Source organism: Balaenoptera borealis (genome assembly GCF_965194805.1).
Source record: "Balaenoptera borealis genome assembly, chromosome: 10".
Classification (NCBI taxonomy): Eukaryota; Metazoa; Chordata; class Mammalia; order Artiodactyla; family Balaenopteridae; genus Balaenoptera; species Balaenoptera borealis.
Genome location: NC_138874.1, coordinates 106,279,447 through 106,351,535, shown reverse-complemented (window position 1 = coordinate 106,351,535; position 72,089 = coordinate 106,279,447). Strand labels below are relative to the sequence as shown.

General features: G+C 39.0%; 1 protein-coding gene across 5 annotated transcripts; it reads left to right on the top strand.

Annotated features, from left to right (window-relative positions):
- Nucleotides 1-29,693: 29,693 nt before the first annotated feature.
- FAM204A (family with sequence similarity 204 member A) lies at nt 29,694-61,170 on the top strand. Of its 5 annotated transcripts, none has more exons than XM_082407258.1 (8): nt 29,698-29,760; nt 35,640-35,881; nt 36,430-36,517; nt 36,649-36,679; nt 36,869-36,968; nt 46,761-46,850; nt 60,560-60,666; nt 60,969-61,170. In XM_082407258.1, the coding sequence occupies exons 2-8, from the start codon at nt 35,648-35,650 to the stop codon at nt 61,018-61,020; spliced, it is 702 nt and encodes a 233-aa protein (XP_082263384.1). In that variant the 5' UTR covers nt 29,698-29,760; nt 35,640-35,647; the 3' UTR covers nt 61,021-61,170. The 5 variants fall into 5 exon arrangements, with proteins under 5 accessions (XP_082263388.1, XP_082263384.1, XP_082263385.1 ...); XM_082407259.1 differs by having other exon boundaries at nt 29,707-29,760; nt 35,643-35,881; XM_082407261.1 differs by lacking the exon at nt 29,698-29,760 and adding an exon at nt 29,819-30,291.
- The last annotated feature ends 10,919 nt before the right edge of the window (nt 61,171-72,089 follow it).

Below are 72,089 nucleotides of genomic sequence, written 5' to 3'. Positions count from 1 at the left end.
TGCAGTGACTCAATTTCGCCACTGGGTGGGAAAAAAACGGAAGGAGCTGAAGAGTAATTGCAAAGGGATAGATGGCAAAGGAAAAGCCATTATTCAGTTATTGCTAAATTCCACCTAATCTCAACTCTCCATGTGACCTCTCTTCTACCTTTAATGCAAAGACCACACAATCAGGTAGAGTAATTTCATCACAGAGTAGTTGTTTTGTGCCTGAAACTGAGAAAGTATTTTTTTCCAGTACGGGATTTTGTGTGTGCGTGTGTGTGTTTATGTATGTGTATTCTATTTTCATTAATACTTATTTTTCACTTTTCAAGATATATTATACACATTATATGTGTGTGTGTGTGCATGTATGTGTGTATGTATGTATGTGCGTGTTCTATACCTATATATATATCCTTTTCATATTTATTACATGTATATATATGTGTGTGTGCATTTTATATATAGGTGTATATTACATTATATTGTAGACCTTCACAGGCCACTTTAAACCTTTCTGAGGTGTGGTGTTCTTGCTCCCCTTATGGTAATTTTACATATACGCTCATCATCGTCATCGTCATCGTCATTGCTCTCCTTTAACAAGCTTATCACGGTACGGGTACTGTGCTAAGTACTCGGAAGTTTTTAATGCTCACAGTAACCCCACGAAGTAGATACTATCATTACTCCCTGAGATGAGGAAACTCAGGAGTAAAGAGGTTACATTGCCCAAGTTGGAATTCGAATTTAAACTCAGTTTTGACTGATGAAGCCATTATTTTTTATTTATTTATTTTTTTAATTTTTATTTTATTTATTTATGGCTGTGTTGGGTCTTCGTTTCTGTGCGAGGGCTCTCTCCAGTTGCGGCGAGCGGGGGCCACTCTTCCTCGCGGTGCGCGGGCCTCTCACTATCGCGGCCTCTCTTGTTGCGGAGCACAGGCTCCAGACGCGCAGGCTCAGTAGTTGTGGCTCACGGGCCCAGCCGCTCCGCAGCATGTGGGATCTTCCCAGACCAGGGCTCGAACCCGTGTCCCCTGCATTGGCAGGCAGATTCTCAACCACTGCGCCACCAGGGAAGCCCGAAGCCATTATTTTTAACTAGGGTCAGTACGCTTTTTCTCTAAAGGGCCAGATATTAAATATTTTAGGCTTTGGGGGCCGGATGGTGATGTTGCAACTACTCACCTCTGCTGGGTATGAAAGCAGGTGGAGACAATATATAAATGAACAGGTATGGCTCTCTTCCAACAAAAGTTTATAGAAATAGGTGGTTGGCAGGATTGGGCCCCTGAGCCAGAGTTTACTAACCCCTGCTTGTAACCACTAGGCTCCACTGCCTTCCTGACACCAAAGATTCAGACTAAAACTGAAAACTCCTCCTCTCTCCCACTCCACAACAGTGTTCATCAAAGACACGTCACTTGACTACTCTGGGCTTCAATTGCTTAGTTTCTGGTGGAAACAGAATATCTTGGCTTACATTGCAGTTCTGAAATCTAGAATTCTGGATTTTCAAGAACTGAGCTTAGCCACAAGGAGTGAGTGCCGACACTCATAGAAAAGGAAAGAGCGTGTCGATGTTCATATGAGTGGCTGAATCTGTCTAAAGGAGACATTCAGGTGAAAGTTGTGGAAGAAACTTTTCCTTTACCTCCAAAACAGCACAGGTAATGGTGTACCATATCAGAGCCAATGGGCGGATAAGTCAGAAACTCTGATGTTTAGGGGAAAGAACATGTTCAGTGAATATTAGTATACATCAGGCACAATGCCAGGCTCTTGACAAGCCTTGTTTCATTACACTATCCCTATGTGGGTAGGTGTGACATTTTGGGAGTGGAGGAGGAGCACTGATAAAATATCAGTATTCAGAGCATGTCAGGAAAAAGGCTCTCAGGACAATACCTCATTTGGGAACCTGGCAGGTCCAGAAACGAAATATCATTCGTATGCCCACTGATGACAAACTCAACTACGAAATTAACAGGCCATATGCTCTGATGCATAGGCCAGAGTATCAGTGTATTCATTTATCCAGGAGTATTCACACTTATGGAGCACAGGGGTTGGCTCAATAAGCATTTCTGGAACACCCAACATGTACTAAAGACTTGGGAACAAAGATAGGAAAGAGTACGTGGAGTTTGCATGAAGGAACTTTCAGACTGGTCACTGTGGGTCCGTGAGGGATGTGAGGAGTGCTGGGTGGAGATGCACCAGGGACCATCTGAAAGTGGGCTGCACCCCAATGCGGACCTACCTTTTGGGGAGCACTCCTCTAGAGCCCACATATGGGATAGGAAGAAGGACACCAACCTGGCTTCCCAGGAGACAGGTCGCCCTTGCTCTGCCTCATCTCCTTCTGAGACCTTGGACACTAATACTAATGCCTCATACACACTGAGCATTTACAGTGCAGCCGGTTCTGTGTGCTAAGTGCCTTACATGCATGACTTCACAAACTGAATCTGAATTCCCTAGTGTGACAGTGTAGGTTTCCCGTGATTCAGCCCCAACAGAACGTTCTAGTTTTTTCTCCTCTACATGCACCCTAATCGGCAGCCACATTACATTACTGTCCATTAATTTTACTTCCAGCTTTAGCTGACACAATCTCTTCCCCCGGATTGCCTTCTCCAACCCACTCCATCATAATGCTGGCTCTCCTTCTAGGCCCAGCTCACATGCTGACCCTTCCTTGAAAATTTTCCTTGCCAGGGATTTCTCTTGTGAACATTAGAAAACTTCACACCTCATTCCTTAACATTTAAGTGCCTTAAAAAAATCCATCTTAATAGTCTCGGTTCTGATTACAAAAATAAATAAAACATTGATCATTGTAAATAAGTCAAACAATAATGGCAACATTTTGGCAAACATGTCACACTTCTCTCATGATCTTAAGTTCCTTAGGGACAAGGGCTATATTGCATTCATCTTTATATCCCACCAGAATCTGTCCATTTTAGTTCCAGTGTGTCTACCCCAGGCTTGGTTCATAGTGAGAACTAAGTGGGTCTTTATTTGAATGAAGGAATTATGCTTAGAACTTTTGTAGCTAAACCTAGAGCTGATTAAAATTTTATTTTTTTATTTTTCAAATTAATTTTATTGGAGTATAGTTGATTTACAGCGTTGTGCTAGTTTCAGGTGTACAGCAAAGTGAATCAGTTATACATATACATATATCCACTCTTTTTTAGATTCTTTTCCCATATATTGTAGATCATTACAGAGTAGAGTTCCATGTGCTATGCAGTAGGTTCTTATTAGTTATCTATTTTATATATAGTAGTGCGTATATGTCAATCCCAATCTCCCAATTTATCTCCCTGCCCTTTCCCCCTTGGTAACCATAAGTTTGTTTTCTACATCTGTGAATCTATTTCTGTTTTATAAATAAGTTCATTTGTACCATTTTTTTTTTTTTTTAAAGTTGAATCCTCCCCCAGAGCTGGAGAAGCCCATGTGGTTTTTTTTTTTTTTAAAGATTTATTGATTGATTGCTATGTTGGGTCTTCGTTTCTGTGCGAGGGCTTTCTCCAGTTGCGGCAAGCGGGGGCCACTCCTCATCGCGGTGCGCGGGCCTCTCACCATCGTGGCCTCTCTTGTTGCGGAGCACAGGCTCCAGATGCGCAGGCTCAGTAGCCGTGGCTCACGGGCCTAGTCGCTCCGTGGCATGTGGGATCCTCCCAGACCAGGGCTCGAACCCATGTCCCCTGCATTAGCAGGCAGACTCTCAACCACTGCGCCACCAGGGAAGCCCTGTACCATTTTTTTAAGATTCCACATATAAGTGATATCATATTTGTCATTCTCTGTCTTACTTCACTCAGTATGACAATCTCTAAGTCCATCCATGTTGCTGCAAATAGCATTATTTCATTCTTTTTTATGGCTGAGTAATATTCCACTGTATATATGTACCACATCTTTATCCATTCCTCTGTTGATGGACATTTAGGTTGCTTCCATGTCCTGGCTATTATAAATAGTGCTGCAATGAACATTGGGGTGCGTGTATCTTTTTGAATTATGGTTTTCTCTGGATATATGCCCAGGAGTGGGATTGCTGGATCATATGGTGGCTCTATTTTTAGTTTTTAAGGAACCTCCATACTGTTTAGAGCTTATTTTTTAAATTTTATGTGAGATTTTTGGTCAGTGATGCTCTTAACATGTCTTTATTCCTAGTATTATAATACTTCTCTAAAAAATTACTAATAAAATCATTTTGTTGCTATATTAAGGAAATGTCTGTGCTTTCTTGGAGTGAGGGCCAAATCCATCCCCGGTCATCTGTTATTGCTAGAAATCCTATTGCCTCTATCTTCAGACCACTTTGGAGATGAATTATTTAATTCATGCTGAGAACATTTCAGTACTTGAGGTTGTTCACCTTTCAAAGTTCCTCAGGTATCTGCAAGAAGTTGAGAGTTAAAATATTCCTGGGTTATAGGTCTGCACTTCATTGGAAATTGACTGCACCTTTTTATCATTAAATCATGAGCATCACAGATGACTTTCTCATGTCTGCTGAAGGCATGTTTCTTATTAGACTAAAGCTTTTCAGTCTGTACAATCAATGGTTCATAGCACACTAGGGAACATTTATTAATTTTCATTTTACTTGTTTTTTTGAAGGTTATGGGGGTTAAGGGTTCTGAGTTGGAGTTATTGAAATTTTAAAAGGTGTAAATAGGTAAATATTATGGTTCCTGGAAAAGTGAGACATTTTTCCCTTTAAGCAAGTGATTAATACTATTAATAAAAATGTCATCAGTCTTCCCCACCAGGGTTACGCAGTGAGAAAGATATTTTGTATGTATGTGTATGGTTTGCTTTCCATATCTAATAAGACATTTCAAGAGACTGCCTTATATAAGAAAATTACTTTTAAAAATAGATTCTTGATGCTTTGTTGATCAAATACAATAATTCTAAATGAAAAATAGTACCTTCCTATGCATTTACTAAAGATTTTTCTTCACTGCACTTGATGGCTCATAGCAGTGTTTGAGATGCAGGGAATTTTTTTTTTCTCTTATCAGATCACCTAACATGAATATCATTCTTGCTGAAGGCGGGATTTCTGAACAGTAGGCCTACTTCCCATACTTTTATGGGTAGATTGCTTACCTCCTTTAGATTTCAATTGAGTTTCATTTACAAGCTAGTTTCCTAAGTAGTTATTTCCTTATGCTACTAGTTATAGTACACGATGTTGGTTACATATGTCAAATATGTAATTTTGGCATACATCAAGGAGTACATTAACAACTTTATTGAGATATAATTCACATACCACACAATTTACCCATTTAAAGTGCACAATTCAATGGTTTTTAGTTTATTCACAGAATTGTGCACCCATCACCACAATCTAAATTTAAAACATTTTTGTCGCCCCCAAAAGAAACCCTGTGCCCATCAGCAGTCACTTAGCATCCTCTGCACGTCACCAGCCCTAGGCGACCACTTATCTGATTTGTCTCCATAGATTAAGTAGCGTTTTTTAAAAAAACAAATTCTAATTATCCAAAAAGTTTGGTGATTTTATAATATTACTAAAGCCAATACAATCAATAACAATACTCCGGTAAGGGCATTTTTCTTTATCTTCTCACCATTTTTAATCTTCAAAATGAAGCATCCGGTTTGCAATAATTTCAAATCCACTGGTAAGTTACAGTAGTATTATATTTTCCTGCACTGCCCTTCTATTTGGTTGGTACTAGAAAGTTCTATATCTATACCTAAGTCAATGCAGAAATGTTATGTTAGAAAAATGGTGAATACGTTAATGGTTAGCATGAAGCATACTCAGAGCAGAACATTTCAAGCAACTCCATTGTTCCTGCATTTCATTCTCCGGTTCCTTCTATCTTACCACATATATACACATATGTGCACATACACACACACACTCACACACACACACACACCCAGAGTAGCCATGGTCACATACTGTGGAAGATGATAGAGAGCAGACTTTATGCAGTGACAACCAGAAGTAGCAATACATGTTCAGTATTGATACATTCTTATGCACCCCATAAAAATAACATGTGTATTGTGATTGCATATACATATGGTTTATTTCTAAATCATAGTGGGAGTCATGGAACATTCTCTAGGGGTCAGAAATGCTAAAGCAGAAATGTATAAAATAGTATTCTAGGTCGACGTGTATTTCTACTGATTTTGCTCGTGGCATTATCAGGAAAGCTGGTGGTCGTTCATTTCTTCCCTCACTCATGCAACATCTATTTCTTGGCTAAAGACAATGTGAAGGGCACGGTGCGAGGCCCCAGGTAATAATGAACACCTAAAAGCCAGCTCCCTTGGGGACTGTTACCCAACCTCTGCACATAGAAGGATGGGCTGTCTTCTCAGAAGGAAAGAGCTCAACGAATCATGCATCTATTCCTTTTTCTTGAAAAACTGCAGCCTATATTTTGCAGGAAAATTCAACATAATTGGTATATACCCATCTTTTTAGGTGAATTAGGTCTTAACTGACAGCTAGCCCATTTTGTTCTAAAATTCAACAAACTCTTGGAAAATCTTATTCCATACAATCTTTTGAATATGTCATTTGCTATTTATATTTGATGGCCTTAAGCAAAAAAAGAGTTATAAGAGGTATTAATGCAAGTAGATAATAAAGCTGCATTCTATAAATCTATAGCAGCTTACAGTAATCATTAAAGCATGCAAAAGTCTTTCATCTATTCAAAAATATGCAGTGCACAGAATGTCTGCTAAGGTGCATGACAAGTCAGAGTTAAATATATATTAATAAATGAATTAGCTTCATAAATAATAGCCATAATGACATTTTAGGAGACAATAAGTCTGAGGATTGTCAGAAAACGGTTGATGTATGAGCTTCACGTCTCAGTGATTCTTCAAAATGAATAGGCTTTGAGAGATAGTTCAGACCCGCGACCAGCCTATTTCCTTGAATAATTTACTTGTTGTCAATTTGTACAGCCACATTACACATGCAAATTGTGCTGCGTGTGCAAACACCACTTGGAGAAGATAAAAACAGATTTACGAAGGCTATAGAGGAAGGATTTATTTCACTTTCTCACCCAGGTCAAGCAATACATGTATCTGACGATTGTGTGTACCCAATTTTGTTGTAATTATATCAGCAAATTATTCCTTATAATCTTATTATTTTTAGCAGTCTCCTTGTGCTTGGGATAATTAGCTTTCTTCACTCAGTGTAAAAACAATTCAACTTGCCAGCCAGGCAGGGCATAGCTCCATTATCTGTTTTGGGTTTAAATTTATTCCCTATATTCTTGGACACTTTGTGTAAATTAAAAATTTCATAGTCCCTAATACTGTACACGCTGTTCATTCAGTGATGAATTAAGGCCCCTAAACCTCTCCGTTTGCTATTAGATATCTAACCCACTTTATATGTTAATCTGTGCTAATGAATTCCACAACCCCTAGCCACAGCGAGATGACTAAAATTATTACCACTTACAGAGATATGCCTTTTTCATTTAAAGTTCAAGTCAAATTGCTCCCATAAACAGTCTGCCACACAAAGATACCTCCTATAAAGGAGAGTTACTTACCTATAAGTAGAGTTCTCTGAAGGTAGTATTATCTTGGGATGCACATTCCTAGGTCACGTGCCCTTAGGTCTCTGGCGTGGGTGGGGAGAGAATTCATAGCTGATAGGTAAGACTTTCTTTCCTTGGAGCACTTCATTAGCTCTGTGGCCTGTATTCCTAAGGGTTATTTGTGCCACACCCCTTCATGCCACCAATCTCTTCTTGGCAGAAAATGGGTCCCAAGAGCAGTAGGAGGGCAGTGTAACTCCCAAATGAGGAGTGAAGGACTGGTTACCATAAACAATTGCTGATGATCAGGAAGGACATTTTCCATTTTAAAAGAAGTTACCTATAAGGTAATATGCCTAATTACTAAAAAAAAAAAAAAAAAAAATTAGAGTTTTTGTGTGTAATATGAAATTCAAATGTATATTTGCTTTTTAGATAAACAATATTTTTTATTGTAGAAAGAATACATTGTCATTATGGAAGAACTAGAAAATATAGATTAAACAAAAAGAATAAAAATCACACATATTCTCACAAAGAGTCCCATCATCCAGTGATAGCCACTTCTAGTGTCTGATATCTCTTTTTACAAGCTAGTTTTCTACTTACATACACTTTTAAGATGGCAGCAAAATCACTAGTCTTATCATGTCCCTCTTCAACCCATTCTGACCAGATGTTCTAGGACAGAGCAGCGTCTGTCCCATTTGCCCCTAAGTCTCCAACTTAACCCATTTTAAGATATTTGCTGTCTTCCTCTAAAGTTGAGTGAGTCCCAGAGTTTCAAGGGATGAGCCCCTCACTCCTTCCATCCCTCTTTCCTCAACAGAACATTCAAGCAAGTTCTCATCCTGCTTCAGCTCTAACATACTATCAGTAATTACCACCTTCCCAAATAAACTTTCACAAACAGCACAGCAAGGCACAAGAGTGTCAGGCACGGTCTGAAGGCTGGGTCCCTGTACGAGACTTCACCGGACCTTATACACGTGGTATCCTATTTGTTTGGGTACTGCTTCATATTCATCGCTGCCTCTGCCCTTGATTCTCACAACCACCATGAAAACATGCAAAGCAGGTGCTGTTGTTCCTGTTTCACAGATGAAAACATCTAAGGTCCCGGAGTTTAAGCCGCATGTCTGGGAGAAAAGAATTAGTCCCCAGGTCTTTGTGACTTCTAGAACAAAGTGCTCTCCATTTGAATTCTTGTCCTTGATTGTCTCGTATGACTTTGGAACTCAGGGCATTCTGTGTGTTTTCAGTATTTCTCCTTAAGGACAGATCATTTCCAAAGGTAAATCTTTGGAAACCTTTTTGGTTAGAAATTCAGATCTTCACACATTATTTTATTTTGAATTTCCTTAATTATTTATTACCTTAAGAGGCTATTTACGTAAAGCAAATATTTTGCTTCAGGAGAGTTTATAATAGTCTATCTTTTGCAGTATCCTCTGCTTAAAAGTCAAAACAACTTCTTTGGAATGAGATTTTTCAGTCCACAGTTAAGAAAATACTCACAGATTAACTTAATTCAATATTACACCTGGAAGTAGTATGATTGAGACTCAGTTGAGCCCTTTCCCACTGTTTGTGCTTTTCTTTTGGCCACAGGGTCACTCACAGTGGTAAACACCCGAGTAGTTAGGATGGCATGTCACACATGACATACCCGATGGGAGGAACATCAACCTAGAGGAACAACTGAATCATTTTAAAGTTTGAAACTGTCATGTGGATGATAGATTGGGCAGCCTGCAATTAACCTGAGTTAATATTTGGCAGAGCCAGATGTACAGCTCTTAACATCTAATCTCACAGAAAGTGTTCTTTAGTTAATAAAAACCAAATGTACTTTAGTTCAGCATCTTCTCTAGAACACAGTACATTCACCTCATTGTCTCGCCTCCATTTATGAACCTCAAATGCAGGTTTGGTTCTTCGGTGACCAAGCCCAGAAAAGTATGAAGTGTGCAAGAATGAGATTCTATGCCTCAGCCATCCCCAGAAGTATCTCCTCCCTTCCTGCTTCTAGCCTGGCTGTGCCCTTCTCCCTGTGTGCCCTGTGGCCTCCTAGTCCTCCTTCCTCTTGTTAAATCCTCCTGCCCTGAAATCAGCTGGTCATTTAGTCACAATGCAGTGCAGTTGGCTACGTTTTCACTCCCAAGGATCATCTTCATTTTGGTTGGGACAAATCCTGGAGAAAAAATGTTTAGGCACCAGGTGAATGTTCCCAGTGACCATCAAATGATGTGACTTCGAACCAGGTTCTTGGGGATTAGGGATATTTTAGGTGTAGAATTGTTGAATGCCATGTGGAAGATCCGGGTTCCTTTCCTGGTCTGTGACAACTTATTCTCTCTTTTTTGGAATAGTTTACTCATATACAAAATGAGGATTAAAAAGAAATCTCTCTCGTATGATTGCTGTAATGATTTAATTAGTTAATATGTGTAAAAGCAATTGGAATTGTGCTGGCATTTAGAAAGTACTCAGTGCATTTTGTAGATATTCTTCCTCTTCCTCTTCCTCCTTCTCTTCTTCCTGGGGTAGGCAAGAAAGCGCATGGGACTGGGAATCAGGTGATCCTGGGCTCAGATCTAGATTCTACCACTTGCTAGCTATGTGACTGTGGGGACATAGCCTTTCTGAGCTGTAATTTCCTTTGCTATAAAATAAGGATAATAAAAGTACTTTATCTTGTTGTCATGAAAATTAAGTGAGATAATGCATATGCTATGCTTAGCAAGGTGTTTTGCACCTGGCAGGTGCACATTAATGAATTGTTATTTTTAATGCTAATAAAGGCAAAAGACCTACATGTATTTGAGGTCAACAGCACAGTTTTCTAAATATTAATTGCCTCTTATAGTCACTTAACTAAATATGAATGTCAGCTTGTTTTCATTGAAATAGTGGGAGTTTCCAGGTTTATGAATCATAAATACGATTTCCTTTATGTAAATATTTTTCCATGATTCAAAACAAATAAACAATAACAAAAAACCACAACAGTATTATTTGGAGAACGTTCTAATGAAGTGCTAAGGAGGTGCTAGCAAGCGGGTTGTTACTAAAAAGAAAAAATTTGTATCTGTGAAAGTATGAATGTTAATTATGTTAAGTAATTATGTTAATAAGACTTCAATGAACAAAAAAGTAGAGAAAAGAAAATATAGAAATTCTATTATTAAGCAAAACTGTGGAGAAAGTTCCTTGAGGTTTTTTTTAGTTAAAAAATTAGAAAACTTTGAAAATTATTCTTTCTCTCAATATCTTTAAAGTTCCATTACCGTTTAAAGGTAGTTTATGATTATATTAATATATGCATCAGATAATTGCCTTTATATCAGCAAAAAGGAATCCTAGGTATATACCATACTAACTGTAATCTACAATCTGGTTCTACCAGTTTCCATTAAATTCCCTGAGTTTTCACTTCTTTTTTTCCTCCATAGAATCTGTTGCCAGATTGTTTATATTTGTACCCTCATTTTCATTTTCTGTTTCAACCATAGACTTTTTCCAAAGTCTATGGTTGAAATAGAAAACACAGTCTTTTGTTTTCAGGTGCAGTCTACTTGCAAGTACTTTTCACCTACATTATTGCTATAGCTTCCTAAACAGGTTTCCCCAACTCCGGTCTACACGCCTCTATCAACCTGTTCTTTAGCCTCTCCACAATTTGATTTCCACTTTATTTTCCCATTTTTTTTTCCTGATGATGAAACAGGTTCAGGGAAGTTTAAGGAGTTGAACAGAGTCATACGTACCCTTGTGACTTCAAAGTCCAAGATCTTATCACTAAGCCATGCTACTCTTCCCTAAACATGACCTATAATGTCTCAAATTTTCCTAAAATGAATTTCCCTATCAGATACACCTATTAAGTTCTTCACATCCTCCTAATGCCAGTATATAGGCTACCTTTACCAAGAAACTGTCCTAGAATTCCAGCCTGATTCCATTGCTTCCTACTTACTGCAATCATAACACTTTGTTCTCTTCTTGAAATAGCATTTAGCATTGTCTGCTTTATGTTAGGATTATTTATATCTGTCTGTCTCCCCAACAAGATTTTGGATTCTTGGGTGGCAGAGACCATGTCTTATCTGTCTCATTTAATCATCCTTCCCTTTCATCCTAAAATAGTCAGTGTTTCCCATGGTGCCTTGTATCTAGTAGATATTAAATAAATATTGAATAAGTTGCATAAAAGCTTCATTTTAAAATGTAAGAAAGTAGGTTCCTGTGTTTCTGAAAGAAATTTAAGGGTTTTTTTTTTTTGTTCTAATAGCAAGTTTTATGAAAAATAGATGTTATGAACTAAGTGTTCTTGTATAGAATAATTTTTTTTCAACAGGACTGTATTCTGTATAGGTAAGGAAAAGTTTATGCTACATTAACTCATTATTCATCATGTAATTATTGACTGAGTGCCTAACATATAGGACAATAGAGTATGCAGATGTTGGGTGGTGCCGAATATAAAAATGATCAGTCTTGATCTTAAAAACTATAACCTAAATATGAATAAACTCAACAACAACAAACAACAATAAGATTCCATGAAAAACACAAGGATGTTTAAGAAGATACGCACCTATCTGAATTAGAAATGCTTGCATTTCCAGTCATGGCCAAGTAAGCTCCTGTCTGACCAACCTTTCTACTGACGACAACTCTAGACTCTGGAAGAAGCAAAATAACGTCTTGAAGGCACTGGAGAGTGAACAAAAGCAGTCAGATACTGGAGAGTTCAGATACTTCGAAGAAGCAGACTGCAAGGAATGACTTTATCATTGCTTTCCAGCTCTTATCCTCAGGGAAGTTCACAACTAGCATTATGTAGGAAGGCTAGAAATTGAATGGAAATACAGTCTAACTGGGGAAAGAGTTTGGGTCAATCACAACTGCTAAAAAGTGAAGAGGCATCTTGAAAAGGAGAGGTAGAGAGGGTGAGCCTAAATTCTACTTATAAACTATACCCTAATCTTTGGATGACCCTTGAACTATGCAAGTGAAGGACAGACTCCCAGCAGCACAGCTAACACTAAAATAACCGAACTTAGATTTGAACTGCCACCTATCACAGGGAGACAGAGCTTGTACCTTGGGCTTAGCCAATTAACTGCCTGCTTTAAAAAACAAACAAACAAAAAACAAACAAACAAACAAAAAAATGTTCTTTGGAGGAACATAACAGAATCTAGAGTTTCTACATGTCATTCACAATTTCCAAGATGAAATCCAAATTTTTCATTATATAAAGAAACCGGAAAATATCAAACATTTTCAAGAGAAAAGAAAGTCAATGGAGACTAACTCTGAGATGACCCCAATGTTGGAATCAAAAAATAAGAATTTTAAAAATAGTTATGCTAAGGACTGAAAGGAGAATACTATACTATAATGAATGAGAGCATAGGAAATCTCAGTAAAGAGATATAAACTATAAAAAAGAACTAAATAGAAATTATAGAACTGAAAAATAAAATACATAAAGTGAAAAATTTACTTCATGGCTTAACAGCAGCATGGATATGACAAAAAAAAGAGATTCAGAGAACTTGAAGATACATCATTATAAATCATATAATCTAAAGAACAGAAAAAAACATTTGTAATAAATGATCAGAGCCTCAGGGTCTTGTAGACCAATATCAAAATGGTAAATATTTGAGAAATGGAATGACAGAATGGAATAGAAAAAGCATTTGAAGAAATAATGGCTGAAAATTATCCACATTTGTTTAAAGACATAAATTTTCTAGTTCATAAGTTCAGTGAGCTCCAAGCAAAACATATAAAATCTAAACTGTGCATCTAGAAACATTATAGTCCAACTGCTGAAAACCAAAGGTAAAGAGACAATCTTAAAAGTATGTGAGAAAAATGGCACATTTAATACTGGAGAACAATAGTTTGATGGATTTCTAACATCTCATCAGAAACAACAGAGGCTAAAAGACAGTGAAACAACAGCTTTAAAGTAATAAAAGAAAAAACCCCACATCAACCTAGAATTCTATATCCAGCAAAGATATCCTTAAAAAAATAAAAATGAGTTTCATTTCCACCTAGAATGTGAAAGCTGGAAAGAGCATCATTCATACTCTAAAATTAAGAAAGTGCTGTATAAATGACAAAATTATAACTTTCCTCGAGCCCATCCGAACACTAAGTTTATAGGACAAACAAGTAGCTAGAAATCCAAGGAACGACAGACAGCCAAAAGGGAGAGGTGAGATGGGAGCACTTGCTTACCTGAGATAAGCACTGAAAAAAGGAACAAACAAGAGACTGAACAAATAGAAAATAACTAGAAAGATAGTAGATTTAAATCTACCCATATGAATAATTACATTAAATATAAATATTCCAGGTACAACAATTAAGAGACAGAAATTGGCAAGATAAAAATGCAGGACCCAAGAATGTATTGTCTATAAGAAACACATTTTAAATGTAAGGGCTCAATATTTTAAGAATAAAATAATGAAAAAAGATGCCATGCAAATATGAAAAAAAAATCCCAAACCTAGGTGGCTATATTCATACCAAACTAAGTAGACTTCATAGCAAAGAATATTACCAAGGATAAAGACGGCTATTATAATGACAAAGAAGTCAATTCACAAAGAGGTCATAGAAATTCAAATATACATGCACCTAAAACTAGTTTCAAATACCAGAAACAAATTGCTACAAATGAAAGGGAAATAGACATACCCACAATAAGGATTGAACAAATAGAATATCAGTAAGGAAATAGAAAACCTGAATAACACCATCCAACAATTTGATCTAATTGATGTTCACGGAACAATCCAAACAAAAGGAAAATCCACATTCTTTTCAGGTCATGATCAAAATTTAAAAATTGTATTTCTATTTAATAACAATGAACCGTTGGAAATTGAAATTAAAAACAGTACTATGTACAACATATCACAAAACCATGAAATACTTAGGCAAAATCTGTAATATGTGCATGACCTGTATTTTTAAAACCACAAAATATCCCTGAGGGAAATTAAAGAAAACCCAGATAAATCAGGAGATAAACTGTTCATTAATTAGAAGACTCGATAATGTTAAGATGTCAGTTCTCTCCAAATTGATCTAGAGATTCAATGCACATCAAAATATTGTCAGTGTTTTTTGGTAGAAATTGACAAACTAATTCTAAAATTTGTACGAAAAGCAGGGAAACTATAATAGTCAAAACAATTTTGGAGCAAAAAAGGAATGTGTCTTGGATGACTCAGACTATCTGATTTCAAAACTCACTATAAAACCACTGTAGTTAAGACAGTGTGTTATTAGAGAAAGGATATACACATAGACCAGTGGGACAGAATTGAGGGTCCACAACATAGATCTACATATATATGGTCAATCTGATTTTAAACAAAGGTGAAAAGGCAATTCAATGGATGAGGGCATTTCGATAAATTGCCAAAAAATAAACCTTGACTTATACTTTGTTCCATATACAAAATTAACTCAAAGTGGATCATAGCTCTAAAATCTAAAACTGTGAAAATGTCTAGAATAAATCAGAGGAAAACTATCTTTGAAACCTTGGGCAAGACAAAGATTTCTTAGACATAACACAAAAAGCACAAACCATAAAAGAAAATGTCAATAAATTGAACATTATTAAAACTGAAAATTTCTGTGCTTTGAAAGACACTTAAGCAAATCAAAAGACAAGTCACAGGGCTTCCCTGGTGGCACAGTGGTTGAGAATCCGCCTGCCAATGCAGGGGACACGGGTTCGAGCCCTGGTCTTGGAAGATCCCACATGCTGCGGAGCAACTAGGCCCGTGAGCCACAACTACTGAGCCTACGCGTCTGGAGCCTGTGCTCCGCAACAAGAGAGGCCGCGATAGTGAGAGGCCCGTGCATCGCGATGAAGAGTGGCCCCTGCTTGCCGCAACTAGAGAAAGCCCTTGCACAGAAACGAAGACCCAACAGAGCCAAAAAAATAAAAAATAAAAAAATAAAATAATAAAAAGACAAGTCACAGACCTCATTAGTCATTAGGGAAATTAAAATTAATACCACAATGAGATACCACTAAGCACTTATTTGAGTGGGTAAATTTCTTTTTAATGTCTTTGCCAAGAGTTTGGAGCAACTGGAACTTTTGCACATGGCTGATGGGAAAGTGGTACAGCCATTTTGGAAAACAACTGGCAGTTACTTATATAGTTAAACACAAACTTACCATACAACCCAGCAATCCTACTCCTAGGTATTGACTCAAGAGAAATGAAAACTTTATTCACACAAAAACCTACATGTGAGTGTTTTTAGCATTCTTTGTTCATAATTCATAATTGGTAAAGATAAAAAACATTTCAAATATCCTTCAACTGGTGAATGGATAAACAGTTATAGCTACATAATTAAATACTACCCAGCAATAAAAAGGAACAAACTGCTGATACATTCAACATGAATGATCCTCAAATGCGTTATGTTACGTGAAATAGGCCAGACTCAAAAGACTACACACAACTGGATTTCACTTATATGACTTCATTCTGGACAAGGCAAAACCATGAGGCCAGAAAACACCTCAGTGGTTCCCAGGAGCTGAGGGTGAGAAGTGGTTTACTTCAAAGAGGCATGAGGGAACTTGAGCTCGTGGCAAAATTCGGTGTGCTGATTGTGGTAGTGGTGACATGACTATATTCATTTGTCAAATCTCATAGAACTTACACTATACGGGGTAAATTTTATTGTACTTAAATTCTACGTCAATAAACTTGACTGAAAAAAAAGAATGAAGGTGAAATAAAGATGTTTTCAGATAAAAGAAATCTAAGAAAATCCATTGCCAGCAAAATTACTCTAACGAGACATGCTAAAGGAAGTTCTTTAGAACGCAGGTAAATGAAAGCAGATATAAACTCAGATCCACAGGATGGAATGAAGAGCATCAGAAATACTAAATATGTAAGTAGATGTAAAAAACTAATTCCACCTCTTTATTCCTTTAATATACATATATGGTTTAAAGCAAACAAATACTGGATTGTGGGATTCACAATGTATGTGGCTGTAGTGTATGTGACAATATCAAGGTTGTGTCCAGAACAGTAAATGGACCTGTATAGTTGCAAGGTTTCTACATTTTTCATGAACTGTTAAAAGACTAACTTTAAGTCGTCTGTGAAAAATTAAGGATGAACATTGTAATCCCTAGAGTGACCACTAAAATATAAGACAAAGAGGTAAAAAGAAAAAGCCAGTATATAAATTAAAATGAAATTCCAGAAAGGACCTAGGAAGTGTGCTTGGGAAGAGGGAAGACATTGCTCTAGGGATGGGCAAGGCTCAGAGCTGGGAGGGCAAGATGGCACGGTCTGTGTGACTGAGTTTCTGATTTGGTTGGCTGGACTGAGAACATAACCACAGAGTAAAATGTACTTTTCTTTCTTTTTTTTCTGAAGTGTAGTTGATTTACAATGTTGTGTTAGTTTCAGGTGTACAGCACAGTGATTCAGTTATACATTTATATATATATATATATACACACACATATATATGTATATTCTTTCTCAGATTATTTTCCCTTATAGGTTATGGCAAAATATTGAGTAAGTTCCCTGTGCTATATAGTAGGTCCTTGTTGAAAATGTGCTTTTCGTAACTGGAATTAAATAAGTAAATTTCCCCAAAGTTTATATAGAAAGCAATTCGAAAAAAATCCCAAGACAGAACCTAGCAAGGGTAAGATGGTATGAGGCAGATCATTCAGGATAGCCTCAATTTAGCAAGTACGTGGTTTCAAGTGTTTATTTCCAAATAGTTACAGGAAATTCAGAATAGTCATTTCATTAGAGACAGACAATATCCTAAATGCCAATTAGATTCCCAGGTCATAAAAGATAATTCCACATGGCAATAAAAAAATAAAAAAAAAATACTGAATAAGAAATGATTCTCCCTTACTTTGAATGGTGGAAACTTTGGAAAACACTCTGAAGGGTTCTTTTGGACACATTCAAGGTGAGATGCTAGTTCTTTAATTAGTTACTTCACTTTAAACTTCCAGCTTTCTTTTTCTTCGCCAGCACATCATCACCTTGTGCTTGGCAATCAGGATGAGCGTGGTGGGTAGCGGTGTTTTATGTGTCACACACACAAAAAAGACGATGAAGAATAAGACATCAAAGTTATTGGGCTAAAACTGGAAAAGAGGTTTCCAGATGGGGTACCTGTATCTACGAGGAAGAGATTAGCCGACGTGGAATTTCCATCCTGTGAACTGCAAGAATCAAAGGGGAGGCAGAGCACACTTTTTCTGTTCTCTGCACCAGAGGAAAATGTGTCAAGTCAGTCTCCAAGCAGACCACCAGGAGGCCACCTACATGACCACTGCTCATCTGGAACAACTTTGCTATTTTTTAGAATAAATTGAGGATGTTGTGCTGAAGGTAGAAGGGAGGTGAGAGGTGGCATACAACAGGTTGTTTGAGGGGGTTATTTGAAAGTCAGATTTGATTAAGGGAGTTCCTAGTGAAGGGTATCCTCAAAGGCTGTGTTGAATTCATAAAACTGAATGCAGAATATGAATGGGTAGAAAGCAGGGACCAATATAAGAGCAAAGGCATGAAAGCAAGAATGAAAGGGAATGAATGAATGAATGAATGAATGGAGAAAATATTAGACTTGACGATCAGATTTGTCTCTTATCCTCCATTACCACTGCTTTTATACAGATGCTAATCATTTATTCCATAATGGTCTTCTAACTAGGTGTCTTTCATGTTGGCTCAACTACTTCCAAATACATCTTTCATATTCACAAGACTATAACATTAATCTCCCTGGAGCACCTGCTTTTTCTAATTACTCCCTTGATTAGAATCCTTTCATTCCCTCCCTTGTATCAAGGTAGAAATTGTGTGTTTGGCTTAGGGAAGTCCCCCAGAGTCTGACCTAAGCTGGTTTCTTATGTCTTACCTAAAGCACAGCGTTCCTGCCATTCTGCATTTGTTGACGTGATACTCCTAAACTACTGTCCCCATTTCTCTCTTTTTTTAAAAAAAAATATGTTTTAATCTTATATTATAAATGTTTTCAACAGATAATTATTTCCTAATAAAACATAATTGCAAATAACTTGTAGTTCCACAAATCTACCACATAAAGAAACTATGCCTGTCATTACAGAGAAGGAATCCAGTCATAATGACCACCTGAATTCACAAAAGCACATAAACACAAATGTCAGGACTGGAGATGGCACTCTCTCTTCAGCAAAGCCTTGTCTTCTCCACACATGAGGTCCTCCTTCCTCATACTCACACAGCACTCCTGCTTACCTCTAATGCAGTCCTCATCACACTGGACTGAAGTTGCCCAACTGTGTGTTTTCTCATACCATGAGGGTGGCATTCAGATCTGCATTTGGCAGTAGGTTTTCAACAACTTTTTATTGAATGGATGAATAACCACTGTTGCCAGGGCCATAAAATCATTACAAAACATCAATTCCAAGCAGACAGAATTTGTCCAGCTTGGACTTCTTGACATAGATAATAGACAATTATGTGCATGTTTTTAATATTTTCTATGTTCTTAATAAAATTGATATTAATTATGATTGCCACATTATACAATGTTTTACATCAATTTCTCATATATAACAATCGTGTTATATACTGAATTTACTTATAGTACCAAGACAATCTTGGCATTTTGTAAATACTTTCTTTTTAAAAAAATTTTTTTTAATTTAATTTTATTTATTTTTTTATACAGCAGGTTCTTATTAGTCATCAATTTTATACACATCAGTGTATACATGTCAATCCCAATCGCCCAATTCATCACACCACCAGACCCAACCCCCCACGGCTTTCCCCCCTTGGTGTCCATACATTTGTTCTCTACATCTGTGTCTCAATTTCTGCCCTGCAAACCAGTTCATCTGTACCATTTTTCTAGGTTCCACATATATGCGTTAATATACGATATTTGTTTTTCTCCTTCTGACTTACTTCACTCTGTATGACAGTCTCTAGATCCATCCAAGTCTCAACAAATGACCCAATTTCGTTCCTTTTTATGGCTGAGTAATATTCCATTGTATGTATGTACCACATCTTCTTCATCCATTCATCTGTCGATGGGCATTTAGGTTGCTTCCATGACCTGGCTATTGTAAATAGTGCTGCAATGAACATTGGGGTGCATTTGTCTTTTTGAATTATGGTCTTCTCTGGGTATATGTCCAGTAGTGGGATTGCTGGATCATATGGTAATTCTATTTTTAGTTTCTTAAGGAACCTCCATACTGTTCTCCATAGTGGCTGTATCAATTTACTTTCCCACCAACAGTGCAAGAGGGTTCCCTTTTCTCCACACCCTCTCCAGCATTTGTTGTTTGTAGATTTTCTGATGATGCCCATTCTAACTGGTGTGAGGTGATACCTCATTGTAGTTTTGATTTGCATTTCTCTAATAATTAGTGATGTTGAGCTGCTTTTCACGTGCTTCTTGGCCATCTGTATGTCTTCTTTGGAGAAATGTCTATTTAGGTCTCCTGTCCATTTTTGGATTGGGTTGTTTGTTTTTTTAATATTGAGCTGCATGAGCTGTTTATATATTTTGGAGATTAATCCTTTGTCCGTTGATTCGTTTGCAAATATTTTCTCCCATTCTGAGGGTTGTCTTTTCGTCTTGTTTATGGTTTCCTTTGCTGTGCAAAAGCTTTGAAGTTTCATTAGGTCCCATTTGTTTATTTTTTTTTTTAAAGAATTTTTTTTTAAGGCATTGTTTACTTTGTTTATTTATTTATTTTTGGCTGTGTTGGGTCTTCGTTTCTCTGCGAGGGCTTTCTCTAGTTGTGGCAAGCGGGGGCCACTCTTCATCGTGGTGCGCGGGCCTCTCACCATCGCGGCCCCTCCCGTTGCGGGGCACAGGCTCCAGACGCGCAGGCTCAGTAATTGTGGCTCACGGGCCTAGTTGCTCCGCGGCATGTGGGATCCTCCCAGACCAGGGCTCGAACCCGTGTACCCTGCATTGGCAAGCAGATTCTCAACCACTGCGCCACCAGGGAAGCCCCCATTTGTTTATTTTTGTTTTTACTCTAAGAGGTGGATCAAGAAAGATCTTGCTGTGATTTATGTCAAAGAGTGTTCTTCCTATGTTTTCCTCTATGAGTTTTATAGTGTCTGGTCTTACATTTAGGTCTCTAATCCATTTTGAGTTTATTTTTGTGTATGGTGTTAGGAAGTGTTAATTTCATTCTTTTACATGTAGCTGTCCAGTTTTCCCAGCACCACTTATTGAAGAGACTGTCTTTTCTCCATTGTATATCCTTGCCTCCTTTGTCATAGATTAGTTGACCATAGGTGTGTGGGTTTATCTCTGGGCTTTCTATCTTGTTCCATTGACCTATGTTTCTGTTTTTGTGCCAGTACCATACTGTCTTGATTACTGTCGTTTTGTAGTATAGTCTGAAGTCAGGGAGTCTGATTCCTCCCACTCCTTTTTTTTCCCTCAAGACTGCTTTGGCTATTCAGGGTCTTTTGTGTCTCCATACAAATTTTAAGATTTTTTGTTCTAGTTCTGTAAAAAATGCCACTGGTAATTTGATAGAGATTGCATTGAATCTGTAGATTGCTTTGGGTAGTATAGTCATTGTCACAATATTGATTCTTCCAATCCAAGAACATGGAATATCTCTCCATCTGTTAGTATCATCTTTAATTTCTTTCATCAGTGTCTTATAGTTTTGTGCATACAGGTCTTTTGTCTCTCTAGGTAGGTTTATTCCTAGCTATTTTATTCTTTATGTTGCAGTGGTAAATGGGAGTGTTTCCTTAATTTCTCTTTCAGATTTTTCATCATTAGTGTATAGGAATGCAAGAGATTTCTGTGCATTAATTTCGTATCGTGCAACTTTTCCAAATTCATTGATTACCTCTAGTAGTTTTCTGGTGGTGTCTTTAGGATTCTCTATGTATAGTATCATGTCATCTGCAAACAGTGACAGTTTTACTTCTTCTTTTCCAATTTGTATTCCTTTTATTTCTTTTTCTTCTCTGATTGCCAAGGCTAGGACTTCCAAAACTATGTTGAATAATAGTGGTGAGAGTGGACATCCTTGTCTTGTTCCTGATCTTCGAGGAAATGCTTTCAGTTTTTCACCATTGAGAATGATGTTTGCTGTGGGTTTGTCATATATGGCCTTTATTATGTTGAGGTAGGTTCCCTCTATGCCCACTTTCTGGAGAGTTTTTATCATAAATGGGTGTTGAATTTTGTCAAAAGCTTTTTCTGTCTCTATTGAGATGATCATATGGTTTTTATTCTTCAATTTGTTAATATGGTGTATCACATTGATTGATTTGCGTTTATTGAAGAATCCTTGCATCCCTGGGTTAAATCCCACTTGATCATGGTGTATGATCCTTCTAATGTGTTGTTGGATTCTGTTTGCTAGTATTTTGTTGAGGATTTTTGCATCTATATTCATCAGTGATATTGGTCTGTAATTTTCTTTTTTTGTAGTATCTTTGTCTGGTTTTGTTATCAGGGTGATGGTGGCCTCATTTAATGAGTTTGGGAGTGTTCCTTCTTCTGCATTTTTTTGGAAGAGTTTGAGAAGGATGGGTGTTAGCTCTTCTCTAAATGTTTGATAGAATTCACCTGTGAAGCCATCTGGTCCTGGACTTTTGTTTGTTGGAAGATTTTTTTTTTTTTAATAATTATTTATTTATTTATTTTTGTCTGTGTTGGGTCTTCGTTTCTGTGCGAGGGCTTTCTCTAGTTGTGGCAAGTGGGGGCCACTCTTCATCGCGGTGCGCAGGCCTCTCACTGTCGCGGCCTCTCTTGTTGCAGAGCACAGGCTCCAGACGCTCAGGCTCAGTAGTTGTGGCTCACGGGCCTAGTTGCTCCATGGCATGTGGGATCTTCTCAGACCAGGGCTCGAACCCGTGTCCCCTGCATTGGCAGGCAGATTCTCAACCACTGCGCCACCAGGGAAGCCCTGTTGGAAGATTTTTTAATCACAGTTTCAATTTCATTACTTGTGATTGGTCTGTTCATATTTTCTATTTCTTCCTGGTTCAGTCTTGGAAGGTTACACTTTTCTAAGAATTTGTCCATTTCTTCCAGGTTGTCCATTTTATTGGCACTGAGTTGCTTGTAGTAGTCTCTTAGGATGCTTTGTGTATCTGCGGTGTCTGTTGTAACTTCTCCTTTTTCATTTCTAATTTTATTGATTTGAGTCCTCTCCCTCTTTTTCTTGATGAGTCTGGCTAATGGTTTATCAATTTTTGTTTATCTTCTCAAAGAACCAGCTTTTAGTTTTATTGATCCTTGCTATTGTTTTCTTTGTTTCTATTTAATTTATTTTTGCTTTGATCTTTATGATTTCTTTCCTTCTAGTAACTTTGGGTTTTGTTTGTTCTTCTTTCTGTAGTTCCTTTAGGTGTAAGGTTAGATTGTTTATTTGAGATTTTTCTTGTTTCTTGAGGTAGGCTTGTATAGCTATAAACTTCCCTCTTAGAACTGCTTTTGCTGCATCCCATAGGTTTTGGATCATCGTGTTTTCATTGTCATTTGTCTCTAGATATTTTTTGATTTCCTCTTTGATTTTTCAGTGATCTCTTGGTTATTTAGTAACGTATTGTTTAGCTTCCATGTCTTTGTGTTTTTTACGTTTTTTTCCCTGTAATTCATTTCTAATCTCATAGCGTTGTGGTCAGAAAAGATGCTTGATATGATTTCAATTTTCTTAAATTTACTGAGGCTTGATTTGTGACCCAAGATGTGATCTATCCTGGAGAATGTTCCGTGTGCACTTGAGAAGAAAGTGTAATCTGCTGTTTTTGGATGGAATGTCCTATAAATATCAATTAAATCTATCTGGTCTATTGTGTCATTTAAAGCTTCTGTTTCCTTATTTATTTTCATTTTAGATGATCTGTACATTGGTGTCAGTGAGGTGTTAAAATCCCCTACTATTATTGTGTTACTGTCAATTTCCTCCTTTACAGCTGTTAGCAGTTGTGTTATGTATTGAGGTGCTCCTATGTTGGGTGCATATATATTTATAATTGTTATATCTTCTTCTTGGATTGATCCCTTGATCATTATGTAGTGTCCTTCCTTGTCTCTTGTAACATTCTTTATTTTAAAGTGTATTTTATCTGATATGAGTATAGCTACTCCAGCTTTCTTTTGATTTCCATTTGCATGGAATATCTTTTTCCATCCCCTTGCTTTCAGTCTGTATGTGTCCCTAGGTCTGAAGTGGGTCTCTTGTAGAGAGCATATATATGGGTCTTGTTTTTGTATCCATTCAACAAGCCTGTGTCTTTTGGTTGGAGCATTTAATCGATTCACGTTTAAGGTACTTATCAATATGTAAGTTCCTATGACCATTTTCTTAATTGTTTTGGGTTTGTTTTTGTAGGTCCTCTTCTTCTCTTGTGTTTCCCACTTAGAGAAGTTCCTTTAGCATTTGTTGTAGAGCTGGTTTGGTGGTGCTGAATTCTCTTAGATTTTGCTTGTCTGTAAAGCTTTTGATTTCTCCACTGAATCTGAATGAGATCCCTGCTGGGTAGAATAATCTTGGTTGTAGGTTCTTCCCTTTCATCACTTCAAGTATATCATGCCACTCCCTTCTGGCTTGAAGAGTTTCTGCTGAGAAATCAGCTGTTAACCTTATGGGAGTTCCCTTGTATGTTATTTGTCATTTTTCCCTTGCTGCTTTCAACAATTTTTCTTTGTCTTTAATTTTTGCCAATTTGATTACTATGTGTCTTGGCATGTTTCTCCTTGGGTTTATCCTGTATGGGACTCTCTGTGCTTCCTGGACTTGGGTGGCTATATCCTTTCCCATGTTAGGGAAGTTTTCAAGTATGATCTCTTCAAATATTTTCTCGGGTCCTTTCTCTCTCTCTTCTACTTCTGGGACTCCTATTATGTGAATGTTGTTGCATTTAATATCGTCCCAGAGGTATCTTAGGCTGTCTTCATTTCTTTTCATTCTGTTTTCTTTATTCTGTTCCATAGCAGTGAATTCCACCATTCTGTGTTCCAGGTCACTTATCCGTTCTTCTGCCTCAGTTATTCTGCTATTGATTCTTTCTAGTGTATTTTTCATTTCAGTTATTGTATTGTTCATCTCTGTTTGTTTGTTCTTTAATTCTTCTAGGTCTTTGTTAAACATTTCTTGCGTCTTCTCAATCTTTGCCTCCATTCTTTTTCTGAGGTCCTGGATCATCTTCACTATCATTATTCTGAATTCTTTTTCTGGAAGGTTGCCTATCTCCACTTCATTTAGTTGTTTTTCTGGGGTTTTATCTTGTTCCTTCATCTGGTACATAGCCCTCTGCCTTTTCATCTTGTCTATCTTTCTGTGAATGTGGTTTTTGTTCCACACTCTGCAGGATTGTAGTTCTTCTTCCATCCCCATTTCTCTTCATCTCATGCCTTGATATCTCCACTTCCATCATCCATCCATCCTCTCCACAAACATTTACTGAGCACCTACTGCAGGACAAGGACTGTGCCTTCAAAGGAGTTCACAATCCATCAGGGAAGACTCACCTATGACAAATAATTTTATTTCAGTGTGATGAAGCCCTAGTTGTGCTGTGTATCAACGGTTATGAACGCACAGAGAAGAAAGGCATGAACAGTATGAGTCAGGAAAGGTCTAACTTAGAAGGTAATATTTGATCTAGGTTTTGAAGAATGAAAAGAAGTTCAACAGCTAGAAAAGAGAAAGGTATTCCAGGCCAAGGAAATAGTACATGCTGAATTCCATTCTGGGACTTCTGTAGTTTCTACTTACATCATGGACCTCATAATTTTGGTACTCATGGCGTAAAATGTATCATTTATAACCTCATTACATGTCTTGGACTACAAACTTCTTGACAGGTCTGTTCATATACTTCATTTGTATTCTCCTCAAACCTTAGCAAAGTGCTAAGCATTGGGCACATAATAAAGACCACGAAGATGTTGACAGATTTATCTGATAATCTGTCAACATTTATGTACTCAGTTTTTTTGTGTGTATATGTTCCCATAGAACTTTATTTATGGACATTAAAATTTGGATTTCATGTAATTTTCACAAGTAATAAAGTGTTATTCGTCTTATGATTTTTTAAAACATTATCTTTAGAGCAGTTTTAAGTTCACAACAAAATTGAAGGCAAGGTATAGAGATTCTTTCCTATATGAATTGCCCCTCCCCCACGACTGATATTCCCCCACCAGAATGGTACATTTGTTACAACTGATGAACCTATACTGACACATCATAATCACCCAAAGTCCACAGTCTGCATTACAGCTTGCTCTTGGTGTTGTACACTCTATGAGTTTGGAGAAATGTATCTATCATCATGGTATCAGATGGAGTATTTTCACTGCCCTAAAAATCCTCTGTGTTCTGCCTGTTCAATTCCCCTTGCCCCCAGCACATACACACACACACACACACACACACACACACACACACACACACAGTTTTTATGTGTAAGGGAAGGGAACTAATGTTTATTGACTATTGACTACATGCTAGGATGAATGTTAAAAGCTTTACATGTGTTCCTTCATTTAGAGAGATTAATCAGGCAATGGGCTGTTTCAGAGGATGAAGGTGTTAGGAAAAGGGAGAGTAACATAGATTTCAATGCAGCAATCCAGCAATGATTGAAGAGGATGCCTCTGATGGGACTTGATCACTCACTAGGTACTAAGAGAGATGGAGAGAGAAGACACATTTTGCTCCTGAAGCCTCTCTTTTCACGAGCTCCCATTCGGTACACATCTCATTGGGTATTAATGATGTCTACACTTTATTGACTGCACTATGCTGGGATTTATCAGGAACTTCACTGTAAAAGGGGCAGTGTGTGACAGCAGAAAGAGCAGGAGCTTCAGAGTGCAGTGAAACGTCCCCACCTTAGTTTTGCGTGTTACTAGCTGTGTGACATTAGGCAAGTTTCTTAAAACTCTTGAAGCCTTAATTTCCTTGTCTGTCAAATGGATACAATAATAACTACACCATATGACATATAGTTTATTTGCAACTAATGGTTTATATGACATTAGCTGCAAAATACCTAGCACCCAGAAATGCTTCCTCTCCTATTGTCCTATGTACAACCTATTGGACCTGAAGAATTTGAAAGTACCAGACATGATGAATAAAGAAAAAGTACTTTTCTTTGGCAACATCCTATATTACAGAAATTTTGTTTCCTCCAATATCAACAGTTGCTGATGTCATAGTGTTAGCTGTTCAACATATTCTTGGAAGATTAACATTGTTATCTATGTTTCAATTTGCAAATTAAAAAAAAATTCAGATAGAGAATTTGTCACACAATTCCTAAAATTCAGAACTCTCTTGTTTCTATTCTTTCGCATAAGTCACTAGACTACTTTTTCTTCAATGAGACGTTTTGTACAGATGGAAATAACTCTTCTCTTTCTCAGTTTCAGCAAGAAGCACATTTATCATTTGTTCAACAAAGTCATATTCACTTTTTCCAACTGAGAAATATTTAAGGGATTTCATTATATTTGGGGAAATTTTCAACAATCAGAGATTTAGCAACTGTCAAAAAAGACCTCCACAATTAATCTTTTATAATATGAGTGTGACTTGTAATCTCTACACTAAGGATAAAAATTACTAAATATAAGGAAAAATGATTCATAAACTATAATATTTCTTGGCAAAGAAAAACTGCTTTATGCTTTTTAAGATATTTGAAAATTTAAATGAGACTTACATGTTTGAAATTAGTGCCAGATGCAACACAATTCAAGCACAATTCACTAGCTGCATCACATTCACTATGATTTAGTAAAAGATATTCAATAATTCTATGTTTCATAGAAATCTCACAAATACAAGCATTTCATTCACAAAATGCATGGTTTGGCAGGGTTCCAGGGCAGGAATTTGCTGGAGGGAAGGTAAATTTATTGACTAAAATAAATCAAATGACTGACATTTCCTCCAGAAAACTGGCAAAATAATAATATTCAGAGACTGAAAGTCTTACAAGCAAAACTGAAAGAAAGGTCTGAGCTATTTACGTTTATTATAGGAATCCAATAATGTCATAAGAGTAAATAATCAGATATTTGAGAATTCGCAAGTTAACATTGAGAACATTTTAAACTACATATTTTTGGAGTAGGACTTTCCAGAAACCTTTGATGTGAAATCTGGTGGCTGTAAGTCTTTGGAGTACTTATAATTATATTCCCCCTCTATCCGTTGCACATTTATATGCACTAAACAATGAGTATTCTTTGATGGAACACATGTAGAAACAATCCAGATAGTTCTGAAACAGGCCAACAATATTTCCTTCCTACCCCATGTCTCAGTTCTTCCCCTTCTGTGCTCTCTTTCCCCATTTTGGTTACACCTCCACCATCAGCATTTGTTATGGACTGAATGTTCATGTACCCCTAAGATTCATACGTTGAAATCCTAAACCCAGGGTGGCTGTATTTGGAAATGGGGCCTTTAAGGAATTAAGGTTAAAAGAGGTCATAAGGGTAGGGCCCTGATCCAATAGGATTAGTGTCCTCTTAAGAAGGAACAAACACCAGAGAGCCCTTCCTGCCCCCACCCACCCATTCTCTCTCTCTCCTTCTCCCTCTCCTTACACAACTGCACAAAAAAGATTTTATGAGTGCACAGCAAGATGGATGCTGCCTACAAACCAAGAGAAGAGGCCTCAGAATGAAACCTACTTTGCTGACACCTTGATCTTAGGCATCCCAACCTCCAGAACTGTGAGAAATAAATTTTTGTTGCATAAGCTACTTAGTCTGTGGCATTTTGTTATGGCAGCCCCAGCAGACTAAGATAGCAATTAAGAGGCTCAATGTAACAGTCACAACAGCATTTTCCTACACGTCCTCTCTTTAACTACTTTTTATGGATGGGATTCAGGGAAAAACACTATTGAGGGGCTGGACGCATTTGGCCAGGAGAGTTTCATACAGATCCTTACACCACTCAGCCCTGCTTCTAATTGAGCATCAGAGAATGTGAATGTGAGAAAGGACTTTAGTAACCCAAGCTTGTCATTTCAGGTTTTGCTATGGTTCTGGGGTCATAGAAAACTACTCCATACACCTGGCACATCTTCTGGAAAACAATGGGGGTGAGGTAGTTGATAGTTAAGTATTACATTTAAACATCGGTTTATACTAAATTGTGATATGTTATTGAGTGCAATACAAAATTCTTTCACATTTTTAGAATGCTTCAAAGAAAGGCATTATTGATAAGGTTAATGCCAATACCAACTGAAAATTACTGTGGGCAAGGTAATGCCTTAAGGGGTTTATGTGTATTTTGTTACATAATGTTACAACACTAGACAATAAGAATGTATTCTTCTTATTATTATTACAGAACGTTATTTCAGAAAATGGAAGCATTTCTAAAATAGCTCCACTCCCATCACGGTCATATTATGCTGTTTTATTTTCCTCATAGAGCTTTTTTTTTCCCCCCGTTTTTTTTTTCCCTTGCTTATTTTCTATGCTTCCCTAAGCCCCTTCTCAGAGCCTAAGACAGTGGCTGCCACGGAAAAGGAGCTCAATGAGCTTTTGGCCAAGGCCACACAGCTGGTCAGTGAAGCAGCTGCCACGGTCAACAAACGGTAAGCGCCACTAGAGCAGGAGTAGGGCAGCTCTAAACATAGGCTGGCAGGGTGCCTGCTCAATAAATATGTACAGAAAAAAAAAAGTAAGGAAGGGAGCGAGGGGAAAAGGGTGTATGAATGGAAACGTTACCAGAAGGGTCTAGAGAGCTTCTGCAGTGACTTTCCGTCCTTGGGGAATGAACTCAGTTCAAGGTGTAAGCCAGCACTTTCCTCACCACGGAGTACGGGAAGGAATGGAGAAAGAACAGTCTTTAAAAACGTCCAGAAGAAAGAAGAAAACGCGCGAGAAAAGCTGGGAGAAAAGAAGTAGAAAGAAAGGAATCAACCCCTTCCGGCCTATTTAGAAGCACAGCTGAGCGCGGCCGGTTTCCATGGCGACCCCAGGCCAGAACGGCCTTAGCCCATTGGCTGAGTTGCCAGAGCCAATGAGAAGGCGCGATGTTGACGGGTCTTAAGATGGCTGCTGGACGCCGGGCTGCGGACCGGTGAGTAGAGCTGGTGGCTGGGCTGGCTCCCGGGCGGCCCGGGCTCCGGTGTGACGGATTTGGGAAGGCCGGGTGCGGGGAGCGAGGGAGCCAGCGTGGGTGGCCTCACAGCCTCTCCGCGGAGCCTTGAAACCCTTTGGCCGGGCCTGCGGGAGAGTCGGCGGAGCTGGTCTCCGCTTAGCTCGGACCCGGCGTCGCAGCGCCTTCCCCATCCTGTTGGTGGGAGAGGGGTTCTCCGTCCCACCCCAGCCAGAGTGAGAGGGGATGAGGAGACAGACTTTCGATCCGGGAAGCAGTCTCTTGTTTACAATTGCTCTACCCGGAAGAGAGCTGCAGTCAATGGGAGTGTCAGCAAGCTAGACGTCCTACATCAGAATCTGCAGCGCTTAGTTCCGTGCCGGGAGGGGATTCTTCCCGCTTGGGAATCGGAGTGTGACCCTGCTGCCGGAAAGCCTGCGGAGTTACGGGTTGTGCAGCCAAACAGGAAAAGGTGTACCTTTCTAGAGCCACTCTGTTGCTGTCTTGCACCCTGTAAGTATTCTCACAGCGGCATCCAATTTGAAATGAGCCTCGAAGTGTTATTGGTTACTTGTAAATCTTTCCGTGTAGGGTTTTGAGCCTGGGGAAGTGTTGGCTAAACAAAACACTCACTTTGATGAAAACATATGCATACGTGCAAAATCCTGCTAAACAGTTTATCTGGGCAATCAGATTGGTAACTTAAATCCGAAGTCAGGCCTGTGATTCAGTTGTACTTTCTCTACCTTTTTGAGAAAAGGGAGCGTATTTATTTCATAAACATGAATAGGACATTTACGTTAATGTTGATGACAGCATGCTTAAAAGTATTTCAGTTAAGTAACTAATTCCCAGTTACAGAAATTGATTATTGTGTAAATTATTTAACACAATCTTCAGATTGGTGGGTGGTGGCTTGTGACTGTCATACAAGTAAGATAAAGTTCAGATCAGACAAGATTCAGATTTCTTTATTTCTAATTGAATATAAAATCTGGGAAATAAGACAGCTTCATTTGGTAAAAATGGAATTGAAATTCTGGAATATTAGAGGCAGTAGACATTTAGCCAGTAAACTGCTCAGATTGAGTTTTGGTTATACACAGTTGCCTGGACTTCCAGAAAATGTGACATTATTACCCAGACCTCTGAATGTGACTTCGATGTATGCGATTTAGCCTAGCATTTTACATAGCTTTCTGCCCTTAGAAAGTGAGAAGAAAATTCTTCTTAATCAAATGTTAACAGAATTACAGGCTGGAGACATTCTTCAGACCCATTCTCTAATCTGTGTCACCAAGAATATATTACTACTTAAAGTCTGTGCTCTATAGAGTTTTCAAGCCATAGAGTTCTATTTTTCTAAGATAAGTGGATTACAGTGCATTAGGTGAGTTTGTTACCTCATCTGTAAAAGGGGTTTAGATAATAATTCCTAGTGGAAGGGTCATTGGTGAGGATTAAGGGTAAAACAGTGCCTGTCACATTGTTTGTATGCCACTGTAGCAGTGACCTGCTTTGTTTTTCTTTTTGTTTCTGTTTCTTCTGTCATAATTGGGGTTTCTTTCCCTTTCTCCAGAGCATCTTTTAGGTGTTCTGTCTGAAGTGCAGAGTCTTACTGAAAACTAGCAGGCTTGCCTGTGGTGGCTGGGTTAGGAGAGAACCCTTATCTTCTGGGGTGTTGAGGTTTAATTAGTATTGTTCTGACTGCGAGAGGATGGAGTGTTACAGCAAAGAATGAGGTGATTCTGGGCATTTGGGCACGTATAATATTGAGATCCATAAAGAAACATTTTAGAGCAGCAAGACATCCCAAAGATCTGATCAAACCCTTCATGTTATAGCTTAAGAATGAAGACCCAGACAGATGCAGTGGCTTCCCCACAATTTTGTTGTTCAGGACCAGGAACCCATCTTCTGACTTTCAAAACAGTGTTTTTTCCGCTGCTCTACCACTGGTTCCCAATCCTTTCACAACCTAGAACCCCTTTTATTATAATTTGATATCTCCATGGATGCTATGTTTCGAAAGATTGTGTCCACTAAACTATATTCATTCATTTTTGTTCTTTTTTTTTTAAAATAAAAATCAGAGCTACCAATCAGAGTCTCTGATGAATGAATGTGTGGTGAAGAATAATGTTTCATTGAATTTAAGTCTCCTGATCTAAAGATGGATGATATTGTTTGAGGGATAATAAAAGATGTTGGACTTTTTGAATATTGAAATTAGCTTAGAGACCTCCATTACTGTCTTCATAAAACTTTGAGAAAACCTAAGCTGAGGAACTGCTGAGCTGTGTCGTGTTCTTCTAGGTGCATTGCTATCTGCCCATGTGTGCTAAGTGTAGTGACTGTGTTTGGTTTCCACGGGCAAAAGAAAGCCCAGCCATTGAGACGAGGATGATACGTAAATATTTTTTGTTCATCATAAATCATGTCAGCCCTGGACTAAAGATGTGTTCTGCATAGCATACACAAAATTTTTTCTGTAGAATAATTGTGGAATTGGAAAAATCTCTCCAATATGAAATGGAGAGGCTGATACTCAAAACCGTAGAGAAAAAAGGGATTCTGAATGATTTACATCTTCTTTGGGGCTAAATGATAAAACTAAAATATTTGACGTGCAGGCTAAAAACGTGAAAATTTATGTATTGATACACGGACTGTTATATAGACCTGGCTGTAATCTACACTAAAAAACTTGTTTCTTGTTCTCTGGTATGCCACGTCTCTTGAGAATGGCTGAGTAATTTTCACATGTGAAGGGTAATTTGGAGCGATCTGCTTTAAAATGAAGGAATGCACTCTGAAAGGTGTGAGGTGAGCGACACTTCAAAGAACTAGAGAATCACAATCCAGAGGAACCCAACAGAAGTAACAGGGGGCCTAATAGGACCAGTTGGTACCATAGTACAATTAGAAATGTATAAATAACATGTATGTGCTTTGAATAGAAAGACAGTGTTTTGGAACGTAAGCCTGAAACAAGTCACGAAGCCGCCACTCCATACTGGCTGATTTGCAGCCAAGCTGCTGTTCAGGTGGGCAGCTGCACTTTGCAGGCTCCTCAGTGAATAATCTGGGCTTGTCCGTGGCCACCAAGTTGCCCTGGTATTTGTGTGTGTGTGTGTATGTGTTTTATGGTCAGAGGAGAATGGCACATCACTTTACAGATATTTAGGAATTAAGTTCAGAAACACACCTTATTTGAACTTTGCCTTGTTTTATGGATTTGGACATAGAGTCCACTTTTTAAAAGTTATTTTAATTTTTTTTCCCCTATGGGCACACACAAGAAATTATCATACCGGTCAGTGGCATCCTGAGGACAGTTCTTAATGCCACATCAGCAAGAACTTATTAAAAATAGATGATTTTGAGAAAGTCCAAAAGTGATCAAAAATGACTGAGGGCTGATGAGGAAAGGCATGCCCTGTCCACGGCAACTGGCACTGCTTCCCAAGGTGAAACCCATTTGGGTGCCCAGAGCACAGACTCACCCTGTGGAGATACTGAAGCAGTGGCCCAGTGGAGGAACTGTGCCCATCTGAGCAGTCACAGCTGAAGTCTGGGCTGAGTGGTACTTGGCTGCTGATGGACAGAAGCTTGCCATTTGTATAGAATGTTGGTTCCATGAGGTTAGGCATCTTCGCCCGTTTTGTATACTGCTGTTCCTATGTCTTGAAGAGTGCCTGGCACACAGTGGGCATGCAGAAGATGCTATGGACAGGGAAGAGAAACAGTGGCTTCAAACGTAGAACCCCAGTTGGTGCTAAGAAAGCTAACTCTGAAACTTGTTACTGTCCTAAGTCCTGAAATGGGATAGCGAGCCTGAAGGTATATTATATGCCAGTGGCAAAGTCATGATGGAGCTGATTATCACTCCCCTCCCCCTGCTTCTCAGAACAGTAGAAATATTTCTATTAATAGCACAACACCTGTTTTTCAATATTGGCATGTTTTACACTATGTCCTTTGTGCTAGCAGAATATCTCAACATAACCTCCATTCCAACTTTTAAAATCCTCAGGCCAGATTTAGGGATGGATCCAGGTTTTATAGGGCTTGGAGCTTATGTAATTTGAGGTCTCCTCTTTCAAAAAAGGAATACAGATTAAAAATATAGAAAATCAGGTATAGTGCTTTGGAAGGACCTGTGAAAAAGAAGAGCCTTGAAGCTTAGGTTCCATTATCTTGCCGGTAATTTGCTTCTGGTTTTATTGCTCCATTCAGAAAAAGGCATCAACATTTTTAATTGAAACTTCAGTCAGACTGTGGAAATCAAGGAAGTAAATGACTTGCATCAATTGCTAAGTGAATGCGCCTAAAACATTAGAAACTTCAAAGCTACCTTATGGATGCTGCCACCCATGATAGAAATGATAAAAATACAGTACACAGCCACAGAAGTAATAATGATAATGGCAAAAAGAACTTAGCATTGATCAAGTCCCCAGAACCTCCTAAACACTGTGTTGAGTGTTTCAGTAGCTTATCTCGTTTCATCCTCAGAATAACCCTGTGTGCAATGTAGTTACTCCTGTAAAACAGATGAAAAAACTGAGGGTCAGAGGTGTTAAAAATGATTTCCTCATACCACTAATATATGGTGGAGTCAGGATTACAGTTGGAGTAATTAGATGTTAGAACCCTTCCTCTTAAAAAGCCAAGAGAATGTTTTGGTGAGGGTGTTTCAGAGGGCCAGCAACTATGAGGCTGGACCCAAACTGTGAAAAGTGAGAGCTGATTCTTTGGACTTGGGAGGAAGTCCTTAAAAGTTATCAGGCATCCATTATTCAGAGTAATGCAAAATCCCGTCATACTTTGTCTCAGAGACAATGCTGGTGGTTCTTACTAGGTTAACGCAATAGGGGGCAGAAAGGTTAGCAAAAAAGATTTCCATCCTTCTATTTTATTCCTTTAAGTTGATAGTAAATCTTGAGCAGTACAGCCAACTTCTCTATTCTAGGCATCTTTTGAATGAACTGGATTTGGCTCATTACGTATGCTAAAATAGACTGTGTCATGGAGATTAATAGTGAAAATGTACTCAATTATAATTTTAGCAAATGATTACAACCTCAATTTTTAAAAATCATTTTTATTAGACTTAACAGTAGTTAATGGTTCTCTCTACCAATGGGCTGTATAACTAATGATAAGAATTACCCTGAACTTTAACTTGTTTCCCAAATACAGTGTTATTTTAAAAAGCTGTATGTTTTTGTTAAATTGTTAGCATTATACTCCATTTAGTATTACTTTAGCAAGCAGTATAAAATGTAAAAATAGGACATCCTTTTTACCACCATACTTTTCTCAAACTACCTGCACAGCTTAAAAATTTTTCTTTGAGTAATACTTTTCTTACTCTGTAGGTAATAAGTCCCCTGAAGTTTTGTACGTTCAAATACAGGCGAAACATCCAATTTTATTTTCTTCTCTAACTGTTACAGCTTGAAATATAGTATTATAATTCTTAAATTACCTGCAGTGTGTATTGTTAGGCTCTTAACATTCTTGAGCAGTGAATGCTTTTACTGAATTTCCTCTTTTCTTTGGACAAGATTATCCATATATTAGAGAATCGAGGTTCTGTTGTCGTTAAGTCATTCATCTGTAGGTGTGTCTTGTAACAAATTTGCTGAAAATACACTTTTTAAAAATTTATACAAGCAAAATATTTAAATTATTTTAATATGGAGGGTACATCCCACTTTATACCAATTTAAAAAAAAGTTTAGAGTGTTCCCAAACCATTGGTATAATTATTAGGTTCCTGGGGTATCTTTTAATGGTTTTAAAATTCTTTCCATGTCTACTTTATATGTCTTAATTCATTCTTTTCCCTTTAGCAGAAAAGATGTGGAGTGGGCTGCTACCTCCTGGCCTAAATGAAAGTGATGTTGAGTTGAATTCTGATGATGAAGCCACAGTAGAGAGCTCTGAACTTAACTTACAGGAAGGTAAAGAAGATGGGACCATTACAAACACAGAGATCTCAGATATCCCTACAGATGGACCAAAAACTGAAGCAGAGGCAAATGTAAATGCATATGAAGAGTGTCCCTCTGGAATTCCCTTAAATATGTGGAATGTAGGTTTTCTCTGATGTGTTCTTATTAAAGCCTGTACCTGTGTGTTTGTGCATGGTCCTGTGTGTGTCTCTGCTGTGGTCAGAATGTATATGTTCTTGGGAGGTAAATAGGTACGGAAGATTGACTCAGAATAATTTTATTACTCTGTGGGTCTGTGGCCAACTCACTGGACACTCAGATACTTATATTCATTTTTGTTTTGTTTTTCATAAAAAGAGGAAGGGAAAAAAAATATTTAGTAGGATTAGCTACTTGGCCTAACATAATACATGAGGAGTTTCAGTCTTAATCTCTTTGTTGTCTATGAGCCATTGACTTTTACCCTCAGATTATCCGATTGACTTATTTGGAAATAAATGAAGATAAAAACTCAGGTTGTGAAAGTCTCAGACAATAGAGTATCTCAAGAAGAACTGAACTAGTTTCATTAAATTTGTAGTTTTATAAATGTTATAGTTTTTTATTACTTAACATGTTATTTTTCAGATGTATGCTTTGCTTCAAAGCATATTTGCTTCTCTTTCTTTTTTTTTTTACTTTTATGTAGAAATTTCAAGAACTGCATACAAAACATTCTGAACAGAAAACCGCAACTTCAAGATCCAGAAAGAAAAAAAGAAAACGCTCCAGAAAAGGTGTTTTAATTTAGGTTAATTGTCAATAGTGCTAATATTAAATTGTGACCAATTGAGCGCAACAATTTTTAATAACCATAATTTTGAAATAACCGAATACTTAGGTATTGACACTGTGAATTCTTTTTCAGGTAAATTGAAGAATGAAGAAGAATCTCAAAGGTAGGTGGAATTTAAAATATCTGTCTGTCCTAGATAGTATTGTAGAACTTGTACAAATAGTTGAACTACTTACCTGTGAAACGTAAGAACTAGTAGATGTAATATAATTGTAGTAACCAATTAAAAACAGTAAATGTAAAAATGAGTACATTTTGTGTAAAACATAAGTTATTGTCTCTCTTCTTACAGTGAACAGTCCTCAAGTGAAACCCAGTGGAAGGAGCTTACTCAGTATTTTGGAGTCAACGATAGGTTTGACCCCCCTGTTAAAAGGAAAAAAATTGAAAAGGTAAGATCTTTTTTATTGCATCTTATATTAGCCAGTGGGAAATGTTTGTAATTAACCTTGCCTAAGGTGTTTCTCCTCATTAATTCGTGTGAAGAAGTTAATGTGTTCAAGGTGCTAGATAAACAAGTAAATATATAGTTACAAATCGTTAAAAAAGCTGTTAAGAAAGAAACGAACAGGGTATTGTGAAGAAATTAAAATGGAAGCCCCACTTTAGCTGAGTGGTCAGGGAAGGCCTTTCTTAGAGGGTGCCGTCTCACTGAGACCGAAGGATGGGAAGGAACCATCTGATAAGGAATGCTAGTGTAGAGGTGATAACCTGGGTAAAGATCCTAGGGGTGGAAGAGTCATCATAGAACATTTGAGTAGCCGTAAGAAGGTCAGCCTGGCTGGATGGGGTCAGTGAGGAGGAGGGTGGGTGGCCCAAGGTAAGATTGGAGAGGCAGGCAGGAAGGCAAGCAGGGACCAAACTCTGTAGGACCTTAGAGGACAAGGTAAGGAATTGGGTTTTAGTCACAATGCAGTTGAGAGCCATTTAAGGGTTTTTAGTTAAGGGAGTGATGGGATCTAAGTTATGTTTGAAAAGACTGCATCTTACGTGGAAGACGGATCTTGGGGCAGCAAAAGCAGATGAGAAGAGGACAGTTAAGAGACTCTTCTAGGCATGAGGTGATGGCGGCTTGAACAAGAATGGTGCTGCTGAAGATAGAAAAGTGGATAGAGTTGAGGTACACTGTAGAAGTAGGATCAACAGTATTTGCCTCCTGATTGCTTATGAGGTGGTGGGGAGATTTAGGATTATGAGGACAGGGAGAGAACCATTCAGGGTTTTACTTAAGCAATGGTGTGACTAGTCATGTGAATTACAAAGATGGGAAAGCTTTGGAGGGGAGAAGATTTAGAGTGGGGCCTATCCACAGTTAATTCTGGGGCATGGGTAATATCAGCAAGCAGGAATAGAGTAGATTGTTGGTAAAACGAGGCAGGAGCTTCGAGAAGAGTCTGAGCTTGAGATGCGTGCTTGGGAGTTGTCAGTCTATAGATGGCGTTAATATTTAGTAGAGGCTTGAATGAATGAATAACTTACACATTCACATAGGGGAATGTTGACAGACTCCAGGAGCATGAAAACTGAGCTCTGGGCCATAGGGATAGAGGCCCAGAGGCCTGCTGGTTGGAGCCCAAGGATACTGTATCCTGCGTGTATAGACAGGGTCATCGCTGTATACTACTGTGTATAGAGGTGACTACCATTTTCTGGTTAATCAGTATTTCTTACGAAAAACCTCTGATTTTTAAACCCGTCATTGGGTGGAATTGCCTCATTGAGGGCACATGCATTAAGAAACTGATACAACAGAGTTTTACATGCGAACCTTTTGATTCCAAGTTTGCCAAGAATGCCTGTCACCTAATCCCTAGAACACTGGGGAATTGGAACCAGGATCACCTTCTGCTGCAAATAATTGGAGCTATTGAGCAATCTCCTTTTTCCAAGTGTTCAAGCAGGTGCAGAAATGCTAAATTTCTTACACAGAAAGAGCACTGGTAGAGGTGAAACTAAAACCCAGGCTTTATTGCACCATTCTCAGTTCTCCAGCTTCACTGCCCAGGGGGCTGGTAAGCATGGTAAAGTGTGATTGTTGTGCTCTTGGCTCCTGCGATTCTGGTGCGCTGGGAGGAGGGATCTTGTGAGGAGGATGCGCTTGGCTGTACCGCACCTGTTGCAGAGCACACGGGAGGGGGCTTACGCTGATGGCAGTGGTCCGCGGGCCACCTCTGGCCCACCTGCTCGAGAGGCCCAGCCTCTGACTGGATTGTTCTTTTGAGGGAAGAAATGGTTAAATGTTGGTTCTCATAGGAAATATTTTTTAAAGTTTTATTTGTGAATTTTGATCTTCAACTGTTTACAGTATTTGTTGTGTTTTCTCATAACTGTATTGACTTTAGAATGTCTGAATTGTTTCTTAGTGAAGTTAAAGCTATGAAATTCAGATTTTAGCCTTTCTAAAAAGTAGAAATTCTGAGGGCATTTGTTTGCAATCTATCTGTATTAGAATATTTTTATTGCCCTACATATATGAAATTGTACCTTCTTGATACTGGCAAGATAAGGCCAACTTATTCTTTGTCTAAAATTTGGAATTTGTGAAGAGTAACTTTATTCAAGGATACTAGGATTCCATGTGCAAAATCTTTTAAACAACTCAGTTTTAGGAACTAGTGTTCTGTTTTGCATTGTACATTAGACGAATTCTAGAAAGAATTATAAGTCAAACACCATTTTAAAAAGGAATTTCTGTTTAAGGGAAGACCGCTCTAAATCCTTTTGTAATCACCTGTTGATCTGTTTTATAAGTTTGGCTTTTCCTAATGGTAGGCATTCCTCTGCATGAATGACATCTGCCTAAGAAAGTCATGGCATCACCTAAACAAGGAAACTGATGCTGGCCAGGCTTATATCTGCCCAGTATGTTGCCAGCACTTAATATTCTATAAATAAGTGCAAGCATAAGAGGAAAGGAAGGATTTGGTGAAGCCAGATTATCTCATATTCTCTTGGTAGTTCAGCTTAATTGCATGCCAGCAGGTTCACACTCATTCTTTGGTTTGGGATCACTGTTTCACATGCACCCCTTTTGCTGTCATGCTAAAGTCTCTACTGTGAATCCAACAGAATAAATAGACATTAAACAATGTCCACACTGGAGGCACCAAGATAAATGCTAAGAATAAATGTAAGTTCAGCAGATAATAGCACTGCCCAAGAAATCTAGAGAGGATCATGAAAATCCGTGATGCAGTATGGACAAAACTAGCATGGATTTCTAGTCCATTATTTTACTTCTCTGGAGCAGAGGCTGATCTGTTACCATATCTCAGAGACCCTTTTTAGTCTCTTTTCATTCAATTACTCAACTCTCAAGAATGGTAAAACAAAACAAACTTCTTTTGTCTATCGTGTAGTCCTTTTTCTTTTTTATTCTTTTCCTTCTTTTCTCTTTCTTTCTTCCTTCCTTCCTTCCTTCTTTCTCTCTCTCTCCTTCCTTCCTCCGTCCCTCCCTCCTTTCCTTCCTTCCTTCCTTTTCTCTCTCTCTCTCTCTCTCCTCTGTCTCTCTCTCTTTCTTTCTTTCTTTCTTCACTGCCAAACCAAAACTGTTGCTCAGCCAAGGATGTGTGTTTACAACACTGCTGTCACCTGCTTCCCTGACAGTGCAGAGACTTATATTTTTAAAATGTAATCTTCCTAATATCCAAAGCTGTTTTACAGTGTTCTTTGTATTAAATACAGCTATAATTGTGTTTCTGGCAGCAGTTCTGGCACTTATCAGTAATTTTGTAATCATGACAATTATTTTGTGTCTATGTGGGAATTTCTTTAGAATAAATTTTACTTATTAATTTAATTATAAATGTCTAAAGTATTCTTTAGTTGAATCAATTTGATTAGTCAGCAGTCATTTTTGAAAGTAGTTTTATGTATACTTAATGGATACTTTTTGGCAAGAAAAACCAGAGGTACTTTTAATAATTTTGAGAGTAACTGCACAATGTCTTTGATAATTTTTAGTTGTTTAGGAGAGGAAGCTGCTATTGTATAGTACGGCTGTTTTCAAACTTATTTTTTTAGCAGAATACTCTTTCTTACTAGAATCTTACACAGAGCGCCAATACAAAGATCACAGGCTGGTTGCCTTGAGTTGGGCGGGTGTCAGGTGGGTAGGGTGGATGGTGGGGTGGGTTGTAGAGGTACCATGTTGTTCCCCTGGTGTCAGGTACAAAGCATTCTCTCGTCATCCTTATGTGATCCCAGTTGGGTGGGTAGTATGGCCAGTATTATTCTCACAATACAGATGAAGAAACTGAAGCCTAGCATGATTTGTCTAAGAAAACAGAGCAGGTTGAAAAGTAAAATAGTCCCAAATCTAGATTTTTCTGAAGTAACAGTCCAACTTAAGTTTTTTACTTACCTAATTCAAATAATTTAGGTAGGCGTGATTTTTATGTAAAAGTAGTAGCACTTAATTCTTAGTTCTTTTTTTTCTTCCTCCTTTATGGAGAGATTACCTGATTTTTTCCCCTAGGTATTTAGGTCTAATCATAGAACAGCAAACTTGAGTGGACACTTCATTTGTATTAAGGTTTGAAAATTGAATATATTATCTGAATAAATATTTAGTAGCAAAATTTCTGTAGAAATGTGTTGTTACACTTTGACTTAAAGAGCTTTAATCGGTATGTTAAAAGAGATTTTACTACACACATATGGATGGTTAGTCCTTAATGTTAAACCTAATACCCATAAATTTCTTAGATATTTATAGTACTGCCTTGACATCTGCAACAAAACTGTTAATTAGAGCTTACTTATTGCCTCATGGGAACCTGTCAGATACTGGCCTTAGATGATTTTCCACCTGGGACCAAATTGCCATCCCTAAGTTTGTCTGTATTGAGGTATATCTTAAGCTGAATTTCGATTCCTGCCAGAAGGCGTCTTAGGAGCATGCTGAGGACCTGCCGAGTATCAGCAGTGCTTCTGTGGCCCCTGCCACTCCTGTGGTATGAAAGATGCCCTAGATAATTCCAATAAACGTTACTCTGGGGTCCAACTTAAGACTTTTAGAAAGCTTTAATACTCAACTCTTATTTCATGAGACTACTTACTGACTCAAAGTTGAAATCTTGGGTCTTATACTTGGGTCTGAGCCCTTGACAAACTATAATGAGGTCTGTAGTAATATAGAGCTGAACCTTCTTTTTGTTTTAATGGCATCCTGATAGATATAATGTAAATAGCTTATATATTGAATGACTTCTATGATCTAAGAACTTTGCTAGGTATTTTACTTTTTTTTTTTTTTTCTTTTTTTACCTTTACCGTAAATTTGCAAAGAATGTGGTATTATTCTCATTTTACAGGTGAGATAACTGCAACCTTATAGAGGTTTAGGAACAAAACCCAGGGTTTCTTGGCCAGTAAGTAGAGGAGCTGTAATTTGAACCCAGGTCTGACCTCAACAACCATGTTCTTTGTAAACTATTATTAACTTTTTGTCTTAAGGTGATGGAAATGTTTTATCTCAGGTTTTTGTTTTTTTTTTTTAACATGAGCATTTTGAAAATATTTGGAATGTTAGTATCTTCTTATAGAAGCAGAGAGTTTAGGTGTGCATATGGGACCAGAAATTTTTCAGAGCCAAAAAGAACTATTATATTTTACTTAAATAAATTGCTAACAAAAAAAAAAAGAAAGAAAGAAAGAAGAAAGAAAAGGGAGGAAAAAACCAGTCATGCGTAGCGAAACTTTGTTGAAATAAAAAAAAAAACTTTTAAAAGAGCTAAAAACAAAGTTGACCATGTAAGTGGAATTCTCGGATTTTATTTCTAGGAGAGAATTTTGGTCATCCAAGCTGATTCTCTCATTTTCTTTAAAGAAACTGAGGCTTATGAGTTAAGTACCTCCTTTACCTGGCGCTGTGACCATGTCCTCTGACTTCTGGTCCAGCGCTCTTTCCACTATATTAGATGCTGCTTGGAATGGCTGGGGGAGTGGGAGTTAGTTGATGGTGGAGAGAGAGATTTGTAATTTTAGCTAATTTATTTTTAAGTGAAAATTATACCTATCAGCCCAGCAGTTCATATAAGTTTCCAGAAAAGGGGAATGTTCTTGTGTTCCACTTTGTGACATTAACTGTAAGCTGTGGCTCTGTGGTAACCAAAGGGAGTTAAGTTAGCCAGTTGATGCAGCAAAATGCCTTGCTAAATAAGCAGACCACTGGTTTAATTCCTGGGCATTGGTGGTAAAAAGAGATCTGCATTATCCTAGGTCCTGGAGTAAAGGCATACAGCACCCAGGTCTTAAATAATCTCAGGAAGCCTAAATAATTAGAGGGAAACAAACAGAGCTATTATGTGGAATAAGCAGGACAGGCTTGAGAATGGGTGCTGTTAGGTTGCCGAGCTGGAAGTGCTGGAGAGAGACGTGGCGTGCAGGCACAGCCGCAAGCAGGGAGCGGTTAGGTACTGGGCATCGGGGAGGGTGCAGTGGGGTCAGCGGGTGTATAGGCATGAGGGCACCTGCAGAGATAGAGAAGGTAACAATCGACATGAGACTTACAGGGTGGTTAAGATTTTTCAAAGAGAAACACATCTGGAGGCACAGGGAGTATGAAGAGACTGGTAAATGTGGCCAGAGAATAGGAAGTACAGCCTTGCCCAAGATGGGGCTGAGAAAGCATTTGGGGACCCTGTTGTGAAGGGATTTGGGTGCTATTCAAAACGAGTAAAGAAGTGATAGTGTTTTGAGCTGGGTAGTGACATGCTATCTATCTCCTTTAGAAAAACAGAAGACTAGATTGACGAGGGTTTAAATCTTACAGACAGGAGATGATGAGGCCCTGAAGAAGCACAGAAGGGGAGACATGAGAAACACTACAGAAACGGAGTGAAAATAAGAGCCAAGGATCGGAGGCATTGACTATAGCGGAGGATTCTCTCCGGGGTGACTAAGGGGGTGGTCACCTCTGAAGGAGAGTGAGGGCAGGAATTGATGGGCTTGTTTGTCCACATGATAGAAATTGAAGACCCTACCTCTGCAAGGCCTTCAATATGCAGATAACTAGCAAGTAGCTGGAGACACAGGTCTTAGTACAGGGGAGAGGTCAGATGTTTTGAATTATTTAGAGATACAAAGCAGCTTGTAAGAAATAATTGAAGCCCTAGGATTGAGTATAATACTGAGGAGAGGGAAGAGTAAGAAGACAAGGGGGCCAAGCACAGAACCTTGAGGACTACTATGAGGGGACAGCAGGAGGAGATAAGGGGCATCAAAGGAGAATGAAGATAGACATTTGGGGAGATAGCTTTAAGAATGAGGATGTAGTTGACATAAGAGATGATGGGAGGACAAATGGTATCATTTATGACTGTAGAGGGAGCAGTTTCAGAGGAATGATGAGGACAGAAGGAATAGAGAAGAATGGGAGATGACATGGGACAACTGATACACTGCTTTCGAGAGAGATGAAGTACCGACATAAGAAGAAATCAGTTTGAGGGAGGTGAGCTGTGTCAACTCATCCAGCCCCTGGTCCAGACTGGGGAGGACAAGCTTATTTATAGGATGAGAGAAAGATGGAGAAAAGAGAGAGAGAGGAGAAAATTTAAAGAGAAGGGCTCTGGATAACACGTAAGCAGGTGGAATTATGATGGGCACAGGAGGTGGGATAAGTCTTGGGAAGAGAGATGATTCTTTCCTGGAGGCAATAAGGATGGAAGAACAGAGTAAGTGAGAAGCGGGTGAGAGGAAGATTATAGAAAGTACATACGTACCCTTGGTTATCCTCTTCCCTCTCTCCCACCACCTCAGCCTCTCATGAAGTAGGGGTAGAGTTATAATCTGCTGAAAAGGAAGGAGGTAGGGTTGAGGGTATTTGAAAAAATGAAAAAGACATGCAACAACTTCTTAAAGGAGTGTGGGAACTTTCAAGGGCAGAATTGAGAGCCCACCCAGCTGAGTTTGAAAAAGAGCATTTAGTAAAGCCAGTGAATTGAGTCATTTGATTTTCTCTGACATTGCTGGGACACCTAGATGTTAAAGTAGTGGAAACAAGTGGTTGGGAACAACCAAAACAAGATGTGATGTTGGAGAAAGTTGCTTAGTTGCCTAAGGTATTGCTTAGGTCAGTGGTTCTCAAACTTTAGCCTGGTTAGAATCAATGAATTTCTGGGCCCCAACCCCAGAGTTTCTGATTCAAATTTGCGTTTTTAACAAGTTCTCAAATAGTGCTAATGCTGCTGGTCCAGACTCAGGCTTTGAGAACTTTCGGCTCAGAGTCTGGTTTGAAAAGGTTCATCGTGGGTTGCAGGCCAGAGAGGCAGGATAGGAGACTCCAGGAAGGGGCTGAAGGACTGTGAGAATAAATACGACGGTGACAGAGTGTGGGGTTCCGAATGAAGACAAGGCAGGTTCCCTGGCTCCGAGGACTTGGGGTAAGTGGAAGGACAGAATCTTGTGTTTAGAGAGAATCCTAGATTGTAAAGCTCTTACGTGGCCTAAAGCAAGCGCATTCAACGTATTGGGCTTCCAGGGAATAAAGAACTTGTGCCTGGGTGTAACTCAGTGTACTACTTCCTTCTTTGAGAAAGTCTTGTTGTCCCCATCCCATACCCTTCCTCCCCTAAAAAAGGTCAGCTAGACAAACCTGTGCGTAGTCATGTAATTGATTTGCATACTGGCACAAGCTCAGTTCCTAGACTGGCATCACTCGCAGACCTGAATTGGTACACAGACCGCACTTGGAGAATCCCTGGCCTTGACTATAGATTCTGGGGTGGGGTGTTATCTAGCAGGCCCTGAAAATGAAGGATGTTGGAAGAGTGAGGCCAGGATGTTGTTTGCACTATCAGGAGAAGAATTCTGCAGAAATACAAAAAAGAGAAATTTTCTGGAGACTGGTGGATGATCACAGGGCCAGAATGGGAAAAGGACAGTAGAGCAGCATGGCCTGGGCTCTGAGGCTCTGAGAGGCTATTGAATGCCAGTCTCAGGCTCCAGTCGGGAGCAAGTAAAAGAAGCCTAATCATCCTCCAGGCCCTTGGGTTGTCGAACGAGGGATCGTGAGAAGGAAAAGTCTTCACTTTAACACAGACATCAGTGACAACCTTGCTGGTCTTTGTTTCCGTAATCGTTTTAGGCAAATTTTGTGTGGGCATTTAAAAAATCTTGTTTCAATAAAGGCTACATGGGAGCAAAGTTTCTCTTAGTTGACTGGTATAATCAAGCAGTACACTGCTGGAAGAGACATTCCCTGGACTCCTTTTATTAGGCTAAGGAGGGAGAAGTCCATTAACTGAAAATGTGGAAGATACACTAGATAAGCCATTGTTGGGATAAAATTTTCTTCTAAGAAGCATATATTAGACTATTTAAAAAAAATTATATTTTCTTTAGTAACTATTTCCGTAAGCTAAAACTCAGTTATTTAACTCTAAGAAGCATCTTTCCATAAAGTATAATGTATCCTACACAGTCTGTTTGGTGATCCCATGAAAATTTTAATTGTGATTTCCTGAAGTATCTTCAACTAGTAAATAACATTTCCATAGGAGAGTACAATCATTCTTATATATAACTTTCTTCCCGTGTTTAATATCCAACTTAATACCCATCCCATCGTCAGAGACTAAGAGGGGCTGTTGAATGAAAGTCTCAAGTTACAGGAATAGGCCATAGTGAAAGGAGGCAGAGGAAAATGGTGGTTTAGAATACAGGCTCTGGGCAAACCTAGATTCATGTGATGGTGGCTTTAACATTTACAGACCCTGTGACCTTGGCCAAATTAGTGAGTCTAAGCTTCTGTTTCCTCATGTTCAAAACAGGATAACAGTATAATTTCATTGAGTTGTTGTGTGGATTAAATGAGCTTTCTTAATAGTACTAAGCACAGCGTGTACCACATAATAAGCATGCCATAATTTCTAACTTATTATCATTAGCATTATACTGTTATTAAGGGAAAGCGTAGTCCTTAGGGTCACAAAAGTTTGGATTTGCATCTCCTTTTTCTTAGTTCAAGAAGTGATAATGACCTTGGATAAATCATTTAATACCTCTGAACCACCTTCTCATCAGTAAATGGGGGTGGTACCAACTACCATATACGATCATCGTGAAAATTAAATAGTCTAAGTATGTAATGTGTTTGGTGTGGTCCTGTGACATAGTCTTAATAGCAAATGTTTGCCTTTCTTTCTTGCCTCTAAATTTTACGTTTCTTTTCTTTCTAGTCGGGCCTTGAAAAGAGCATAGACCAGGCTGTGGAAGAGTGGAACGTTGAGAAGGCTGAGGAGCTCAGCAATCAGCTAGCTACTCGAGAGGTGAGTCAGCCCAACTGATGACACTCTTTTGTGTGCTTCCAGATCTTCTAAAATGAGCGTATGTTCTTTCTGTGATCATGAGTACGTTCAGTATTCAAATATTTGACCTAAGATTTTCCTTTCTGTCCATTTTCTTCCCTCTTAAATCCACCTTTTATTTTGAAATGCTGGGTTTTATTTTTGTCTTTAATGTTATTAAATTATTCTGATGTAACTCTTATGCTGGAAATAATCCATGATTAATATTCAACCCCTAGATTTCATCTAGTTCAGAGAGCTTTTTGCCAGTTATGATTAAAAGGCTAGCTTTCTTTTTCCATTTGCATCTTTAACTCAGTTTAACTCTCCCTGAGGGCAGCTGTGTGTTCTAATGTCACATCTCTCAACGTGTTCCTAACCCTTGCTCCCCAGAATGCTTTCTTACTGCATATTCTAAGTAGTTCCCTCAACCCTAAAGAATTTTTAGCCTTTTTTTTAAACCTATAGTCTATAGTATAAAACTAATAGGTATACTGAATATTCTTTTTCCAAGTACCAAGGCATCAGAAAGTTCTCACTTGCACCCTCTGGGAGGAATGTTCCTCCATCTGGGAATGACTGCCAGGTATTGCTAGGTAAAGTCACACATAAAGAGCTCATAATTGGCATATGTTTTTTTGTCGTTGTTTTGTAAGTCTTTTTTGTCCTAGTTTCTAGGAAGAAAGCTCTATCAAAGCTTTCTTTTTTGATATATCCCTACCTTCTTCGCCTCATTCTTAAACTATAACTACTCCATGGTGTTTAATTACATAGAGAACATCATCGGTCACCTGTGTAAACTCTTGGCATGTGCACTGGTCTTTCTTACTCACCTGCTGGTGAACATTTTTTCTAAACTGAGACTAGTGGTAAAATTACTATTTCAGTAAATTCTTTTATGGAAACACCATTCCACTGTTACATCCTCTGATGTCAAAACATCTACCATTGGTGGCTGTTTGTTGGCTTGTTTGTTTTCTCTTTTTGGTTGCTGGCCACAGGTATCTTGTGGGATTTATACTTTCATGTAGGGGAGACAACCAGATCAGAAGCAAGGCTTAGGGATTCACAGGTTGTCTTTTTTTTCCCCCTAAGCCTTAAAATCAGTTGTCACATTAGATATTGATACTTCCATTTATAATGTTTATGGATATGTATGTGCATTTATTAATGGCTAATCTAAAGAAAATTAGGAAGCTGTGAGCTTGAGTTTGGGACCTAGGTAAGAAGCAGCATAAATGGCAATTATATGTGGCCTTTCAAAAATGTGAGGTTTTAAAAAAGGTGTTTTTTTTTGGTAAGATTCATTCATCCCTCCTAGCCTATGATATTCTTGTGCTTTCAGTTTGAAAATTGCTCTTTTCATCTTTAAAATAACCATATTTTGATTTCATTGATTATAGCATTCATTGAGTATAATAGCATTTTATTATTCTCTTTCCAAGTAGAAAGATTCAGGTATTACATTTGAACGCAGTGACTTTGATGGTGTGTTGAATGGTACCACAAACTCAGTAGGATTTCAGTGTTGGTTGTTGGTTATTGTAGTGGCTTCTTCAGTCACTAAGTTTCCTCAGATCTTTGCCTTGCTAAAGGAAGAAAGAGTAATGCAAGCCCTGGTCTATGACGTTAGAATGTGGGCTCCCCGTGATCCATCCATGGCTGGCTATTTTTCTTTTTGTCTTTTTTCTGTTTTTTAGCACCCATACCAGAGGCCAGGGAATTCAGAGAGAAGCATTTACTTTACTGCAGGCACTGTGTTCCTTTTAGGTAAAGTTAGTAATGCTAAAATTTTAAGAGTTGAACACTTTGATTTTTTTAAAAAAAATCTTTTATCTTGAAATAATTTCAAACTTTCAGAAAGTTGCAAAATTGGCAAAATGTTAACAGTTAACATTTGCTTTACCATTCTTTCTAGTTTATGTACCTTATTTAGATTTACCAAATATGTCACTGATTTCCTTTATAGCAAAAGAAAATTTTCTTTTTTCTGGTCATGTCTTTTTAGTCTTCTTTAATCTGGAATGTTTCCTCAGTCTGTCTTTGTTTCTCAGGACCTTGGTATTTTTGGAGAGTAGAGGCCACTTATCTTGTAGGATGCCCCTCAGTTTTGTTTGTCTGATGCTTCCTCATGATTAGATTCAGGTTATGCATTTTTTGGCAGGAAGATCACAGAAATGATACTGTGTCCTTCTCAGTGCAGGATGTCAGGAGGCATGTGATATCTATTTGTCCAATTTATTGCTTATTTCCTTTGATTATTTGGGTAAGGTGGTGTCTCCAGGTTTCTCCTCTATAACGTTACTGTTCTTCCCTATATAATTAATGAGTATCGCATGGAGAGGTGGGAGATGATTCGAGACTCTGTAAATATGCTTTTCCTCACTGTTCTTTACTTGCTAGTTTTAGTATTCACTGCTGATTGTTTTCCTGCTTGAGACAATTATTATTACAGTAAGATCTTGAAAACATTATTTGATTGTACTTTTCATCTTTACCTGGCAAATCAGATCTAAAATGTGCCTTCAGTGAGATACCAGATTCTAGAATCTTTTATGTATCTATGTTAAATCTCTCAGTAACCTGGTCAGTTGGGAATTGGATATAGTTTCCCTAAGTGATGCGCTGGGAGGGCTGGGGTTGCAGTGGCCTTGTGTCCACCAGGGTTGCATGTTCACTCCCTCCTTGTCTGCCTCATCAGTGGCCACGCGTGAGCTTCTCCTTTCCCTGCCGCAGGAAGCTGCTTGTCAGAGGGAACAGAAGTAGTGCCTCCGAGGCCTCAGAAATCTGTGTTTCCTTTGAGAATATTAAGTTTCTGTGTTTTGTTTTGTCAGACTGCTATTTTAGAAATGGGAATTGCATAATACTGACTAGGTATTTTCCATTTTAAGAGTTGTTATTTCCTGTCACACTTCATGGCATATGAGATTGCTTTAGAAATTTATACTATTTTTAGCACTTGTAAGGATAGTAAACATTTTTCCCAAGTGTTCTTTTTACTTCCATACAAGTATAATGCTTTGTTCTAGTAAAAGAAATTTATTTAGTGTGGGGTTAAAGAATTCTGATTAAAAGGAAAAACAATAATTTGGGCCCTATTCTTTTACTTGTATAAGTGGAAAAACACCTGGAAAGTTTTTGCTGGTCAGACACAGACGTTGGAGAGATACTGATGCCGTGTTAATTAAACACCCGCGAAGAATAACTAAAGTAATCAAGATGGAATTCTTGAATAAATAGTTTAGTTTGAGGTTTAGTTTTTCATGTTTATCTCCTTGGTGCCAATCACTGTGGATATGAAAGATGGGATTTTGCGAAGTAAGTAATTGTGAGTTTGGGGCAGAAACCCTTTATGAATTAAATGTATATGTGCATGGCAGGTGTCCTTTTGGAAATCAGGTATATGGGTTTTTAATCAGTACCGTTTTCTTTTTTGTAAGAAGCAGTGACTGGGACTTGCTGATAAAGCCTTTGCTCAGAGGCACAGACCCCAGAGTTCTTAAAGCCTTTTCCAACCATAATAAGTGAAACTAATTTTTGATGTTTAACATTTATAAGCCTGTGAAACCAATAGGGCAGCATCAGTATTGAGAAAAATGAAGCCAAAAGAAGAACCATGTCTGAGAATGGGCCTTGAAAACAGTTCCTCAAAACAGGACAAAACAAAACAGAACAAACTGGCATGCCAGAACAAAGCTGTCAGTGCACTAGCATTATGACACAGCAAGCACATATTTTTCCAGAATCATATTCCCTTAAATTAATGATGACATTAAAGATGTATTTAATCTGGTTTGGGGGATGGCTCAAGTTCACATGTTGGAAACCTAGATTGTGCTATCAAGTTTGGTTTTGCCGTGTAGTAACGTGGCTGCTTTGGGACTGTCCCTCCTGTTGATTAAATCTTTCTTTGTTGTTAACAGTCTTGGAGGAGAGCTAAAGTGGAAAAGTCCTGTTGATTAAATCCTTCTTTGTTGTTAACAATCTTGGAGGAGAGCTAAAGTGGAAAAGTATACTTGGGTTTGTGTCATACTGATGCAACTGTTCTAATTTGAAAACAAAAGTTCTTTTTCTAAACAATACTATTTATGTATATATATCATACGTGTACATTCACACACACACATGCACGCAGGTGTTTGAGCACATTTGTAGCTTGTTAACCTCAGGCCTGAATTGGAAGAACATTCCATTCATTGATAGTGATCCTCGAAAATGCCATCCTTTGGTACTTGCCTTTTCTGGCACACTATCTTTGTTACAATCCAGATCATACCAATTTGTAGAAACCAGGAGAAACAAGTATTTCAAAATTAAGTGCTAAAGCCTAGATTTAATAAAGTAAGCTGCACTTCAGCTGAATCTCACATTTTGGAAAGAGAATTTTTCTCTAGGCATCTTCGTGTTAGCCTGCTGTAGATAAAAACCAGCTTGGTTTGGCAGCAAGACAGTGAGTTTCTCCCATCAAATGAGTCACACCTACGTTAGCTAGATACATTGCTTTCAATTATAGCTGTACAATGTCAGGCAGAAATGAGCGGGGAAGGGAGGTGGCCTGTGAATTTGGTTTGCGCTTTGTATACCTCATGCCCTTAAAGGTTGCCTTTTCTGTAAGTGACTCAAATAGGATGGCCTTCGGCAGCACCAGCTAAACTTAATTCCTTGAAAACATCAGTACATACTTCATGTTGTAATGTTATAACCATTTTGTATAACTTAGAATAGTCATTTTAAAAAATAATTTGCAAGGTTTTAATATTCACATCGGAGATATTTTGGTTATAATCTGCTACCTTCTTTGCTAAGGCCAAAACCTTTCAGTTTGGAGTAATGATATAAAACGTTTCACATTTTAAAGATCTTTTGCTCCAACTTCTGAATGGAGGCCTAAGGCAATGACTTCAGCCTTTAGTGCTGTTAAGTATAGTATTTATTTAGAACCTAACCAAGGTAGCACAAGTATAAAATGATAAAAAAGAGTATCTCACTTTGATAGTATTCTTTTTATAGATATAGATAAATATTACATTGGCAGTATGAATTAAACTGAGAATTTAATTTTAACTTTATTAAATTTATTAAATAGACTACCTAGATTTTTGGATTCCAAACATAGGTAAACTTAATACTGTTGAAATAGTAATAGTTTGTTAATATTTAAATAACAAAGGTAGGAATGGCCTTTTTAGAAACTAATGTTTGAATTGATTGAGTTGTATTCTTTCCTAGCTCAATACATTAAATACTCTCTAAATTTGGGTAGATTATTAATTTGTTGCCTAAGTTCTATTTTTAGAGCCATTTCTAGAAAATCTGAAGGCATTCTCATTGGAGAGGGATATATATATATATACACACACACATTTGAGGAGATAGCGTCTGTATTTTGTGTTAACATGTGAGAAGTGGTCCTTTCTCAGAAATACTTCAGATACCACAACGCTTGGCCCTAGCATTCAGAACTTTTCCAGTACCATTCGTTGTTAGGCTTTAGCTTCCCTGGGAGGATTCTGGCTACAATTCACCCTTTTCATTTTGGTTATTAATTTTATGTCGACGTACATGCTGTGTTGTCTGATGGAATAAGAGCTTGAATTCATTGCTCCCCCCCCAAAAAAAAACCCTGCCCCAGATAGTACAATTTTGACAGATTTATCCATCAAAGTACCTGGAGCATTCTCATATCTAAAGTTCAGAATTGAAACATTTGTTTACATTTTTGAGATCGAGATGCTGCCAGACTTGATCAGTTTGAAGTTACTTCTCATCAGTGCTATTTTCAGAGCTTCGATATTTTAGGAAAGGTGTTTGCATCACATACAAAAAAAAGGCTAAATTGAAAGACATTATAGTGAAGTAGGTCTTGTGGTTCTAAACTCTTTGTTCTGTATTCCAGAGAGCAAAATTATTTTCTTCCTGTTTTTGTGACTACTTTTAGAACTATCTTAACAAGCATGATAGCAAAGGTAAAACGATTTGTTCAGGTATGAAGCTGAACATATATTCCAATTAGCTATTGTAAGAATTTATCATTAGAACCCATGACTCTAAGAAGGCTGGCAGGTACTTTCTATTTTCTTAATTATTGTGTTTTCTAGCCACTGAAGATAAGGTAAACATAGTAAAAATGCATTAAATAGTACTCATTTGTACATATTAAGAATTTAAAATTAAATATCTCCATTTCAACATTTTATTTTTACAGAAAGGAGATTTCCTTTTTTGCTAGTACCGGGGGTGTATATGAAGAATATATTATTTCATACAAAGTCATCCAATGCCTGCAAACTCTCTGTCAAAGTTTGTTTTATGCCCCTATTTGAAATTTTCCTATGCTGACTTCCATCCCTTAGTTTTTCCTTCTTTCTTTCTTTTTCTCTTTCCAGTTAGCAGAGTGTAGGACCAGTTTCTTTGTGGTATATTTCCCTGATGAGCATTGGGAGAGAATCTAGGACACTAGGGAGAGAAAGCCTCACTGAACAGGCTCTTGCTAGTTGGCAGTGATCAGCCGCCTGGGGAAGCCGGCTGCGCTCTGCCTGCCGCGGAGGGAGGGGTGTGCGCTTCCATTTAGGATCATCTAGAACTGACTCACTTTCATTAACTTCGGTCATTTCTCAGTGGTTTTTTAATTTAGATGTTCCTCTGTGTGTCATTTTGTAGTCTGTGCATAGTATGCGGGACCTTTAAATGGTGATTTGAATTCTTTGAAGCCTTGTTCTCCTTAGTTCTTAAAAGTAATTCAGTTATTTCATATAGATGAACAATTAGCACAACGTATGGAAAATAAGCTATGCCTATCCAGGTGAGGGAAGGCCTAGTTGAATTCCTTTACATGGAACCTAAAGATATGTTCTTTCCTATAAAAAATGGTGTACAGCCTTGAAGTTGGGGCATTTCTAAAATGCCCCAACTTCAAGAGAAAAATAAAAATGGCACTGAGGGATGGGTTTTCCTCTCAGGCTTTTAGGTATGCTTTTTAGATCTCATTGCACTGAGGACATTTTCTTTTAACCTCTGGGGTATGATTGGGTGATCACCTAGAATGGTGTTCCTTATGCTCTCTTTTAATTATGTTTATCTGTGCTTTTAACAAACCTTAAAAAAAAATTTCAGATGTTACAAGTCTAATTAAAGAGACAGACAAAGCACAGTTTATACTGTAGATTTTTTCTGCAGTTCAATTAATCAGCATGTTTTCTCTTTTAATTAAAACCATTTTAGTAAATTAAAGCCCACAGCAAAACACATATATAATTTGTTTGTAATTAGCTCTTAATTGGTGGTAGTTGAAGCTTAGCACCCATGGTTTCTTTCTTCATGATTGCCATTTTATTAGCAGCCAGTCATTAATTAATCTTTTTCTAATTAGCTTATAAAACTGTTGATGGCACATTATTGTAAATGTGATTTTAAGTTCAAAGCTTGTTAATAAGCTTTCTTACTTAGAAGAACAGAGATAAAGAAATTGCTGAAAACAGTACTACAGTTCTTTAAAAAAACTGTCTTTCTGATGGGGACTGTGTAAAGCATCTAACAGCTTATGGTTAATTTTTTTAATGCTTTTTTCCCTTATGAATGGAATAAGTTGCTCGAATATAAATGTCTCTATCCAGGAGTGATTTCAGCAGTATAACATCTTTTCTCCCCCTGTTGGAATACTGTAATCTACATATAATTTGAAGCCTTAATAGTCATCATTAAACCAGGTGTTATATAAAATATTCCACTATGAAATCAGAGTTGAGGATATGAATCAAAGTCTATCTTCTCATACCTCATGGACCAAATACAAAATCTTTTTATAAATTGCAAGGTGAATCATATATACACACACACACACACACACACACACACACACACACACACACACACACACACACATATATGTAATATGTCTATACAAATATATCTTATAACGTATTTTAAAAACAGGGTTTGTTGGGTTATGCTTTGAAATAAAAACCATTTGGATTTAACTGATAATGAAGTTGTAGGTATAAAAATAAATAACAGGTGTTTGTACAGTTGTGCACACAACATAGATGTAAGTGGTACACAAACATGCAAACCTGTGTGTGCACATTTTAAGATGACAGTGAAATTGGGCTGTTTCCTCTAACAGAGAGAAAAAGACTTGATTTACAGTCAGTGTTTAAATGACTGGATATGGCAGAGCTTATTTGCTGTCCTCAGAGCTTTGGCATCTCAGGTATGACCGTGGAGAGAAAGGTACCAATCCCAGTGGAGACATCCTGAATTTACTCTAGCACCTGCCATGTTAAATTGTGGTTTGAGTGAAATACATTAGCCACATCATCTTTTTTATTGAAATATACTAGCGATTTCATAAAACTCCTTAACTGCATGGTGTTCTGAGCTGTTAATATTTTTGCAAAGTTTTGAAAGTTACTAAAAAAAAAAAATAAAGCATCATCAGCCCTTGGAAGCGCTTTTTCTTCTTTGCTTTTTGAACTTTGCGTGTTATTTCAACTTTGGCTATTTCCCTGCTTGTTTTTAAGAAGGCATTTTATGATGCCATGCAGGAGACACTAGAAAGGGATAGCTGACAAGGAAAAAATTAAAAATTGGATAAAAAGTAAATGAATAATGTCATATTACCAGAAAGATGAGAGGCTAATTTGCGCCGACTTTTTGCTAATTTTGCTCAAGCCTCAGAATGAGGAGCTGTCGCCCGTTCCGTGTGGCGCTGATGACGGTGCCAACGATCCATGAAATAAGCTGCCGCTGGCTTTGTTCTGATAAGAATGAACAAATCTGCACAGTGTGCGGCTCCCAGAATCTCATTTTCATACTTGCATGCAGGCGAAAAGAAATAAGCTGTTTGCAGGCTTGATTAATCAGACATTGGAGGGGTTTTTGTCTCTTTGATCTCTTTCGTCTCCTAGGTAACTTGCTTGACATTAATGTTGAGCTCGAGTAAAGACAATCAGGAATTGTCGACCAAACTGATATAGAAATTAAAGACCTTAACACTTTAAGTGCTCCAGTAATGGTTCCGCTTTACTTCAGAAAACATCTGTTTTCATTTAATTAAAGAACAAAAGAGAATGGCATAAATATTTTTCATAGAGACCCATTATTCCATCAAAAGTTAAAGTATGATAATTGGTATTTTTAAATAAGTGCCTTGAAAGTGTTCAGAAGGGAGGAAAACTTCATAAATCTGTTACAAGCTAGTAATTCGAAGATGAGTAAAGTATTTTATGAAATGGATAAGAAGTTTACAGTGATGCTAGATTAAGCTGTTTGAATCAGATGCTTCAAATGATTATCGGCGAACTTTAGTAGGGCAAGGTTTAGTGAGAAAAATGAACTTTATTCTGCAAGTTTGTCTTTTAAAAACCTCTACTGTGTTACAAGATGTGCCATTATATCTATTTTACAACCCAATATGATTTACGCATGCTAAACCTGTAAAATTGAAAGGAATTAAAAAAATGTCGCCCGTGCATTTGCTTGAGGTTATGCAGACGCTTTTACAAATCTTCCAAGTGGCTGTAAAGATGAATGCCTCAAGGGTCCAGCCAGGGCCCTGCTTTTCCAACCAGCTAAAGCCCTTATCTTAAATCCAAGCAAAGTACCATTAATCTTTTTGAAAGACCTTTTATGGCTTTTAATATATCCCAAATTAGAACATTTTACACCCTTGGTTCCTGAAATATGGTGATAAAAAGCCTTTAGAGCTTAATTTTCCTTACCGTTTGCTCTGACCAATTTGCAGTTCTTTGTGATAATGTTTAGACACCTTAATTAAAATGCAGCAAAATATTGGATGTTCTGTATGGAAAATGCTGATACTTTGGCTACACATACAAGAAATTCTGTATATATTTTTGTTCGGTTAAAAAAATTTCTTCCCACATTGTGTTGCTATAGTTATCTGATGACCTGAAACAGTTTTTTAATATAAAAACCATTGACCAAGCTTTTGTGATGTTTACATTGGGCACGAAGATGCATTTTTCTTTTTAGAGACGCGAAAGGGGGATTCTTGTGGGCCTATATTGTTTGTTTGTAATATGGAAACATAGCACGGTATTCTTTTATCTTCTGGAACTTGGGCTGGTCATCTTGCCTGAGAAAACATGTTTCTTCTCAACTGTCTCTTCTATAGAAGATCTCATGATCCTTTCATATTTCCGAATATTTCCATTCTTTTTACTTTCTCCACAGGAATAAGTGAAACATTCACTTTAAGCATGGGAAGGGCACAACATTGATAAGACTTTTCATCATCATTACAAGCTAAAAGATCCTTTCTGTAAAATGCATAGACCAGGCTTGTTTAATGTTTATCAGTTAAAGAACATTTCACTGAACCTAACCCCAGGCAAAATACAGTTAGAAAATATACCTTTCCTACAAACAGGTCTGCTTGAACGTATTGCCTACGTACCTAATCGTTTACTATACTTAATTAGTCTACAAAACGATGGAGCCCTCGCATGTAAATACATGTTTCTTACATTGTAATGAATTCTTTTTAACAAGTTTATACTATGTCTTATGTGGCATATGTGCTCTCAGTCTTTACTGTGATGCTGATTGTGCTGGGTTTGTCCTTCGTGTTGCTAGAAAACTAAAATCTTTTACATTGTAAGAGTATATGACCATGTTGAAGAGGCCCCATTTAAATCACATGACCGCGGTCAGTGTCCAGACACACTGAGACGCTCTTTGGTTTGTCTATCCCCAAACCAGAAAATCCATACTGGGACATTTCAATAAGCTAAAAATGTAAGCTGCATCTTAATTTACAACAGTTTTAGGGAATAATTTTGTCACGGGGTTGATGGTACATGGCAAATATAGTTCAGGTCATTTTTGTTTCATGCTCAAAAGTATAGGCTCAATTTAAATCTAAGATAAACTAGCTGAGCGGAACTTTTGTTAGGGGGTGATCCTGGCAAAACTATATCATATTTCAAATTTGCATATGCTATCTAAAACATAGGAATATAATTAGACAGACAAATACTGAGTTCTGTGTTTTAGCTTTTGGAGGTGGGGGACAGAGAAGAGACTAAGTAGCCTACACGACTGTGGAGAGACCCAGCGTACATCTTAAACCCAGGCGGCAAGCTGCATGTTATGACAGTAGACAGTTCATTAGGTGCATTTAGTGTTCCCCTGATGTCCCCCAGCACCCCTGTGGCCAGCCGCCTCGCAGCCAGGTGGAATTGTGAGTAGTTCTGACCAGACGGCTTTGAGCAGAAACGCTGTGTGTCGCTTCTGGACTAAAGCATTAAAGAGCCAGTGTGAGACCCTCCGGCCGTCTCTTCCTCTGCTACGGTGCCTTGAAAGCCTCGTGTTGAGATGCTGGCACCACAAGGTGGAGAGACCTGCCAGTCCACAGCTGACATTAAGTGAAACAAGAAATAAAAGCTCAGCCGCTGAGATTCGGGCGTTGGTTTGTTACTGCAGTTTTGACTAGCCTAACCAGACAGGCGTAACTTGATGTTTTTACACTTATGACAAGTGGATGGTGTTTTCAGTCGATAGGAAATCCATCTTCGTGATTAATGATTCCAAAGCATTCTTCCAGAGCTTCGTTTTCTCCTTAGATGATGATGCTACAGCCCTTTGATTCTTAACCTTCTTTTTAGTTGACTTATATGAACTTTTCTATAATAAAGAACTGGAAATTCTTTGAAAGAGAGCCAAAAGTACAGGTCCGGGTTTGAAGCGGTCGGATGTAACTGGCAACCCCTTCTCCCCAGCTGCCCACCACCCCACCCCCCCGCCTGCCCCCGAAGCCCTCTTTTTTTTTTTTTTTTTTTTTTAATTTATTTTTGGCTGTGTTGGGTCTACGTTTCTGTGCGAGGGCTTTCTCCAGTTGCGGCAAGCGGAAGCCACTCTTCATCGCGGTGCGCGGGCCTCTTACTGTCGCGGCCTCTCCGTTGCGGAGCACAGGCTCCAGACGCGCAGGCTCAGTAATTGTGGCTCACGGGCCTAGTTGCTCCGTGGCATGTGGGATCTTCCCAGACCAGGGCTCGAACCCGTGTCCCCTGCATTGGCAGGCAGATTCTTAACCACTGCGCCACCAGGGAAGCCCGGAAGCCCTCTTTTTAACAGCTGTATCTGCAGCGCCTGCAACAGTGCCTGGCAAAATAATGCATTTGTGCCCTCGTGATATTGGTTGAATGAATGTCGTCCTTGCGAAAAAATATGCTGCTGCGAGTGTCGGCTTGAGTGTCAGGAAGGCTCCGAGTTGGTCTGCTTTCCCAGGTGGGCTCACAGCCACAATCGCCCCTCCTTCCTTCAGTGGCTTTCCTTTTGGTGTCGCCTACCTCAGCACGCTGGCTTGATTGTCATATTGCTTCCATTTACTTACCTTCTGTATGTGTATTCTTTCCTAGACTGAAAAATCAGATCTATTTTTATTCTCATTTATAAACCCCAGTCAGTGCTTGATGACTGCTTGTTTGTTTCATTCTAAAGGAAACTGTTCTCCAAGATGAGCTGAAAGGAGTGTCGGGCATGTCAAACCTCACTTTCCTAAGTCGGCTTCTCTCCTTACACACGAGCCCCTGACCGCCTGCCGTGCCTCACTGTTGGCCAGCAGGTCCCTAAACCTTGGGCTGTAATACTTTGACTTGAGAGTAGCTTCTGGGTCCTTGCCTCTCGTCCACAAGTCTGCTGGCTACTGAAATGCAGTAGGCTGTGTACAGAGAGAGAAAAGGAAAGAAATACCAGGAAGAGATTTTTAGCCTTTGTTGTTTAACCTGGGTTCTTAACAGATACTTTTGAGCCATCCGCATAGGTGGGCGTTTTTAAAATCAGAGCCCACCAAAACTAGGGGATTACCATGCCTGTCCTGGAGACACTCGCCGAGGAACAGCTCTGTGGCCAGAGAGCTGTACCATAGGTTATGGCATAGAAGCTGAAGGGCTAGAGAAATACAGAAACAAAGACTTTGTTGGGTTGAGTTAGAGAAGTCTTCTGGGGGTGGGGCCGAGAGGAGGCTTTGTTCTGCTTCAGCCTTCTAGCACTGGGGCAGATGGGTGTAAGGAGGAGCACGCACGGGCGGCTGGCAGGGGAACGCTTCGGTACTGTGGTCCTGGTGCCCCACCTTTTTGCCTCTTGGCTCCCCTTGTATTCCTTTTTCTATCAGTGAGTGACAAGCGATTGCCCATCACACAAACTGTGTTTATGAAGTAGTAATTAGCTTTCCTGTGTTTTATTAATCACATCTATGACTGCCAATCTGAGCTTCTGATCAGCGTGAGATAACGGGTACACCCATACTGAGTTTCTGTAATTCTAGCCCAGAGCAAAGAAACTGGATGTCTCTGTCAGCCTGTGCAGGCTTATCGGGGTAAATTCCTGTCTGGCCTACTGAAATGCTGAAAGCGCTTCAAGATCTTCATCCACGGCCCTCATGGACCCTCGAGGGGCCTTAGTGTGGGAAGGAGCTCCATCTGAGAGACTGGGCAGCTGGTACAGCCGGGATAAAGGTCTGTGGGAGGTTAGGAGAATAGGGGCTACATCTTCGCACTTGTTGTAATTCGGTGGTTTCGGGGGCCGAGCATAAGAATTTCTATTCTTAGCATGTCTAAAGCAACGCTGACATGGCTTTCGTACCCACAAATTCTTGAGTATTTGTATCACTGTAATTCTTGTATCAGCTGGAATATTTATTTTCACTTTTCCTCCTTTGTAATTCTTAGCTTGGTGTAAAAATTGCCAAAGCGATTGCCTGCCACAACTTTGTAAAAGCAAAAAAGGATGCTGAAAATTCACAGGTTGCTCGAAAAAAGAAGAAACTTGCCTGGGGGTGAGTTCAAGATTTTTTAAATTAGTAATTCTACTAAATTCATAGAAATTACAGACATCCTGTGATACATTTGGTGAATCCAGTTTGTGTGTAATTGTTATTCATTTTATTCTTTGTATCTTTGCTGAATGTTTATCAGTTTATAAATATGGAGGCATTTCTTCCTCCTGTTTGACGTTTATTTTGTAATTGATGGAGCATGTGAAAAGTTTTTAAGTTTATTTTACTTTGGCGCTTAGTAAACATGTTACTTCAGGAAAGTATTTAGAAATAAATTGGGATTTTCATATTCTTCATTTTAGGTTTGAAGCAAAGAAGAGGTGGGAAACCAAAAGCAACATGGGATATATGTGACTTGCCAGAGTTCTTCAAGACCTTTGAGACTTCACTTGAGTCTTCAGTTGCTTAATTTACTGAAAAGATTTTCCTGTTCGTGTTGACTATGTCGGGAAATTGATGGAAATAGAAAAAAATAAGCATAAAATTTGGAAGTTGATTATCAAATCTTTTTTCAGTCTTTTTCTAAAGAGCTCGTCCTGCTGAAGTGAATGATGTGGAGCATTCTGTTATTTGTATCGGAAATCTAAGCATACGTACAGGAAAAAAAAGATAGGATTTAATTTATTTATTTATATAGACCTCCAGTATAAAATCAATTTTACTTTTCATCCACTTGGTGTAGCATAGCCAGTGAGCTCCTTGTACTTTCTTATCTGTGCTCAGTGTAACTGCACTTATTCTGGAGCTGTGTTTTTAAGACTGGCATTTGTTTATAATGGATTAGTCATAAGTGCAAGAAAGATACTGTCTTTACAAATGACTTTATCTTAATGTTATAAAAGTAATTATTGGTTCTTTATTGGAGGCAGTAGAGTTGATATTTCACAGTCACATAATAAAAGCAATTGATTAATTTTTATGTACCTTCAGATTAAATATCACAGTTTTTAAAAAGGACAGAATGTAGTATTTAGAGGATGATTTAAATTCAAGTTCTCTGCCTGGAAGTGTCTTCCTAAATCTCTCTCTCAGCCATGTCATTCTTTAAATTATGAGTTAGTTCTTAGAAGAGAAATTGGTATAATAGTATTAGACAGTTATAACTCAAGACAGTGTAACTCTGAACCTTCTAAGAACAAACATGGTTTGATTATTTTTACTCCTCTTCCTCATTACTCCTGGAGAGATTGAGTGAATGAATAAGGATAAAGGGAATTGGTGCCCTGGGAGGTGGTTTTCACTGAAAGTGTGTTTCGTAGTCCTAACTGGAAGGGGCTTTGAGAAATTGTCACAAGCTGATGGACAAGACCACAGCTGGATGTTGTGATTTTTTGGGTAGGCCTAGGTATTTTGGCACCTCTTCTTGGTGCTCAGTGGGGGTGAAGAACTGCTTATTGTGGCTTTCATCAGGTCTCTTCCCTTCTTCAGCCTTCATCAGAGGTTTCTAGCTGTCCGATACAAACTTTCTCTAGGTTGGTAATATAAATTCAGGAACATAGAAAATGAGTCATGATGATATTATTAGTAGTATTATTTTGTTATTTTTAGACTTACAAACAGTAATCAAATTTTACTTATTTATGGTGGCATATTTTTTTTTCTGTGTTCTGGAATAAGTGAGCAACTAATAGCTATTTACGAGAACAAAAATAATATCTTGCTTCCACTTAGGTGACAAAAGCCAGTATAATAGAGAAAGCAAGATTTTAGGAGATTGTGTACCTTCTTATAGAATTCATAATGGAAAGATAGTCAGACTAAATATTGGAAAATCTAACATTTTATGATTTCATATTCCCTGTTGGGTTCTGTGGATATAATCGTACACTGCTTAGCTACAGCATCTTATTTCAAACTCCTTATAGGTGAATACAGACTTAGAGTATAGGAAATTTTCCTCTAAAAAAAAATCCTTCATGGGGGAAATAGCCACTACACAATCCAGTGGTTTTGCCTGAAACATGAAAGATGTTGGCCTTGAGCAGGCAGGTAGTATGAGTATTCTCACGCAGAGGACCCCAGCACAGGCATCTCCCTGCAGTCTCTGCCCCCCTTTCCCCCTGGATCCACTTCCTTAGAGCAGTGAGTGACCCCTGCAGGCACATCCCCACTCTGCTCGTGCTGAGGCCTTGCCAGAGTGGCCTCCCTTAGGGTCTGATTTGGGAGCCCCTGAACCCAAAGTTCCCCTGACCCTTCTTCCGCCTGCTCCGGGGCCAGCGGTTGCCTACTTCCCCGACTCAGAGGTCCCACGTGGATGGGAGCTTTTTCCCTGAGTAGATGGCATTATGGGGGAATCAGGTAGCAGGGGATTCTTTTGATAAGAGGAGCCATGACGCCTAAGGCCCCACTCTTCGGGGCCTGGGTTGTGAAAGGCTCTGAAACAGTGCAGCCGAAGAGGGGGTGGGAGGGGAAGAGGATTTGAGGGAGAGGAAGGGACTGGTTTTCTTGGGTTAACCCTGCTGGCATGTCATTTGGGAACACTTTACTTTTAATCTGTTTTAATTTGAATTAGACATTTTACTCATTAAAGCATTAAAATGGGGACATTATTCTTAGAAAACCCAGGTTGCCCCCAAAGTGTAGTCATTTGTCCTCTCCGTCTGGTCACAGTGAAAGAAAGGTTCTTTTTGGATCAGTAATAACTTCAGTTCCTGAAGGTTTAACATGTGCATTTACTACCACCAGAACGCCTGAATTAGATTAGTAATGTAAATGTCAGGTATTGTTAACCGAGATTAATATGTTTCAGGCCATGGGTATGGCATTAATGTAACTACAGTTTACTGTCTGAGTACTTCAGGCTAAAACACTTTACTAAAGAACAGTAATTTTGAGCTTTGCAGCACTGGTTCTGAGAAGTAAAGTTGATAGTGCATTCTTCTTTGGGAGCCCTCAGGATGTTTCTGATTTTCAGCAGAACATTCTATTCTTTCACCAAAAGAAGAGTTTGAATATATAATCTCAGGTTTGCTATAATTAGTTCTGATGACAGACTTAAATACCTTGGCCAAAACTGTAAATCAGTAGTTAAGCAGGTTTTTGCAACTGATCATAAATCTCAAAACTCCATATTTTAAACATGCTTATTTTTTTTTAGAGAGACAGCTAAGGGAGGAGCAGTCCAAGGACAGGAATAAAATGTTACCTGAACTTGACTAACAGCTTAAAGCCTCACCTTTAAAATCTACTGATTTCCCTGATACCTATTGTCTAAAATGTTATCTAAATATTTTAATAACTTAGCTTATTCTTTGGTAAGACAGGTTTGAGCTTAATTTTTAAAATATGAAGGTTGATTTTCAAATGTTCAGATTTTCATTTGTCAGGTAAAGATATCACATTTTTAGAAAGGTATGTCCTGCTAAACTATAAAAAATATATGAGGTTAATATTTAAATAAGATGCCAATTGTGAGTAGTTTGTTATAAGAGGTAACGTTTGAGGAAACAAGAATATAACATTAACGTCAGGCCCCATTTTGGAAAATTAACTTAGTGAAACCTAAGTAGTCAAATTCAGAACCAACCGAAATAATTCAAGTTTTTCCATGTTGGCAGAAGTCGCTTTTATTTTTAGTATGTGGCAGAGCAACAAATGCTTTGCATGTCAGTTGAATGTTTTTTGAAGCCAACTGTTTATTCATTGGCTTAAAATTTACACTCTAGTAAAGTCTTAGCCTTGACTTTCATGAAACAAATAGTAATATTTGGACAAAATATGTACACGAAAATCTTTTTCCAAGACCAAATGTAGATTGGTGTTTGTGGCATCAGTGCCTTCTAACATGGTAATGGATCTGAAAATGCTTTGAAAAGTCTAAGTCCTTATAAACCCAGGGCATGCATTTCAAGGAATTAATTTTTATTATGAAATAGTCAGAGCATCTTTCTAGGTTTTCAGATTTAAATTAGTGAGAGAATTTCTGCTAGAAAGTAGAATCTATATGGAGTAAATTTCAATGAACTATCAGAAGATTCTTTTACCAATTTATTTATTTTTAAAAATTTATTTATTTATTTATTTATTTTTGGCTGTGTTGGGTCTTCGTTTCTGTGCGAGGGCCTTCTCCAGCTGCGGCAAGCGGGGGCCACTCTTCATCGCGGTGCGCGGGCCTCTCACTGTCACGGCCTCTCTTGTTGCGGAGCGCAGGCTCCAGATGCGCAGGCTCAGTAACTGTGGCTCACGGGCCCAGTAGTTGTGGCTTGTGGGCTCTAGAGTGCAGGCTCAGTAGTTGTGGTGCACGGGCTTAGTTGCTCCGCGGCATGTGGGATCTTCCCAGACCAGGGCTCGAACCCGTGTCCCCTGCACTGGCAGGCAGACTCTCAACCACTGTGCCACCAGGGAAGCCCAATTTATTTATTCTTGACCTTAGTAGCATACTGAGACAATGAGATCCATTTTTCCATTTTTGAGGTTGGGGTGCTCTGTAGCTTTTGTTAAAATGAGTAGAGCTGCATTCTTTAGTTTTTATTATTTTATCCTTCCTCCACTCTCCTCACCTTAAAAGACACACACACGCGCGCACACACATTCAGTGTTGTAGCTGTAATCAGCACGAAGACATACTGGGAAAGGGGTTCTCAACTCCAGTCGAGAACATGGCAGCGTGTAAAAGATCTAGATGCCGTGAAGAAACTTAGAAAGGAGTCAAACTGTTGTGCTCTCGTGTGTAGTTTCTTCAACAGCATCTCCTCCTACTCTCCTGTGAGTATTCTGGAGATATGTGTTCATTTTGCTAGAATTTCTTCAGATACAGCAGTGGTGCCATGCTAGCTCTTGTGACCTTGATCCCTGGAACACAACTACAGGCCTTTGGTGGGACTATCTATTAAATGCCATGCAGTACGCTGGGTTTTTAGATGTGCTTGTAAAATCAAGAATTAGCTGAGGGATAATTATCTTTTTATTAATATTAGTAACTCCCTTTTTAGATTCAAGTAAAACATAAGAATTTTCCAAGTAGGAGGGAATTTAGAAAAAAAAATTGAATTTCGGTACATGCCTTTTGTATCCAGACCAGGTTTCTTAAGGAAACACAGAATAAAAGGGACTGAGATGGGAACGGAGGGTAGTGTCCAAGAGAAGCCTTGGCTCCTGGGTGTTTCTGCCTGGGGTTCCTCCTGTGTCCTTACTGGTGTCATTCTAGAAGGCCCAGCCCCCATCTCCTCCAGGGCCCATGAGCTGCCTCTTGCTGAATTGCTGCAGGGGGCCAGCTATGTGATGGGTATGGAATGAGGTAATCTTTTCCCACTTCTAATTTCTGAAAGGTATGTCTGTCCAGTTATTACTTGTTCATTGAACTGAAAGGTTTAGAAACCAACATCTACGGTACAAGCTGTAATTATTGATGTCTGTTTCATATTCATCTGTAAGTTCTGACATTTGATCAAGAAGTTAATATATCACTTCATCTTCAGGCTGCATATGCCTCAGCTATAAACGTTTTATTTTTTGATGGATAGTATCCAATTATGACTGCCCAGAATAAAAAGTGTTTTCATTTGTAATGTGAGTGATACTAGAAGTAATTATGAATGTCACAAGGAGTAGTGAAACAATGAAGCCTTGCGTTTCTTTGAATTCCTCCCTACTTGATATCTGAGAGACATTCACTGAACACCTACTCAGCGTTAGACACTAACTCGTGCTGATGCAAAAATGAATAAGCACAGTGTGATTGGGAAACATATGGGAAACATATAAAGCATGTTTTGGATAACTTGATTTTTAGGTAGGCTGTTAACACAAAGGAATAATCTACATGTAATAAATTAAATAACTTAGACGTAAAATTTTTAGTTCTGTGGGTATACGTTCTCTCCAGGGTGTAAAGTCTCCTCGCTGGGCAGCTGCTTACGGTCACTCACTAGCTTAGCACTCACCTCACAGTGAGTGGGATTGACACCCTGACTTTCACCTTGTTTCTTAGACTCATGCAGAGGTGAGGGTCACTGATGGGGTGAGACTAGGGGGTGAATGCAACTGTTTTGCATAATACGCCCTAATTTTAAGCTTAAAGTTTTTCTTAGGCTGTACGAACACGTCCTTTGTACTACAATGGCTGTGTCACAGTGCCTGCCCATGTTAGGGAAATGTTAACTACTACAAGAAATATGTCCCCAAACTACAATGACTCAAACACAATAGAAGTTTATTTCCTGCTCATGGGACAAAGGAGGATGTTCCTGTCACCAGGGGGCTCTACTCCATGCAGTCATTCAGAGATCCAGGCTGACAGCAGCTCTCTGACTTCCTCTTCCTAGTAACCCTGTGGGGTCACCATCCCAGTCAACTGGAAGGGAAGTAACCATAGAATAGCACTCAGGGGAGGTGATGGGCCTGGCCCGGAAGGGGAATACATTACTTCTGCTCACTTTGTACCACCTAGAACCTCATTACTTCACCTAACTGCAAGGGAGGCTGGGAAATGTAGCCTGTTTCCCAGGAAGGGGAGGAAATACATTTAGTAAAGAGCTAGCCGTGTCTGCCACATGTGACCATCACATGTGACCTTGACTTGTAGTAGCCAGGTGTTACTGAGGCATGGCGTTGAATACCACAAACTGCTATTTGTGGTTTGATGTAAGCATTTTACTTGGATGTGTTGACAGAGCTGATCAAAATAGCTGCTCATATTGCCAGGTAATGCGCATGGCAGAGGTCCCGAGCATCTCCCGCAATGTATGATAAGTGCTGAAGTAGAATCACATTTCAACAAGGCTCAAATGAGAATGTAGTTGCCACCCGTGGAAAGTCAGTCAAGGTCACGGCAGAGGCGATGCTTAGTTTAAGTCGAAAAGGGTAAAACTGGGACTTCATACATGAGACCAGCTAAAGCAAGATCATCCCAGGCGGAAGGAGCAGCATGACACATTGGAGGCCCAGCGAGGAGTTTAGCAATGGGGTAGTGTGGGAGGATGGAGGCCGAGCCGGAGAACGACGGTGCTGGAGAGGGTGGCTGGAGCCCCCTGGCACACAGACAGTGAGACGTGTGGGGGAGTTTGGACTTGTGTCTCTAGGGAGTGAGGACACATCAACTCATATTAAGCAAGCAAGAAATGCATGTTCGCATGATGAGAAATGGGTTGGGAGGCAAACCTGGAGGTAGGGCAGTTAGGGTATTTCAATAGCCCAGGGAAGAACTGATGAGAACCTAAACCAAGGCTGTGGGAATTGAGGGGAGAGCATGAATGTCGGGGGTGTTCGGGGGGAGACTTGACGAGACTTGCTGACTGTTTGCACAGGGGTGCGGGAGGGTTGGGTGCCTATGGACGGTGACGTGGGATGAGTGAGGCAGGTAGCAGAGAGCAGGAAATGTAGGTCGTATTTAGTAATTTAGTCGAATTTCGTCGTGTGAAATCAGACATTTAGTAATAGGTCATTTTTAGCAATGCTGGTGATACCTAGACTCACTGTGGCAAGGTTCATGTGGAATTTCCTTCTGGAAGGTCAGAAGAGAAGGTTGTTGCAGAAGACAGGAAAGAGGCTTATTTAAAAGGAAAGAGGCTTATTTAAAAGGTGGAGTGTCAACAGCAACAAACACTGCTGACCCGTCGAGTAAGATGACAGCAGCTTCAGAAGGCCCTGGTCATCTTGGCCAAATCAGAGATTTAAATCTGGATCACAATAAGTGGTACCTCAGGTCAGGTTTCTGAGAAGCAACATCTCAGATGTCTTCTGAAAGTGATGTATAAAGGTGTACATGTCCGGAAAAACCGGTAAGGGAGAGAGTGAAGCCGATGAGGAAGGGAAAGAGCTGGTCAAGCCTTGGCGCCTCATGGCAAAGGAACCAGCCTCTCCTGCCCTTATCCCAGTCGGCCAGTGGCTGTGGGCCTTCCCTGGGGCGTCACTTCCCTGGGCAAAGTGGCGAGGGCAGTTCTCTCAAAGAGGGACAGCCGGGCACTGTTAACAGCTGAAGCGGCAGCTGGGGGATGGATAGGCCCACCCAGTAAGGGGAGATGCGGGGAGTGTGGATGTGTGTGCGGGACAGGACAGGCAGCCCTCATCATGGCAGTTGGGCCCAGCTCTATCCGGGGAGACTGTTTGGACAAACAGTGTGGGGTGGTAAACTTGAGGTCAGAAGGGTTTAAATCATCCCCACCTTGCCTGGTGTCTTGATTACATGAGAAATAGAGATGCCTGATGGAGCTGGGTAGAAGCCTGCTGGATTTGAAATCATAAGTGTTGTGATTATTGATTCCAATAATAAGTGAAACCCCTTAATAACCCTCCCTGAGATAGTATGAAAACTGAGCCGCTTAAAGATTTAAGAAACTCGTGAGCGCCTGCAACCGTGAGTACACGGTAAAAATTGAAACCATCTACTACTATAAGAAATGTGCTTAAATATCAATATGTAGATAAATGTATGTACATATATTGATACGTACATATATAGAGAGGAGGAGCTCCCATAGGAAGTTCCGTGGAATCTTGGCCCATTAAGAAAAACAGGTTTCTGTGGTTAAATACATTTGGGAAACACTGCATGTTAACACCACTGTGACCTTGACAGTGCACATCATCAGCACATCAAGGCCTCTGAGAAGTCAGTAACCTCTTGCTGTTTATCACAATGCTTCTCAAATTTGTTTAACAATGTGATCTTTTTTCTTTTTCACCTGCCACTTATTAACAATCCACGTGAATAAATCCGCGTATTTAACTCTCTGGGAAACACAAACGTAACTGTACAACATCTAGAATGGTAACATTTTAGACTATCTAACACTGCTTTTGCTTCCGGGAACCCTGTCTGGGAAGGGCCTCTGTGCTTTCCCCCTCTGTGTTTGTGCTGAGCCCCTCCCCTCCCCCCTGTCTAGCCAAATCCATCCTTTATTTGAGGCTCATCTTATATCCTCATTCTCTCAAGCTTTCATTGGCATCTCCCCTCAGGGTGTGGAAATCACATCCTCTGAACGCTTATATTATGTAGATTTCTGAGTTCAACCCAGACCTACTGGATCTCTGAGCATGTGGTTTGGAACTGTTTTGTTTGATTTTCAAGGTTTCCAGTGATTCTAATGCAGCTAGACTGGCACAGGATTACAGGCCAACATTTTATGTGAATGGAAGGATGGTGGTTGGATGGATGGGTGGATGGGTGAATATATACATACCTGGTCCTTCCAGTTGAACCATTTGAAGTCTTGATGTCTGTATTAAATATTCATGACTCATTGAGAATATAAGCCTTGGAACTATTGGTATTGTTCTACCGAAAAAAACTTTTAAACATGCTGAGAATCAGTATCGTATGTGCTCCTGCCTCAAAGAAACACCTTAATTCTACATACATCATATAAAAGTCTTGCCGGTTGAGAAGCTAGAATGTTTTCATTACACGTTCCATACTCTTGGAAGCATCCCTCTAAGGAAGACAATACATATTATACTTTTTTTTTAAAAAAAAATTATTTGCTTTATTTATTTATTTATTTTTAAAATTTTATTTATTTATGTATTTATGGCTGTGTTGGGTCTTCGTTTCTGTGCGAGGGCTTTCTCTAGTTGCGGCGAGCGGGGGCCACTCTTCATCGCGGTGCGCGGGCCTCTCACTGTCGCGGCCTCTCCCGTTGCGGAGCACAAGCTCCAGACGCGCAGGCTCAGTATTTGTGGCTCACGGGCCCAGTTGCTCCGCGGCATGTGGGATCTTCCCAGACCAGGGCTCGAACCCGTGTCCCCTGCATTGGCAGGCAGATTCTCAACCACTGCGCCACCAGGGAAGCCCCATGTTACACTTTTTTATAGATGAGGAAACTGAGATGCCGGGAGGTTAAGAGAGTGCTCTAAATCTGTCCCCCTCTCTAGCATACAAGAGCTGGGATTAGGGCCCAGGCCAGGCCTTGGCTCTTTATCCCTGTTCCAATGATTCTTAGAGTGTGATCCATGCACTTCCAGCAAGCAGAAGAATCACTCGTTAAAAATGTGAACTCCAGGGTCCCTCTCTGGGGGTGGGGCCTGGGATTCTGCATTTTAATAAGCTCCTCTGTGATTAATGCACATTAATTCTGAAGGATTGTTGTCTTGGAGTAGCACCTCCTTCCTCTACAGGTAAGCTGGGACGGGAAAGACAAAAACAAACCAGCGAAACTTGCACGTCTTATCACAAACCATAGGGAGGGAGGGATACCTCAGTATAAATACTGAGTCTAATTCCATTAATATATATGCTCATATTCCCAAAAAGCCTAGCTCTACTCATAAACCATATTCATTAATAAAAAAAAAAGGAACAGAAAAAGAAAAGTTCCGTGTCAAAGAACTCAATTGGAATCCTCACTTGGGACTCGCTTCCTTACCAGCAGTGCTCAAAAAGAAAAGGAGAAAATCCAAAGTCCATGTGCATAAAAGTTCCATTCCCCATGGCGGAAGGCTTAATTAATGTCCTCAGATGTTTCTCTGCAGCTTGGAAGGCATTTTTATGAAATTCACATATTACTGGAAGTGGCTCCAACAATTCTCGAGGTCAAAAGCTTTGTAAATGGCCTCGCTGCCATCAGGAGCATGCCGCCCTCTTCAGGATTCCTGTCCTGGTTCCTTTCCCTCGAGTCTCGTGGTGGGAAGCACTGACTGCTCCAGGATGGCACTAGAGTGTTTTCCACAGTTAGAGTCAAATGACAGAATCCGGAAGAAATGGACTTCCCTGCATTTTCTTTCCTGAGTCTTTCAATAAATATGTGTTGAGGGCTTCTTATGCTCCAGGTACAATTGTAAGCACTGAGGATACGGCAGTGAGCAAAACAGAAAAATCCTGAACTTCATGGAGCCCATATTTTAGTGGGAAAGACAGATCCTAAACAAACTAAACAACATCACAGTGGTTCCCAAGGTGAGATCCTGGACCAGCAGCACCTGGGAGATGGAGAAATGCATGTTCTCAAGTTCCAGGCCAGACCCGGGTCAGAAATTGGTATAACCCTGCAGGTGACTCTCATGTACACTCAGTTTGAGAACCACTGTGCTCTCGTGTGGTGAGAAGCTATGGAGAAAAAGGCAGTGTCCAGAGCGGGTGTTGCTGATAGCAAACGTTAAAATAGGGAAGCAGTTACACCCTGGACTCTGGAGCAGCCCAGATTCAAATGCCAGCAATACCACTATGAACTGTGTCACCTCAAGCAGGTCACTTAACCTCTCTGTATCTTGGTTCTCCTACTGAACAGTGGAGCTACTAATAGTACCTATGTGACAGGGCTGTGAGGATTAAAGGAATTGATGAATATGAAAGTGCGCAGATCCTGATACATAGCAAATAATATCCTCATGGGGAGACAGTTCTCTGGGGTTTCTTGCATTACTCACATCTTGCAAGCAAGGCGGAACTACGCTTTTGTTGCAAACTATCTTTGCGAGGACATTTATGTATAAACAGCCTTGGCAGATTGAGATCATGTCTCCCTCTGGATCAAAGAGCAGCCTTGCTT

What these genes read in the sequence shown, in the direction of transcription:
- FAM204A (XM_082407258.1), top strand. Translation starts at nt 35,648, where the DNA reads ATGTGGAGTGGGCTGCTACCTCCTGGCCTAAATGAAAGTGATGTTGAG. An exon ending in AAGAAAACGCTCCAGAAAAG is followed by an intron (nt 36,518 to 36,648) that starts GTGTTTTAATTT and finishes ATTCTTTTTCAG; the next exon opens with GTAAATTGAAGAATGAAGAA. An exon ending in AATGAAGAAGAATCTCAAAG is followed by an intron (nt 36,680 to 36,868) that starts GTAGGTGGAATT and finishes CTCTTCTTACAG; the next exon opens with TGAACAGTCCTCAAGTGAAA.